General features: G+C 36.5%; 2 protein-coding genes across 4 annotated transcripts; one reads left to right on the top strand and one right to left on the bottom strand.

Annotated features, from left to right (window-relative positions):
• The first annotated feature begins 15,578 nt into the window (after positions 1-15,578).
• On the top strand, positions 15,579-35,833 carry LOC113290124 (187-kDa microtubule-associated protein AIR9-like). 3 transcript variants are annotated; one of them, XM_026539663.1, is made up of 39 exons: positions 15,579-15,826; positions 16,090-16,278; positions 16,351-16,940; positions 18,243-18,314; positions 19,592-19,657; positions 20,131-20,202; positions 20,311-20,376; positions 20,481-20,543; positions 20,624-20,689; positions 20,989-21,088; positions 21,474-21,575; positions 22,454-22,686; positions 22,790-22,904; positions 23,291-23,411; positions 23,511-23,686; positions 24,097-24,232; positions 24,697-24,797; positions 24,894-24,941; positions 25,454-25,638; positions 25,799-25,916; positions 26,999-27,126; positions 27,603-27,771; positions 28,497-28,615; positions 28,794-28,962; positions 29,142-29,226; positions 29,323-29,396; positions 29,489-29,611; positions 30,283-30,466; positions 30,566-30,687; positions 31,323-31,530; positions 31,822-31,895; positions 32,077-32,215; positions 32,516-32,697; positions 33,135-33,290; positions 33,428-33,559; positions 33,771-33,829; positions 34,832-34,864; positions 34,953-35,090; positions 35,325-35,833. In XM_026539663.1, exons 2-39 carry the CDS (start codon positions 16,092-16,094, stop codon positions 35,499-35,501), a joined length of 5,088 nt encoding a protein of 1,695 aa, XP_026395448.1. In that variant the 5' UTR covers positions 15,579-15,826; positions 16,090-16,091; the 3' UTR covers positions 35,502-35,833. The 3 variants fall into 3 exon arrangements, with proteins under 3 accessions (XP_026395448.1, XP_026395447.1, XP_026395446.1); XM_026539662.1 differs by having other exon boundaries at positions 16,090-16,940; positions 34,959-35,090; XM_026539661.1 differs by having other exon boundaries at positions 16,090-16,940.
• A 358-nt stretch (positions 35,834-36,191) lies between these two features.
• LOC113286426 (cationic amino acid transporter 1-like) lies at positions 36,192-38,693 on the bottom strand. Its single transcript, XM_026535051.1, has 4 exons — positions 38,643-38,693; positions 38,080-38,523; positions 37,530-37,763; positions 36,192-37,348 (listed from the first exon to the last, which is right to left on the bottom strand). The coding sequence occupies exons 2-4, from the start codon at positions 38,516-38,518 to the stop codon at positions 36,204-36,206; spliced, it is 1,818 nt and encodes a 605-aa protein (XP_026390836.1). The 5' UTR covers positions 38,519-38,523; positions 38,643-38,693; the 3' UTR covers positions 36,192-36,203.
• Positions 38,694-72,089: the final 33,396 nt, after the last annotated feature.

Genomic DNA, 72,089 nt, shown 5'->3' with positions numbered 1-72,089 from the left:
AAAGGAAATCGCCAGGCGTTATTGGGATTGTTATTCATTGCATATCTTGTGAACATCCAATATGTGTGATTTAGTATAACCGCTCATGACTTGTTTGTGTTCTTGGTAAAACTATTCACAAAGGCATGACTTATGTATTGGTATAACTTTTATTAGTGAAACCGATCTTAAGCAATCACCTGAGATGGTATAATCGAGTTTGTGTTTTGTTGAACCGAATCTGGGTAAAGGGGAACCGATCCTATGAAGAGGTGCAACACATCACAAAGGGGAATCGATCCTTGTATGAGGTGCAGCAAGTTTGTAACAGAAAGGGGAACCGATCCTATCGACATGTGCAACACGTTTTTAGGCAAAGGGAACCGATCCTATGGACATGTGCAACACATATGAGTTACATACCATATATATGTGGGGAACCGATCCTAGTACCTAGTCAACCGAATTTTGGAAAGCTAGTGTGACTATGCACAATACTCACATGGAGGTAGAACTGAAACTTGTTTTCGTAGAACCGTTAAACCCATGATTTGTGATTGAGTGTTTCTTTATCAACCACATAGTTCTTAAAAGTCAGATGAACCAATTCTAAACTTGTTTGTAAGTGTGTCAAAACAGTTTCAAGGTTGTAAGTATGAAAGAGGACTTACAAAGTAAGGATGTCGACATACTTTGAACACGTACAATAATGCTTATCTTTTATTGTTCAAAGTTATTCCTTAATAGCTACAGAAAGAAAATCCCAGGATCGAAATATAAATAAGTTAAGAATCTTTTAATTAAGGTTGTTAATTTTATTTTAGGAAAACGAGAATTAGTAATGTGCATTTACTAGTTGAGATTTTCCAAAGAGATTTTCGGTCATTATTTTGGACAGAGCATTTCCAGGAATTATGAAAATCGAATTTGGAATATATTGAATATCTTTGAGAATATTTTCGGTTTTGGAAATTCCTTGGTGTCCAAACTTCCTTGTATAAATACTTGAAGTTTGCATTTCTAGCAAACTAATCCTTCGTGACATCAAACTTCCTCAGTTGTGTTGTTACCGGTGAAGCCGCCTATTCGGAGAGGAGAGTAACCTAATTAGGCGAAATATCTTTTGGCCGCTCAGTTTAAAGTCTTCTTTGGGATTGAGAAGCTCTACGAGTACCGTTGGTGGGAAACTAGATAATTGCGGTTTATCTTGTGTTTTCGATTGATTTGATTGACTAACGGTGGTTGAACTTTGATTGCACCTAGTTTGTTTATGCCTGAGAATCTTCTCTTCTAATATAAGATTCACTCAAACTAGATCGAAGTTTCGACATGGATCTTTAGACTGTTGTTAGTGCTAAAGATGATCTTGTGATAATCCATTGTTAACAGACTCCGTTATGTGCGTGATTGATCACAAGAGATTCAATTTGTTGTGTGCATGTGTTTATTGAACATCTAAGAATATTTGAAGACAAAGAAGATATTGAAGATTTCTGATTTGGGGTTCATAATCTTTGGTGTGCACAATACTTGTTTCGGTATAAGAGGATCTAACTATAATCGGTTTATCCTTGTGGTAGATTGGATTAATTAGTTGTGTAGATCGGCATCAATACAATTCTTTGTGATTAAAAGTATTGATTGCAAAATCTTAACAATTACTTCGGTAGTTGAGAATAAGATAGATCTAAGAACCTGACGAAGGAGTTTATGTTAAGTTAAACAGAAGAACCTTTGTCCGACTCACATCACTTGGTTGAATAGAGTTGATAACAAACAGATTTGTTGTTCCTTTACTGTTTGGAATACGAACCAAAGGAATTGTTCCAAGTACGTGACTTATTCATAAGTTGGAGGCGTGGGAATACAGACGGAACTAGGTGAACTATAGGTTTAGTTACTTGGTTTCAACTATACGAAGTTAGGTCTAATTTTGTGTAGCGGCTTAATCCTGAGTGTATTCAATTCTGGACAAGGTCCCGGGTTTTTTTTCTGCATTTGTGGTTTCCTCGTTAACAAAATATTGCAGTGTAATTTACTTTATATTTCCGCATTATAATTGTTTTATTATAATTAAAGTAAATTACACAAATGTTAATTCCTATTTACTTGATCAACAATCGTATTATGTTTGGTTAAGTCCGAACCTTTTTCTCAAGTAAACATACTTCGTTGTTGTATTGTCCTCGTATCCATAGACGATCACACGAAGTGTGAAACGATTAGTTGCATTGTCTCGACTCAGTCCATAGACAATCACTTTCAGAGAAAGGACTTATAGGCAGGAAAGTTTTAGCTTGAGGTATATTTGGACCCTCGCCTTTTCAATTGGTATCAGAGCAGGCAAACACGAAAAGATATAACAATCTGTTTTTGATGCGATCCAACCTATAAGACATGAGTCAAAGTAAAGTTAAGCGAGAGAGAAAACTAAAGAAAGACTCAGTTAACGTATCGCAAGACGTTGAAAGTTTTGATTTTAAGAAATGCTTAAAAGGATCTTCTTCATCAAGTTCTACTTGCTCTTCTGAGAATAAGTCTGAATGTTCTCTAGAACAGACTAAGTTAATCCCTGTATTCGAAATCAATGATTAAGACTCTGAAAAATGTCTTTTTGATAACGAGAATTTTTTGAGTTCTATGCGTGAGATTTCTGATGAAAGATCAAGTGTAAAAACATCCGAACTAAAGGAATTGGGCAAACAATTTCTTATTTGTTCTCATGAACTTCTTTCAGCACTTGAAAGAGAACGAGATTTAACCTTAAAGTTTCAAAATCTCGATCAAGAGCATAACTTGCTGAAAGAAAAAAGCTCACAACAAATACAGAGTCTTGAAGAAAAATCCAGTGCTAGTCTCTCTCAAACAAAATTGTTAGAGAAAGAGTGTGATGTTGCTCTTAAATAAATTCATTTGTTGGAAGAGAAACTTGTTGAATCTGATGCAAGGATTAACTCTCAACAAAAGAGTTTTGAAGAGAAAGAAGGTGTATATCTCTCACGAGAAAAACACCTTGAGGATGATCTAGCTGGTGCTCTTGATAAAATCAAGACGTTGGAAGAAGAAAATTTGAACTTGAAAAAGTTCAATGATAGCACAAACAATTTAACCTCAATGTTAGAAGCAAGTAGAAATCATCGTGATACACGAGGATTGGGCTATAAGGGAATAAATGCTTCAAATATTAGCAAAGAGGTAAAAATTGTTAAAGCTACAAATTCTTCTAAACCAGAGGCTTCTACTGATGACAAAGATGCTCATATTTATTGTAAAGAAGAAAAGTCTGTCAAGCCTAAGAATAGTGTTCAACCAGCAGTAATCAAATAAGGAATTTCTGCTAATGTCAAGAAAGCAACAACGTTGAAGAAAGACAAGCAGAAGAAGAAGAAGAAAACTCGTCGAGCTCCAATGCAAGTGGATCCACAAAAAGGTAACATCAAAACTCATACTTCGTATATTTATACTAAGCATTGTCATTATTATAGTAATAAAGGACACTTGCAATGGGGATGCAAAGTTCGTAAGATGCAAGATGCAATTTATTTTGTATCAAACAAATTGGCTAAGTTTTCTCCTCATAAGAACTCAGATCGTTATTGTCCTAAATTTAGGCAAAAGAATTATAATAATGATAGTTCAAATTTTGCATATCGCTCGACCATGTCATCTCATAAAAGACCCGAATATAGAAAGAGAGATAACTTTGTAAATGCAAAGACAAGATTTGATGTTTCAAATTGGAGAAAGGGTGTTTCGCAAAATATTCAAAAGGACAATGATCCGAATGGTATGAAGGAGAAAGCTTCTCTTGCGAAAGCCAACTCTAAATGGGTCCCGAAGTCCTCCATAGCCAAGAAGGGACCAAAAGTTAGTCACAAGAATGACTCTCAGCTGTTAATTGTCGGTGACAATAATTACAAGAGTTTTCTTGAAAGACTAAAGAAAGACATCATGTCTGAATTCTCTTATAGTAGTGGACATTGTGATAATGACGCTCTTCATCACAAGTCAAAGAAGAAAAACAAGAGATGGAACAAGAGAAAACAAACCAAGCAAGAGGTCAAGAATGATGATTCGGTCTTAGTTACTCGTGATGAACAAGACAAGGTTCAACTCAACACAATCTAGAATGTGCATGCTCACCTTGGTGATCAATATTTTGAAAGGTGAGGAAGCACATGAAACTGAGCACATGATCTCTCGGTTATTATATGACTAATTAACATCTTTAGGAGATTTTTGTCCTTCTATACTCATAATTTCTCTATCTATATTTGAGGTTTCGATAGAAACGGTAATTGTGAGTTTATGATGTTGATATCAGCTGATCATATATATGTGTAGCTCTTGTTTTTACGGTTAAAATGAGCTAAAAATTACTGAATTCGGACATCGTATGTAAAAGTTATGTCAAAAACAGTTTAGTGTTGTGATCCGTCACAAGTAACACTAGGGTACCGATCCTAGTGATAGGTGCAATATGGGGAACCGATCCTAGTGAGAGGTTCCCATACGAAGAACTGTAAAACTGTTTTGCCCATAACTTCTTCGTCCGAACTCGGAATGACCTCATTCTTTTTGCGTTGTTTTCACAATTCAATTACCTACAAGATATAGGTAACTGCAATACTTGATTTTATGTTAAATATTTATGATGTATTGCAAATTGATTTATGAGATGTATGTTTCGGTTTTATTACCTTGATATTCGATCTCATAATGTTGTGAACCCTTATGGTTTGGGTGACTTTTTGATTTAGTAGGATTAAGTTCTAGCCCATGTTGGTAGGCTTTATCAAAGGATCATGAGGGGTTCTGTTAGAAACAATATGTGAAAAAGTCACAATATGTTGAATCGGTTTTGGTTTAACATAAAAGCATATTTATTTCGACGGTTTTCAACTTTTGCTTGCAATTGTTAAAACCGATTTTCAACCTTTCTCTGGTAAAGGTTGGTTGTTGTTATTCTTTTGTTTTGCATAAGGATGACAACATAATGATATTTCGATATCAATTCTCTCTGGAAGAAGATGCAGACATATTGGAGAAGTGGATGCGAAATTTGAGGTAACAATCTTGTTAGTTAATTGTTTTCCTGTTTAAGAAAAGCCTGATTTTATTTCATATATATTTTTCTTTTGCTTAACAAAATTTCGGTACAATTGATGTTTTATTCCATTATGTGTGTATGGATGTGTGTATGATTCAATTGATTCCTGTTAAGAAAAACTATTGTTATCTTTCTTTATTGTGTGGTATCAATTGTTTAGGCTTACAAATTTTCGGTGCAATTGCGGTGTTTTAATGCTTATGTTGATTCAATTGCTTCCGGTTGAGGTGAATAATTTTGCAAGTTGATTTATTTGGTCTGTATGAATTATTTATGGCTTAACGAAAGTAAAGGTTTATGGGATGGATTGTTTAGTCCAATTCGATTCCGGATAAGAGAAGCTAAGTTTATCTTAGTTAAACTTATCAAATTGGAGGTTTCGGTTATTCAAGTCTAATCGAATGCCTTAACAAGAAATGCTAGTTAACTAACCTAGTACTTGTCTTGTTTAAAATTGAAAGGTCTAAGTTATATGGATAATTAGAACCTGATGAGAAAAAAAGAGTTATCTTTATTTTGGTCTTATCGAATGAAGCGGTTGTATTTGTACAATCAGTTTAGCAAAGGGACTAAGTTGCTTAGTTGATTTTTGGTTTTCTAAACTAAATTGGGAAAATTGCTTCAGGCAATTGTTTCCTTGATAACATATCAAACAAATTACTTTGTAGTTTTGGTTTTGATATTGGTTATCAAAATTGGTGTGTGGAACCCTCGTGCTTAACTATATAGGTTTGCAAGTCTATTTTGAGATTTGTAAGATTCTTTTCATGTTGTCCTTTATTTTTTCGTTTCTTTGTCATTTTGTGACGAAAAGGGGGAGAAATATATGGAGTAAACAAGTGATACTGGTATTGATTTTATATTGATTGGTATCACTAAGGAAAAGAACATTTGTGCTTAAACGTTTATCTAACGAAAGAGTGAAAGCATAGACTAAGGGGGAGTAGCATATCATATTAATTGGTATAACAAAGACGTGCAGATTGATGTAATCTATAGATCTCGCCTTTAGGGGGAGTATTAGCTTTGTTATTATAATGTCAACAACGACATTTAAAGGATTGAATGAATGCAGGTTATTGTGCTATAGAATTCGGGAATCAAGCGTATGTGTAATGAATTCTTGTAATTTGTTTATCCATATGATTGTAAGATTTTTGTCACTAAAATTGACAAAGGGGGAGATTGTTAGAGCATAACTCAGTTGAACCCACCAAGCGTTGGTATGTCAAGTTTGGTTTTCATATTTTGGTGAATCAAAACTCATTTTAAGAGTCGCTTGATTATGTACTAGAGTCAACTTCGTATAGGTTAGCTTGAAAGTATTAGGATATGAGACATTACAAGTATTGTGAAGACTTGAAGAAGTGAAAAAGTAAGAAGCTACAACGACAACATCATCCTTCCACTTGAGGTTAGTGATATTTGACTTGAACTGTTTCATTCCCTAACGTATCTTTCAAGTCGTGCATATTGAAAACGAAACTGCGAAGCATGAACACTCTAGATAGACATAGTATTAAGGAATACAATATGAAGTTTATTGCTTAACCATTAAACTTTGTAGATAAGACATCGACATAATCGTTTAAATTCGAGGTGAGGATTTCATCCTAGGATACAATGTTTTACATGTGTTTTAAGGAAGTAAGTTCATAAACTTGTTCATGAATCGAAAAGGAAATCGCCAAGCGTTATTGGGATTGTTATTCATTGCGTATCTTGTGAACATCCAATATGTGTGATTTAGTATAACCGCTCACGACTTGTTTGTGTTCTTGGTAAAACTATTCACAAAGTCCTGGCTTATGTATTGGTATGACTTTTATTAGTGAAACCGATCTTAAGTAATCACCTGAGATGGTATGATCGAGTTTGTGTTTCGTTGAACCAAATCTGGGTAAAGGGGAACCGATCCTATGAAGAGGTGCAACACATCACAAAGGTAAATCGATCCTTGTATGAGGTGCAACAAGTTTGTAGTAGAAAGGGGAACCGATCCTATGGACATGTGCAACACGTTTTTAGGCAAAGGGGAACCAATCCTATGGATATGTGCAAGACATATGAGTTAGATACCATATATATGTCGGGAACCGATCCTAGTACCTAGTCAATCGAATTTTGAAAAGCTAGTATCACTATGCACAATACTCACATGGAGGTAGAACCGAAACTTGTTTTGGTATAACCATTAAACCCATGATTTGTGATTGAGTGTTTCTTAATCAATCATATAGTTCTTGAAAGTCAGATGAACCAATTTTAAACTTGTTTGGAAGTGTGGAAAAACGGTTTCAAGGTTGTAAGTATGAAAGAGGACTTAGAAAGTAAGGATGTCGACATACTTTGAACACGCACAATAATGTTTATCTTTTATTGTTCAAAGTTATTCTTTAATAGCTACAGAAAGAAAATCCCAGGATCGAAATATAAATAAGTTAAGAGTCTTTTAATTAAGGTTGTTAATTTTATTTTAGGAAAATGAGAATTAGTAATGTGCATTTACTAGTTGAGATTTTCCAAAGAGATTTTCGGTCATTATTTTGACAAAGTATTTCCAGGAATTGTGAAAACCGAATTTGGAATATATTGAATATCTTTGAGAATATTTTCGGTTTTGGAAATTCCTTGGTGTCAAAACTTCCTTGTCTATAAATACTCGAAGTTTGCATTTCTAGCAAACTAATTCTTCGTGACAGCAAACTTCCTCGGTTGTGTTGTTACTGGTGAAGCCGCCTATTCGGAGAGGAGAGTAACCTAATTAGGAGAAATCTCTTACGGCTGCTCAGTTTAAAGTCTTCTTTGGGATTGAGAATCTCTACGAGTACCGTTGGTGGGAAACTAGATAATTGCGGTTTATCTTGTGTTTTCGATTGATTTGATTGACTAACGGTGGTTGAACTTTGATTGCACCTAGTTTGTTTATGCTTGAGAATCTTCTCTTATGATATAAGATTCACTCAAACTAGATCGAAGTTTCGACAGGGATCTTTAGACTGTTGTTAGTGCTAAAAATGATCTTGTGGTAATCCACTGTTAACAGACTCCGTTCTGTTCGTGATTGATCACAAGAGATTCAAGTTGTTGTGTGCAGGTGTTTATTGAAGATCTAAGAAGATTTGAAGACAAAGAAGATATTGAAGATTTCTGATTTGGGGTTCATAATCTTTGGTGTGCACAATACTTGTTTCGGTATAAGAGGATCCAACTATAATCGGCTTATCCTTGTGGTAGATTGGATTGGTTAGTTGTGTAGATCAGCATCAACACAATTCTTTGTGATTAAAAGTATTGATTGCAAAATCTTAACAATTACTTCGGTAGTTGAGAATAAGATAGATCTAAGAACCTGACAAAGGAGTTTATGTTAAGATAAACAGAAGAGCCTTTGTCCGACTCACATCACTTGGCTGAATAGAATTGATACCAAACATATTTGTTGTTTCTTTACTTTTTGGAATACGAACCAAATGAATTGTTCCAAGTACGTGACTTATTCATAAGTTGGAGGCATGGGAATACAGACGGAGCTAGGTGAACTATAGGTTTAGTTACTTGGTCTCAACTATACGAAGTTAGGTCTAATTTTGTGTAGCGGCTTAATCCTGAGAGTATTCAATTCTGGACAAGGTACCGGGGTTTTTCTGTATTTGCGGTTTCTTCGTTAACAAAATCTTGCTGTGTCATTTACTTTATATTTCCGCATTATGATTGTTTTATTATAATTAAAGTAAATTACACAAACGCCAAATCCTATTTACTTGATAAGCAATCCTATTGTGTTTGGTTAAGTCCAAACCTTTTTATCAAGTAAACATACTTTGTTGTTGTATTGTCTCGATCTCGTATCCATAGACGATCACACGAAGTGTGAATCGATTAGTTGCATTGTCTCGACTCAGTCCATAGACAATCAGTTTCGGAGAAAGGACTTATAGGTAGGAAAAGTTTTAGCTTGAGGTATATTTGGGTACCCTCGCCTTTTCAAAATGTTTCTGATTTTGTTATTATTTGTGTTGGACGATGTTCATTGAATTTGTGCTCCGATAAGAAACTTCGATAGATGTTAGGACAAGGGTAGTGAATGGAGTTCAGGGCTAGGGAGGTTAAAGAAGGATGTAGAATTGGTTGGTGATGTTTTTTCTGGATGGGCGGGGGTATAGTCTTAGGGTAGTGAATCATAAGATTTGAATAGTCTGAGTGATTTTGGGTAAATATTGGGAGAGTATTTGAAACTTCATAAAAGATATTCCAGTTTATTTGCAGGGGATTTTGAGTATTGTAAATTGATTTGATAGACTTGATAGTCTTGGCACTAATTTTATCATTATTGTTGTTAGGAGATTTAGTTGAAACACCTTCTTTCTAAGAGATTCTGTTACCTTTCCGATAAGTGATTTAGTAATTTCAGACATGTGAGTAAGTTCTGTGAGTGATTGAAAGTATCCAGTGATTTGTGGTGAGTAATTTGTGATTCGGTTATTACTTGATTGCATTGTTGAGATTAATTCATGTGAGAATTCATGAGATTGAGCGAGTGCCCGCGAGAAACCCGGTGAAAAAGAACCATTAATAGCCGGAAAGGGCCGTAACAGTTAGAAAAAAAAAACCCGGACAAAGAAGAGATCAAGTAAGAAAGGAGAGATGGAGGAGTCATACAGAGGAGAGAGATGTAGTTTATTTTTTCAAGTGGCCTATACCTATACCTATTTTTTATTTTTTTTTTATAGATAAAGGCCTTCAAAAAGGCTAATGATCCCCATCAACAGTTGGCAATAACCAAACAGGAGGCACATGCCAGTACATAAAGACATTGTTTGTTTTTGCCCACTGAGCTAACTCATGAGCCATGGAATTACAAACACGCGGTTGGAAGTTAAAAATACAAGCCACTAAATTAGAAGAAAAAAACTGAATGTCTTTAAAAATAACATCCGTACGCGAGTCTCCATCAAACAGGCCAGCTGAAAATTGATCTATGAGAGTCTTCGCATCACTTTCGACAATGATATGAGTTAACTGCTGCTCCAAGGCTTTCTTCAGGACTGCCCAAATAGCTCTGAATTCAGCTTCTTCAACAGACTTTACTTCAAAAGCCAGGGATGCACAAAAAGAGGCTTTGTTTGAGAAATCCCTCATCACATAACCTGCACTAGGAGTGTAAATTGGGCCGGGCCGGGCAGCCCGACCTATTTATTAAATGGGACGGTATAGGGCGGGCCAGAACATTTCTTATCCATGAAATTAGAAGGGCCGGGCGGGCAGGGTTATTTATCTACAGTTAGTATCCATGGCCTACCCAAGCCTGTTTTATAATTTGGGCTCGGGCGGGTAGGGCCGGGAGGGCCTTGAATATTACAAACAAATATATATATTATACATATATATTGTTAAAAATAAAAATAAAGTAGTAATAATACACAAGTTTTACTTAAAATTAATAATCAAATACGAGAATTGAGATGGGAATAAGATAAACCAAACTTCCTATAATTTTTCCTGAATTGAATCATCAGAAAAGGAAACTTCCTTAGATTTTGCTCAATATTTTCTCTATATGATAAACAAAATTAGACTCCAATGGAATAAAAGTTAAGAAATACATATGAAAACTATGAGGGTTGACTGTATTAAGTATATGTACCAAGTATATTCTAGGATAAAACAAATGAGAACAGTCACTTAGGCTAGGTAAATGGATAACACTTGCGGGCTAACATGGCGGGTAGCATTGACGGGATAATAGGGAGGGTATTGGGCCGAGCAAGAAAATTTGAATTGTGGTCTGTGCCCGCCCTCTTATTTAAATGGGCTAGGTCGGGCCAACCCGTAAAGGGCCACGGTCACCCATGGGCTATCATGGGACATGGCGGACGGTACTGGGTCTCGGGCTGCCGGGCAAAATTTACACCCCTAACCTGCACCATTAGCTCCAGAAATATCATCATAGGCACCATCAATATTACACTTTATCCATTCAACATAGGGGGACATCCATTTATCACATAGGTTAACAAGAGTAGTAGGAGAAACAATAAGACAACTTTTCCTAGTTACAAGCATGGCTCTAGCTCTAGCTAAGACAACCATATGAGTTTCTTTCAGGTTTTGGAAGATGAAATTATTCCTACTAGTCCAGAGAGACTACAAGAAAATAACAAAGAGACACCGAGCTTCATCAGGGAGTCTAGACAAAGGGCCAGTTAACCAAAACAATAACCAGTCAATGAAAGACTTGTTTTGAAAGAATTGAGTATTGATGCAAAAATGAGAGTGAAACCAAACTCGGCTAGCAAAAGGACAGAAAACTAAAACATGTATTATGGATTCTTGAGGATCATTGCACTTAACACAATCAACATTATCCATAGACATTTTGGTATGCATGCATTACGGCCTATACTTATTTATCTTGGATGGACTAACTAGTATTTTTAGACGGACAACTGGACTAAACTATATTTCCCACTAAAATATGATTAGTGGCGTGTTATGGCCTGATTAGTCCTGATTAAGCTGGTTGGAATGCTATTATATATTCATTTGTCGTTTTATTGTTTTTAGATCATGGTTTGGACATTTGTGTTCAGCAAACATTGGATCTATACGATTCTATTCTTATTTATTGTATTCATGGCGTCACACAAACTCACGCCATAAATTCCAACACTGGATCTCTGTTTAGTAGACCCATTTTGTTGTCCATCATTTTTAACTTATCTCTAAAATTCCTATAACTTTTGGTCTTTGAAGATTAAATACACATATATGTTGGTGGTATGTTTTGTCCTTGCATTAGATTATACTAGTTTAAACTTCCTACTAAACTTTAAATTTTAAGACTTTTATACTCCTTCCATTTCTCATTTCTGGAACAATCCTATTAAAGGGGCGGCATGATCCATTAGAGTGGTAGCAACCTAATAAAACAAAAAGATCATTATATGGTAATTCATGCCACCCCTTATAAAAAAATGGAAATGACCAATTAAACCTTATTATTAATAATCAAGATTAGTGTTGATAATCAAGATTAGTGTTGATAATTAATTTTCACTTATAATAACTCTAAAATCAGATTTTTAGAGTTGAAAAAAAAAGTTGTGAGGAGAAGAAAAAAGACATTTTTGTGAAACCCTAGATTTTGTTTCACTCAACCAAAATGAGTGATTCCAGTGACAAATTTGAGATGGGTGAATCTCTAAATTAGTCCCCATTAGCTTTTTGTCGCTCAAAATTATCTAAAGTACGTAAAAAAATCGAAACTTTTAAAATTTCAGAAGAACTTACGGTTGGAATTTAGCTCGTTACCAACCGTAACTCTCAGTTACGGTTCCAAAAGTATCGAATACCAACCGTAACTGGTTCAATTTGGGGAAAACCCAATGGTAATACCAGTTACGGTTGGTAGAATGACAACATATAGCAACCGTAACAAATTACGGTTGGTAACTAATGAATCGAGATCAATCGCAATTAACCTACGGTTGGTAAGGTTATTTGAGTTACAAGTCCTAACTCAGATACGGTTGGTAACAGTGATGCAATTACAAACCGTACGTAAAAGGAAAATGAAACATCCAGGACAACTTACGGTTCGTAACTTAAGTAACGAGACCAACCGTAAGTAATTTATGGTTGAAATTTTTTTTCGTAACTGAATATTTTATCTCAAAATCAAGAACTTACGGTTGGTATTTGAGTTAAATGAACCGTAATATCAACCAAATCTATATTTACGGTTCCAATTGGAGTTATTACCAACCGTAACTCACATGCAACACAGAAATTTCAATTTCAATTTTGATCCAAAACCCTAATTTTTGATACAAAACTAACTTAAATCTAACACAATAAACAAAACCCTAACTGGGTCTTTTGGAAATATAGTTTTCAATCAACGATTATCAATTTTTCAAATCGCTGATTAATCGAGGACGATGAAAATTTCAATTTTAATGGAGGAGGAGAAGAGAAGAGAAGATGAAAAAAAAATCAAAAAAACTGTTTTGATTTTTCTGATTCCATTAGGTTAAAAATAGGAGTAGGGTAATCTGGTCAATTTACACCCCCTATAGGACATCCCTAACCAATAAGAGGGACATTGCTATCATCCTTGCCGCCCCTCCAATGGAACATGTCGCCCCTTTAACAGGATTGTTCTGGAATAACGTTACTTTCATTTTTTTATTTTAGCCAAAAAAGCCAAATTGAAAAAAATGAAAGCAATATTTTTCCATAAACATGGATAGTACTATGTTAGTTGTAATTTTCTTGATTCGGTGTGAAAATGTACATCATTGCAAGTTTGCTTTGGGAAACCTCTGTGTCGACTTTACGTTGCTTTGCGAGGAACGAATTCATGCTAAGAAAATATTTTCGGTAAAGAATCATTCCTCACTTAACTTTGGATTTCGCAGCCTCTTTTGCACTTCCGGAGAAGCAATAATTCCGCAAGACTTGATCTTAATAAGTTGATCTCGGCCAAGCTGGCACGTTAAAACTTGCAACACAAATCTGGTAGCTTCAACTGCTGCATCTTCCATAAGCTAATAATATTGTCAATTGCCATTATTTTTTTTATTAAGTCAGCTATCCCATTGTTGGTAGTTGTACCAATACCAATACATATCAGCGAATATATATTTTTTCATATTTTTTGTTGGAAATAATTGACAAATGAATTTAGTGTGCATGCTGTTCAGACATTATAATCGACTAATTTGTTTATTAGCAGAATCAGGTGGATGGCTAAATAATGATTTGTATTAATCTTTAGTCATTAAAATAACAAAAAATTTGATTTGGATAAATCTATACACATCATAATAATATTAATTATTTGTTTCCAATTTGAGTATTTGTTAAATACACCAATGAACCACCGGATTACATACATAGTAGAGCCATGTTGTCAATGATTAACGTGAAAAAAGGATATATGATTAACTTTGATTTGTTGGAGTTGCTTTTTCTCCTTTAGTTTTGTAGGTCCGTTAAAATATAAGTGATGTTTCCACCGAATCCTACATTGTCCCCATGAGAAGTGCCTATACAATGAACGCCGCAGGTTGAATGTTTTCTGACTGCATAGTGCATATACCTCTTTTGTACATCTTGAAAGCGAGGGGGAATGTAAAATTTTAGAAGGCATCGACAGATCGACTACTCTTAGCTAGCGCACTTCTCACTTTAGCAATCAAGTAAAAAACTTTTTGCTTGTGAGAATTCCTCTATTTGGATAAGTTCTTTAATCTTCATGGAAAGTACACTTGTGTCTTTGAAATTTGTGATCATACAAAACTCCCGGTTCAATTTGTTGGGGATTAAAAACAACCCGAGTATTCAACCCTCATCTTGTCTCTACTTTCTCGGCTCTAGACAGAGACATTTCCAGCGAGCTCTAAACTGCTCAGGTATACTCCTTTTGGAGTAGATCTGGGCAGTATAAGTGTTTTGATTTTATTGTTTGATGTTTTCTCTTATATTAGAAGTTAGGGTTTAAATTTGTGAAGGTTTTTGCCGATTCCCGGCGATGCTTTCTTCCTATCGTCCGGCAATTTGGATGCGTCTTTATGGCGTTTCTATTTACACTTTCAAATGTTTCTCCTCTAGTTTTATTAGCTATCTTTCTTTCAAATGAATCTGACTTAATATGTTTGTTTTTGACCTGACTCGAAAATAGGAGTCAGTGGTTTGTTCCCATGAGTCATTGACATTTTATTACCTGATTCAAATGAATCTAAGTCAGGATTAGGTCTGACTCAGATCAAGTTAAGATCTGACTCAGAAAAACAAACAACAACAAACGGTTTGAAATCTGACTCGAGATGTATCAAGGACCGAGTCAGATCCGAACCCCGAATCAGCAAAAAACAAACATGCTTAGTCAGGAACACTACACGACACTCACAACATGCTTCTTACTGTGCATCGCACATAAATTTTACACCTCTTGTATTGTAGTATCTAAAGTGTTCGCTACAACAATGAGCTTGAGTTTTCGTATTACTCAACTTCACCATGATATCCGTGAGTTCAATTTTTATCACCCTCGTAATTTTGTTGATACCAACCAGTCCTCCCGTTCCACGAAAAAACACTTTAATATCCATTTTGATGAATTCGTAGGTAAGAATGAAAAATAAATAAAAATATCACTTTTTCCGGGACGAAAATTGTATTATATACCCATAGCTGAAAGAGTTTAACGGCTATGGTTTGCCGACGATGCAGATAGATCAAACTTTGTAAAAAAATCAGAGGAAACAGACCAGTGGAAGACAGCTAATGTTTTTCAAGGACCTTACTTGAAAAGCATTTGTTTACAAAGGTCATAAATAAAAAATAGCCAAAGAATTCCGTCCTTGTTTTGAAATTATGAAAACAAAACAAAACAAAAGCAATTTGGGCGGGGGTAGTGGTATACTGTATTCTTGCTTTTTCATTAATACTACTATTTCGACTGGGTCATTGTCCTCTTTTTCTGACACAAAACAAACCTATCAACACACACAGGAGGGAGGAAGAGGAACTCAGTCTCCCGGAATCTTTCCCACTTTTTTGTATTCTTCTCCTTCTTCTTCACCAACTCTCTCTCTCTCCTCACTGCTCTGAGTACTCTCTTTCTACTGTAATTTTGCAATTTTGGAAATCTGTCTCACTAAAATGGTTCACTTCCATTGATATCATCTACACTCACCAAACACCATCTATTCACTTCATTAACTCAAGGTAACCCTAACACACACTCTCTTCAAATTTCTGTGCATTTCCCCCCTTTTGTTAGATTTTTTCAATTGATTCTTTGAGAAAACCTGCATTTTAGTTCAGAATATGAAGTTATAAATCGATCTATTAAGTTTATTAGCTCATATATCAAATTTTAGGGATTTTTACTCACTCTTTTCCGAATAACCAGTCATTTTTAGGGTTTTCTATTGTGAAATTTACTTGCATTACTTTTCATTATTAAGTTTGATTTGATTTTGAAGCAGAAATGGAGGTGGTGGAAGCGGTAAATGCAGATTCGGTTGAGGATCTAGTGAAGAAGCCTGAAGCAATGAAGAAATCTAGTGTTGGTACTACTTCATCAGCTGAAAGTGGTGTTAAGAGATCTATTAAAGCCGCTGGTGTTCCTTCTAGGGTTTTAGCATCAACAACAAGCAGCAGAAAGAAAATTGAAGGTACTAATTTGCCTGGTTCTACTACTAATTTGGTCAGAACAACTGTTACAAGATCTTATTTATCCCCAGCAGCACCACCAGTAAGAAGAAATAGTACCGGTGGATTAACAACTAAGCAGCCTGTTACTCCTCGGAAACCAGCCGATAGTGCTGCTGCTGCTACGCCGGTATTTGGAAGAAGAACTACTCCAGCTGTATCAGACCCGACGAAGAGTGCTTCATCAGAACCTAGAAGAGCTTCATTTCCATCAGTTTTGAATAAATCTGTAAACAAACCAAGTATTTCTGATGCAAAGAGAAGTTCTCCAGTATCAAGTGTTAGTAGTAGAGGTTTAAGGACATCGCCAGGATCCGATACAAGTAAACAAGATTCAGTTAGGAAGCCCTCTGTAAGGTCATCAACTTCGGCTGTCTCTTCCATCAAAAGAGGTCCTTCTTTGCCGCTGGATACTAGTGTTAATAGCAGCAGCAGTAGTACCCTTAGGAAGAGTGTTACTAAGCTCTCTTCTCCATCAAGTCGATCACCTTCAGTTAACAGTGGGAAGTCAGCGGCAGATAGGGGTTCTTCTTTGTCTGGTCGGAAAAAGGCATCAACTCCTGAAAGTCGAGATTCTCGTTTTATTGTGCTCCCGCAGGTGGAAATTAAAGCTGGGGATGATCTGGTATGTAACATGCAATCAATTGAGTAACTTCTCTTCATGTTATTATTACAAAACCATTAACACTATGTGTGCACATACTTTATAGGTGGATTCCATATTGAATTTGGGTTAGCAAAATTGTCAGTCTTTAGGTTAACTGAATTTTGGTATAGGAGGACGCCTTCGAGTTATAAGCTCTGTCTATTTCGTGTCTAAACTTATATTTAGTTGTTGATAATGTTGGACATGGCAAGAAGAAATAGTTTATTGAGATTTCTATGTCTAAACTTTTAACTTAGCTAGAAAGGTGAAGAATTGTAAGACAAGGATGTAGTTTAAGCGCAAGGCTTTGCTTTAGTACAAGAATATTCTTGGTGGTTTATGATTCTCTGAGCTGGATGGATAATTTTTGCCTGTTGATTGAGAATCTAGGATGATCTTTTGGCATCGTATATGATCATGCAAAGTAGAGCCATATACGTGTCAATGTTACACGTCTATCAGTTTATGTAATGGTTTTTCAAGATGTTCTGGTTGGTTGCATTAGACACATTGTTCATGATTATATGTATCTAGTTGTTGATCACCAAACAGTATTTCTATTACCCGCATCCGATATAAGTATTCCATCTCATTGGTGGTGAAAATGCATTCATCACACCTGGCCGAACTGAATCAGCTGGCTTAGCATTGCAAGTATTTTTCTTGTGTATATTTAGTTGTTGATCACCAAACAATTTTTTTTCCCCGCCACCTGCATCTAAGTATGCCTTCTTATTTGTGGTGTCTTTCCTTTGTTACACCATGCTGAACCCAATCAATTGACTTAGCTTTGTCATCCTGTATTGAAATTTGATCATTGAATATCTCAAATTTTCTTAAATCATTTCTCCCCCACACCCCACGATTGTATCAGCTTCTTGGGTTTTCTGATTGCCCATGTCACTGTATATTAATAACAGGATCAACCGGCCTCATTATCAAACAAACTAATCATTTTAAAGTGGGATCTAAACAATACAGACTATAGGCTGACTCTTGGTTCAACTTCGATGATGTCACAGAAAACTTCTAGTCTAACTTTTTGATGTTCTTACACTCGTTATGTCCTTATCCTTAATAACATTTGCGTTAGAACTCGTATATTTCCTCTGTTATACACCCATAGTGAAGCCATCGTTTACAAGTTTCATTATTGTGAAACTTGTAGTTACATAGGATGCATAGATTCTTATTAGAGATGTTATCCATGTAGGTACAACTTAACCATGTAATTTTATTAATAATTAACTACTTTTTCTGATTTTTTTGTTTTTGTTTTAGAGGCTGGATCTAAGGGGTCACAGAGTTCGAAGTCTCAATTCCAGTGGGTTAAATTTGTCATCTAATTTGGAGGTAAAATATCATGTTCTCCTAATTAAAATTCAAATGCTTCCGTGAAGTAGGCAGCAATTTATTTCATTTGCCTTTTGAGGTCTAGCTCTTTGGAGAATCAACAAATTTTCTTTTGAGTGTCTTACATTAGGTTGTTCGACAGCTTTCCACCTGTGAATGTGATACAAAATGTGATAATTCGTAATGCACGTTTCTTACCCTTGTATTTTGTGTAAGCTGTATTTAAGTATTTATGTTAGACATGGGGTTTTAGTAACTTGTATTACTTACAAGCTGAAAATTCAGACATGAGGTTTCAGCAATTAGCAAAGTTCTCTTTCTTAATTTCACTCTGATAACTGATCACCAGTTGTCCAGTTCTGAAGTTCACCTAAGTTAGCATTTAGCAAGGGTTTGATAAAGTACTACCTTCTCAGCATATCTTATGACTATCACACTGTCGTCTGTCATAATAAAGCTAAATAAACTGCACAAGAGAGAATTTACAGATACCTCTTCTTTTAAAATGGACAACTTTATGACTTGATCTACAGAAACGTAACTCAAACGGAACCAGGGATATAAGAGTTCAGGCTGATGTTTAATACTGTTGAAGAATTTGTTTACATAAGATTCCCCTCATGTTTGTTGTCTGATAAATGAACCAAGTCTATTTATCTCACACTCATCTGTTTTCTATGCCATTGTTCATGGGAAAGGTGATTCATCTTTTGTTCATTAGAGTATCAGACCATAAGTGCCACTGCAAAATACGAAGATAGGTTTATTGGTCAGAGATGACCATCTATATGATTGTAGAATTATAGCAAGAGCATAAATGGCAAACAAAATAAGGACATAGATGGTGTAAATTGCAAGATGTTTAAGGGCTAAACCTGCAGAGACACGTCTGTTGTCCCCAAAATGATGGGGCATCCATCATCCGAAGCAAATGCAACCTGCAGCAGGTTTTGTTGTTTGCCTTGGCTGAAATTTCAGAGGCTTACTTGCAAGGCCGATTCTTATGTAAGACGTTGGACTGGCTTTCATCTTATTATGTGCCATCATTTTATATAAATTCTTACTAGAGTGGTTCTAAACTTTTATATCTATTAAAACATTTGCTTGCATTTTTCGTTTAAATCTGGTGAAGTTCTTTAGAGTAGTATCAGCATCACTACAAGATTCATTTTTTCTTTATTCCCCCATGAAACGTTGTAAATTTGTAGACATGGTATTATTTTGTAACGTCAATTAATCTTTCCTTTATCTGATATAGTGCTAGTTTTCTCTTGCAGTTTGTTTATCTTAGGGATAATCTTTTATCCTCTTTGGAGGGAATTGAGATCTTGAAGCGGGTTAAGGTTTGTTAGTCTATCTTAAAAAACATCCTCATAATTTTAGCGAACTTCCTTCTTCCATGTATTTTGTAGGTTTAGTAATGCAAGTAGATAAATTAAGTTTCTTTAAGAGGATTCATCTTTAAGGCTGCGGGAGCAAAATCCTGAAGTGCACAGAAATTCTGTGAGCAACTAAATTTTGTAGGCTTTTCCTAAGATGGTGTTACTGATGTAGGAATTTGTATAAAGCTTACTGTTCTCTGTCTTGTAAAACTAGTCATTACTCTTGACGAACATCATCTCAAGGTTATTAGCATATGCCAGTGAACATACTTAACCTTCAAGGACATCATTTTTTTTTACCCCTAAATACTGCAGATTTTTGACTAAACCAGTAGATCTAAAATTAGTCTTTACTGAATCATTGCGCTAAAACTCTTTAACCTTGTTATTTGATGACGAGTCAAACATAACAGTTGACATGGTTTTCTTGTCAGGTTCTTGATTTAAGTTTTAACGAGTTTAAAGGACCTGGATTTGAGCCACTTGAAAATTGCAAAGCCCTGCAGGTTGAGTATCTTTCATTTTTTTCTTTTTTGAATCGGTAGATGTGTTTTTGTATCTTGTTTTAGGCCTTTTTGTGTAACAATGTACGTAATGTCGAATTGTCTGTTCAGCAACTTTATCTTGCGGGAAATCAAATCACATCACTTGTAAGCCTTCCCCAACTTCCAAACCTAGAGGTATACTTACAAGCACTAGTCTTGATCTTATTAGTATAGTTTTTCCCAGTATATGTTTCTTGTAACTCGTCAAGTGTATTTCTAAGTAACTTTTTCTTCTCCAGTTTCTCTCAGTTGCGCAAAATAGGTTGAAGTCGCTTTCTATGGCAAGTCAGCCTCGACTGCAGGTCAGCTAGTAATATATTCAATTTTTTTTAGGTGGTACTCTCGAGTTCTGTCTCATTCATTTCTTCCTGTTGTTGCCCAGGTATTAGCTGCTAGCAAGAACAAAATATCAACTCTAAAGGGTTTCCCACATTTACCAGTTCTCGAGGTTAGCTATTTGATTTGCTTCTTCGTTAAGGGGAGAGTGTCATCTGTTTGACTTAAGATGTGGAGATCTCTTATCCCATGACTAAACGACTAACAAAAAACTATTTGTTAAACATTCAGTTACATGAGGACTTCATGTATGTTAGCATGTCGCTATATGCGTGTACATGAGGAATGAAATTTTCTGAATTAGTAATTATAGTTGCATAGAAAATGACAACCTACTAGGTTCCGTTGCCCCATATCCATATATTCTCTATTTGGATATAATTCTCAGTTTTTTTTTTACATGTGATGCAGCATTTGCGAGTGGAAGAGAATCCTATCCTCGAGATGCCTCACTTGGAGGCAGCTTCCATACTGCTTGTTGGCCCTACATTGAAAAAGTTCAACGATAGAGGTATTTTGATTTTATCTTACTAGATTTGGCTAAGTTATCTCTCATCTGGCTGAACTGGTATATTTGTTAGCTTCTTAATTTCCCCGGTTGTTATTTTCGAAGCTGAACTTTTTTATTTGTTGCTATTATCTAGTATGCCAGTTTTTCCCAACTTCAATTATGGTTATTCTGTATATCATCTTATTGGATTTACTTCAATCATTGTGATTTATTCTCTTGTCTGGGTAGTCGGGTATTTCTGCTGGCTTCTTATTTTTGTTTTTCTTATTCCCTATGCTAAAGCTTTCTCTCAAATCCTGCCCTGCACCTTCCGCCCCAATTTGTTTTTGGTTAATCTGTGGTTCTCACAATGTATTTTGAACTTGCTATTGTGGAAAACTGTCAGATCTTTCTCGCGATGAGCTTGAAATTGCAAAGCGTTATCCTGCACATACAGCTTTATGCATTAGAGATGGTTGGGAGTTTTGCCGTCCTGATCTTGTTGTTGGTAAGCCTTATATGTTTTTTGTTTTCCATGATGAAGGGTTAGTCCCATTGTTTTGTTCTTCCATAGATATTTTGTTAAATAATATCCTTTCTTCCATTTTAAATTAGTTTTGCTTTTGGGAATTGCTTAACTCCTTCAGTGAAAACTTCATTCTATGTTCTCGCTGGTGAAGTGGAGTTCTTGGCTAGTTAATGGTACCATTACTTGAGCATATATGCAGAAAATCTGAAAATGTTGTTAGATGTCTGCCACATTATCTTATTAGAACCACAGAGCCTTGTTATTCGCCTTTCTATAATTTTCTCCAACAGTTTGACCTTTTAATGGCATTCTATTACATATATAAATCGCTGTATACAATAGTTTTTGTAGTGTCTGGCATAGAATTGAGGATTATTGTTAGTGAATAGTGACCGTGCACCCAACAACCGCTTGTTAGATCGACTCTTGTTATGTTATCTATTATCTGACTCTTCTCTTAGCAGTTTTAACTGTTTTCCAAATGATTAACACGACAAATTAAATTCCATGTGTTGTTTTGTGGGAGTTAATACAGACACTTCCTTAATGTTGAACTCAACTGCTTTTTAAATTAGATGGACAGAAAATTTTCTATTTGGATTTTGGTTCCAAACCTCCAATTCATAGATGTCTGAAGTTAAAACTTTTCTTTGCTGTCCCTTAACGTTCTGAATTGGTTAAAATTTTTAATTTGTGGAACATTTCTGATTTCAAAACTTTTAACAAGTGACTGTTGAGGACCATTAAAAATACCGTGATATTTGATAACATGCGGGTTGAGTGAAGTTATTTCAGTAGGTATATGTAGCATATCATCTTCAGAGGTTGTTATAATTGTTATATGTATCTCTGAACAGATTCGACCTTCCGGTTTCTTGTTGAGCAATGGAAGGATCAGATGCCTCCAGGCTACTTGCTTAAGCAAGCTTCTGTTGATCCACCATTTGAGGAAGATATTTGTCGCTGCCACTTTGTTTTTGCCAAAGATCGCTCTCTAACCAATGATTCAGAATTAACCTTGAAATACCAGTGGTTTATAGGAGAAAAAACCCCTACAAATTTTTTGCCAATTGCCAATGGAAATGGAGAGGTAGACAGTTCGCTTAATCAGTTTTTTTCTTCTCTCTAGTCATTTGGTAAATTCTAAATTGTTGCCCTGCTGTTTGATGGATTCGGTGTCCGGTGATTACCAGGTATACTGGCCAAAGCGCGAGGATATCGATAAGTTTCTCAAGGTTGAGTGTACTCCCACGTTGAATGATATTGAGTATCCTTCTATTTTTGCTATATCTTCGCCGGTTTCCTCGGGTAAGCTTCCTTTGCACTTGTGATTGTGTATAACTATCCTTTGGACCAGATTTTCCATAAATTATGTCTACTGAATGTGGACTGTGGATTGCACGATCTACCTCAATGTTATACCCTATCGCTGGTCTGTCTTTATGTAATGGATGGTTCTATGAGTGTAGATACCATGTGTGCCTTATTCCAGTAGTTTTGAGCCAGTTTGGCTGAGGTCCATATTTTCTGTCTTTTCTAGGCATCAAAGCTACACAAATTGTGACTTCTCCCCTAACAGTGGTGTTGTCAATATCTATCTGAATATACTGTAATGTAGATTATTTCTTTGCAAATGTTTCACAATCTGAAGCAGTGATATGATATCCTTTTAATAATTCTGCCATGACGCACAGGAACTGGGTACCCAAAAGTTTTGAACCTTAGTGTGCAAGGTGAACTTGTGGAGGGGAATGTGATCAAGGGTCATCCTGAGGTTGCATGGTGTGGTGGGACTCCAGGAAAAGGTGTTGCAAGGTAAATGATTATCATTAGGCTCTGACTGAAATGAGAAAAAAAAGGCAATATTTTTACTTAGCAACTAATTTGAAGTAATTCGTTTTTCCAATTTTCCAGCTGGCTTAGGCGAAGGTGGAATAGTAGTCCTGTAGTTATAGTCGGGGCTGAAGATGAAGAATATCGATTGACTACAGATGACATAGATTCAAGTTTGGTATTCATGTATACACCAGTAACGGAAGAAGGTGCTAAAGGAGAACCTCAGTATGCTATGACAGACTTCATAAAAGCAGGTGAGACATAACTTAAGTGATTTTTGTTGCACACTGTCCTGACTTACAGTGCAGTTCGCAACCTCTCCATTTTTGTTAAAGCTGTAAAACCTGGCTTTCCAGGATAAATTTTATGGCGATATTTTTTTTCTCTTGAAAAAGATTTTCTGTAACGAAGTATGCTTCGCTGGTTGTTGTCCACTATCTATTTTTACAGAAGCATTTTAGTTACGACTGTACCAGCACGCATAATACACTATCATGCGAATTTTTTAATATTTAGTGGACAATTATAAATGTTGCTCCGCTCTTCAACTATTGTTTACGGTTCAACCGTTAAAGTTTCTAGCTTTGGGGTAGAATTACGGTATTTATATCAGCATTTGTACTAATTACTGAGGTACCTCTTGTGTGCATATAATATTTGGCAGCGACTCCATCTGTCAGTAATGTTGAGATTCTTGGAGAATTCGTTGAAGGAAATACAATTAAAGGCGTCGGTGAATATTTTGGAGGTAGAGAAGGCCCTAGCAAGTTTGAGTGGTTACGTGAGAATAAGGAAACTGGGTATGTAATTCTTTCATCCCTTCATATCTCACTGTTATATAATGTATGCCTAAAATTCTTTCATGATTTTCTTAATTCTAAAGTTGACCGTATCTTTTTGATATATCAAAATATTCTGTACTTCTATTCTTTCTTCTTTAGTTCTTTAGTGTTGGTGAAGGTAGTTTCATCTTGAGTGTGACCACTCTACATGATATCTATCGCTAGATAATGAATGTAGTTTGTTTCACTTATCAAGTTCACATTCCATATGATGCAATTAATACCAAGTTACCAGAGTAGTTTTTGAAATTTCAAGCACAGGTTTTGTCATGTACATTTATAATGCAACACCTGCCTGCACGAATAGTTTTATCTTACTTTTGTTGTTCTTCAAGATACTCGTTGTCTGTCATCTCTGTTTATTATTGCTCTTAATTGATATCCATACCATAGGTCCATAACCTTTTCTGATCTTGCTACAGTGATTTTGTACTGGTTTCTACTGGTACCCCTGAGTACAATTTGACCAAGGATGATGTGGGTCGTCGCTTAAAGTTTGTGTATATTCCTACCAATTTTGAAGGTAATACCTGGATTTCTGCTTGCTTAGACCGATTCATATTGTTTCTTTGCATTAAAATTGTAAGTTAATCCATGTTTGCCATGGGTTGTTTTTCAGGGCAGGAAGGAGAATCTGCATCTTTCTCAACTCAGATTGTTAAGCAAGGTATACTTGTTACTTTGTTAAGTTGAGCAAGAAGCGTGCATATTATCTATAGCTCTTGCAGTCATGCCAGTGTGTTTAAATGTCAACTACCTGATGCCAAATGTGATTCACACATTCGTTGACACATTACTGTATTTTAAGATTATCTCATTGGTGTAGCTCGGTAGAAGGAAAGGGTCCATATAGGGTGTATATTTTGGATAAAAGAACTCGTTTCACTACATTTAGGGAAAGCGCTTCACTTATGTTAGGCTAGGTAAATGCACAAGATTCAGAGCACTCTTATATCTTCGGCCTCTTCTGGAATACTATTCCCGAATAAGAGACACAACCTTCTGTTGGTTCAGAACCTGAGTTTAGTTCTTTGGATCTTTGACTAGTCCAAAATGGCGCTTCAATTTGTTCTTTCGCGAAAGTCTTCCCTTTCTAGTGACGCTATTTTGAAACAATCAATGTTCTTTTCTAATTTGATATTTACTCTTTATTTTCCTTGTTTGTCTTGTGAATTTCAGCTCCGCCTCGAGTTACTAATTTGAAGATAGTTGGTGACCTTAGGGAGGGAAATAAGATTACTGTTACTGCTATTGTCACTGGAGGAACCGAAGGATCTAGTAGAGTTCAGTGGTTCAAAACAAGTTCCTCTAAATTGGAGGGTGAGGATGATCTAGAGATTCTAAGTGCATCAAAAATTGCAAAGGTAAGAAAAGCTTTAGTTACTGGCTTACTGCTGCTACAATTTGGAGAGACTTTCCTTTTTACGTAAAACCACAGTTTTTGTTCCGTGTATTTGTTTTGAACTCGAGATTCCAATTTACATTACAAATTATTATGCCGACTAACCGTCGTCCTTTTTACAGGCTTTCCGTATACCTCTAGGAGCTGTTGGTCATTACATAGTAGCAAAGTTTACACCTATGGCTCCAGATGGTGAATCTGGTCAGCCAGCATATCTCATATCTGAAAAAGCAGTTGAAAGTAAGTCTGCTGTTTATACAACAAGCTTCTTGTATGTTCATACTGTGAACTCCTTACGCAAAGCATGTTGTATGACTCAAGAAGCTTTAATTTCTGAGTAGTGACTGTTTATTATAGTTTGTGTCATAGCAACTAGCACCGAACCTTCTTCTGTCTGCCACTCTAAGTCACATTGATATACCTTGCCTAAATTGCGAAGGAGTGTCATTTAACAAGCATCAAAGAAAGTGTCGTGAACTCCTGCTATATCCTGCATTCATTTTGGTTTGTCCATCTTGTTCATAGGATGTTAATTTAGGTTTGAAGAACCATGCCTTCATAAGCTGTGTTACTGCGTTGATCAGGTACCTATGAGGTCCATTATGCTCCAAAGTGTGAAAATTTTCTCTCTTAAATGCTAAAAGTATGATCTCTAGTGGCCCTGAAGAAGGTAGTGTTTCCACGGGATAGCAGCTTGCCAGTTGTGTAAGTAGGTTGGTGAATGGCAGTGACTTGATGTCCTCTGGGTTATATATGTGGCATTGTGGTTCAGGTCTTGTGAAGTAGGATGCGCTCCATATAAAGGCGATAAAGACCACAACAATTAGTTCTCTTAGTTGTCGAGTATCATTAGTAATTAAAAGATCTTGGGTTTGTCAATTTTGTAGCAATGGTACAGATATATGTGGGGGCTACTGACATCAGTACTTATTGTGGGATAAGGCGGGCAACTTGGCCAAATCCAGCAGAAGCATGCTACTTTGCTGTATCTTCTTAAGACATTTAACTTTGATAACCAAACAGATTCACATGTTATTGAAAACTAAAATAGTAACTCAGTATTCTCTTATTTTCTAAACTTCACTTATGACCACTATAATGACTACCCTACAAAATGTAACTTCCAGATTATCTGACAATGTAAGTAACGAAGTTAGTTCATCGCTCATACTTACGTAGTTGCATATGCCCTCTCCACGGTTCTTCATGAAATCTAACGTCTGTATCCCTCTGAAGTGTAGCTAATGCAGGTGATTATGCGATTAGTATCATTGTCCTACTTGTTGTATTACTTATATACTTGGTAATTGTTATCATTGCAGCTCTTCCCCCTAGTCTAAATTTCCTTTCCGTCACGGGTGATTACGCTGAGGGTTCGATACTGACAGCATCGTATGGGTATATAGGAGGCCATGAAGGAAAAAGTGTCTATAATTGGTATCTCCACGAGGTAATAAGCTTTCACTAAGAATGTTCTAGTTTTCCCTAGGAACCTAATCATTTTATTACATTATCCAATATTGCCTAAGGGATGTATTAGATTTTTCTCCACAAGGTCCCCCCTGCATTCCATAGCTATCTATGAGAGTTGGACTTGGGTCTGGCTCTCATTAAGAGTTAGTATCTCGTACCTTGTGGACAAGGTGAGGACTAAATTGGAAATTGTGTACAAGGCTGCTGCTCCCTGCTATTGCTTTCAATCATGTATAGGAAGTAATCTATGTCATACCCGTGGTTAATCAGACGGTATCTGTAACAATCGGACAAGGCAGTAACAATTTATGTGCAAGTTTCTCATGTTCTAATACTTACTCTTAACCACTTACATCCCTAAAAGCAGCTAACGCCGGGGATATGCTCGGATAAATAAGAATGTATCTTAATGATGCCTTTCCATTATTCTTATAGATTCTTGCTGTTGTGCAGACTGAAAATGGAGCAGGTTCTTTAGTGCAAAATGCGTCGGGGCATCTTCAGTACCGAATTACCAAAGATGCCATTGGAAAGTTTGTTTCCTTTAAATGCTCTCCTGTCCGCGATGACGGTATTTTTGGTGAGCCAAGGACTACCATGGCACAGGAGCGGGTTCGTCCTGGTGATTACACTTACTCCATCCGCTTCTATTCATTTGGCCGTATATTATGCACAAATGTTCTTTTTTCTTTCTTTCTTTTGTTTGTGTGAGGCTAAATCCTTAGTTACACATTTGTTGTTTATAGCACATCAAAGACCTCCATGCAAGGGCTAAATACATACCATGAGCACATTGTTGTTGTCACTATTATCGTTCTTGCTCTGTTTTTACAATTTTGGGTACCTAAATTTTAGACAAACAAGAGCTCATGTGCTATAGAGACACAGAAAGCTATGATGAAAGACAATGTAGTGAACTACTCCAAAGCTTCAAGATGAAAACCAACTGTACAGAAATATTGGCTTAAGTATCTCTCTGGCTTAGGCATAGAATCTATATTGAATCACTGACCTCATGATTTTGATGATAATGCTCTGTGAAGCTAGTAAAGATAGCCGTTGAATACTTGAATGTGCTAAAGAGGAGAGAAGGCTAACACTTTCTGGAGGCACCTTGGTGTCATCTTTTTTTCCTTTTTTCTTTTCTTCCTTCTCTTTCTCTTTTCTTGGCGAAACCTGAAAGAACTGGGGGTTTATCAATAAGTTATTCTGGGGTTTGGTAGAAACTGCGCTCAAAAAGAGCAGAATGATTGGTGAAGTATAATTTAAGAGATTAAGCTTCCGTGTATAAAGATAACAACGATGATTCATTTTGATTCAGTTGAATTGTCTGTGTAATATATATAGGAAGTCCAAAGCTGCTTTCGTTGGAGATATTGGGGAAATCTATTGAGGGGACTACGCTGCAGGTTGAGAAGCAGTACTGGGGAGGGGAAGAGGGTGATTCAGTTTTCCGTTGGTTTTTGGTACATACATTAACTTCAACTACAACAGTATATTTCTCACGTATCCAACTTTGTGTTGTTATGTACCCACTTTCTCATCGTCTTTATCTGCAACTACCGTGTCTATGCTGTGTATCTCTTTTGTTTGCTATCCTCGACTGTTGCTAATTTCTTACGTGACTGTTATGCACAATTACAGACTGATTCTGATGGAACACAAAGCGAAATTAAAGGTGCCACTGGTGCATCATATTTCCTCACAAATGAAGATATTGGGTACCTTATTTCTGTTTCTTGCGAACCCATTAGAAGTGACTTGGCCCGTGGTGCTACCGTTCTATCTGAGCAAATTGGACCTGTTGTGCCTGGTAAGCTGTGAATTTATTTCCTTAGCTATCTGGTAGTAAAAAATAAGTGAGAACTGAGAACATCCCTGAATGAGGTCACTGGGGGACACTAGCTACTACTCATATCTTCTTGCAGAAGTCAATTAAAGAACACACTTTCACACTTATCTTTTCCTTAAAGATATGCATGAATTATGCAGGTCCCCCGACTTGCCAGTCTCTTGAATTTAGCGGACCGCTGATGGAAGGAAAACGTCTAGGCTATATCGCGACATACACTGGGGGGTGAGATTATCTTTCCATTTACTGCATTCAAAGTTGGTTTGACCATTATAAAAATTGTTGCTTCTTGAATCCAACTCATATTTTATCATCTGTCAGCGAACAAGGAAGTTGCTCACATGAATGGTTTAGGATTTCAAGTGATGGTACGAGAGACAAACTAAGTAATGATGGTAAGTTTCCAAGATGCCACTGAACTAGTATTTCGCCAAAACAAAAAGAGCATTTCATATACGCTGAAGTGTATATTTAAATTTTCCCTTAGCGGAGTATCTCGATTTGACTGCTGAGGATGTGGGTAGATGCATAGAGCTCATTTACACACCAGTCCGGAAAGATGGAATTAAAGGGACTCCCAAGCTTGTAAAGTCAGATGAGATTGCTCCTGGTATCTTTTTTCTTTCTCTCTTTTTCGATTCTTTTTTGTTTACTGTAATATCCTATTTATTCGCATATATGTCTTATATGTCTTCAAGTTGAAAAGAGATAGTAGTCTCAGCTTATATACTCATCGCTGTCCGTTTCTACTGTGCTGGCGTCTCTCATGGATTCGACCAATCCATACGCCTGCATCAATATCACTAGTTTCCCCGAATGCCAAGGAGCTTGCATCCTGTGTTTTTGGTGAGATAGTTAGGGAAAATGATAAACATCAATGGAAAAGCAAGCAAGATTGATACATAGGCCTTCCCTCAAGAAAACAGAAAGAAAAAGAAATTAATTCTGGAAGCACCCAATTACATTCTGGGCAGTTATGCATTCCGAAAAATAGAAACCTAGTTTCAGAAGATAGGCCCAGAAAGGGAAAACCCATTTCCTGAATGGATCTTGTATATACTACTGATTAGGACCCTCTCAAAAAGTAACTATAGAGCAAAGGCGGTAGCTGTTGTGATTTTCCTCCTATTCAAAGTTATTTCAAATTATTCGAGTTTGTGTTTGAAGTTTGTTCCGTCGTGTCTCCGTATATTTTGTAGTTGTTCTTATTTCTGTATTTATTCTATCTTGTGGTTCCACTCTGATAAATCATACATCTCTTTATGGTGTTCTTTGGGACAGCGGATCCAATGGGCGTGGAGCTTGTCATTCCAGTCTGCTGCCAGGACACCTTAGTTGTTCCTCAGAAATCTTACTATGGTGGAAAGGAAGGCAGCAGCGATTATACTTGGTACAGAACATATAAGAAGCTGCAGAAATCTGATGGCATTGATTCTGAAGATGTTTTTATATGCGGAAAATCATTGTGAGTATGGTTGTTTATAAAAATTGCTTTTGTCTTAAGATATTATAACTATTTGTTGCCTGACAAATACATTTGCTAATTTGCTGAACACTATGATAGAACATATACTCCAGTGCTGGAAGATGTGGGAGCTTATTTGGCCTTAAATTGGGTGCCCACACGTATGGATGGAAAAACAGGGGAACCACTGGTTGCAGTTAGCAGTAATCCTGTAGCCCCAGGTATTATTATATACCAAATGAGCATTATTTTGAAGTTGCTTTGTCTATTCAGCGCTAATGCTAGATGTACACAGTAAATATCTTCGAGACTACGCTGCTTCAACTATTCTCAAACATTGATTAGTATCCATCATTGTGGATTAGGAAAAATACATATATTATTCATACCCTCGTTTGATTAAAGACTGCAATGAGGTGATTGGAAATTCCCATTTTTCTGCTTGAAACTCCCTTTGTACTGTTATATCGTTATGTACATGCACAGATGTACTGCATGGTTTCTCTTTTATTGTGCATGGCCAGCGTAATAACATCTGTGCAAACCTATTTAATATTTGGCATTAATATACCATTCTTGGAACTATGCTTTGATCTCGGATACATGTCCATACCCGCAACTTAGAATTTGAAATAGACTGAAATGTAAAGTGAGTTTTCTTTGTATTCAAGATCTTACATGATCTAGTAACTGAGACCACTCATATGATGTGCTATTACTGTCAGGTGCACAGCTGTAATTACTGCATTTAGATTTGATCAGTTATCATTCTGTTCCAGCAAGGAGACATTTTTATTCATCCATTATTCATGTACCTCATTCGTGGAACTCATCAAAATGGGCATTAATTGTGCAGCTTCACCAGTAGTTTCTAATGTCCGGGTCAAGGAGTTATCCTATGGGTTATATTCTGGAGAAGGGGAATATTATGGTGGATATGAAGGATCAAGCGTCTTCAACTGGTACAGGGAGACTGATGATGGCACTATTGTTCTTATTAATGGAGCTGACTCGACCACTTATGAAGTGACTGATTCGGACTATAGTTGCCGCTTGTTATTTGGGTAACTATCTTATCCCTCTCTTCTTTATACGAAGATTACCCTGGAAATATAAGCTATGTGGTTCCAACTAGCGGGCTTTGCTTTTTTAAGCATCAGTGTATATTTGATTTAGTTGGCACAAGCTAAGGACCGTTCTATTATTGTTAACTTATGTTTGCCTTTCATATTTCTGTCGGTGTTCAAGATTTGGTTATGTGGTTAGCCTTTAATTAGTTGTGAACCACAATGAGTTACTGTTTGGATGTACAACCTTACTTATGTCTAAAAATCTTGTTGAATTTGAACTCCCAGCTATACACCAGTTCGTTCTGATTCAGTTGCTGGGGAGCTTAAATTGTCTGAGCCCACTGACATTATTCTTCCAGGTAATTCTCTTAGATAATAGATAGGCAGGTGTCTCAAAATTATTTTTTTGCTCAATTTTAGCTACTTGCTGAATGTGAAAAATGTGAGTTCTTTTGAACATACATATGAAAACCAACTAACCACCTTTTGGTATATTTTACTTCATTTATGGAAATAAAGAAACGTTTTTTTTCCTCTTAGAGCTGCCGAGGATTCAAATGCTTACTCTCACTGGAAAGGCTGTAGAAGGAGAAAAACTCACTGCTGTTGAAATAATTCCGGAGACTGACATCCAAAAACATGTTTGGGACAAATACAAGAAGGCCATCACATATGAATGGTATATGCTACATTCGGTCTACTTACTGTCAGACTTCAAGTCCCAAAACATTTCAGCTTGGAAACAACACCTATGTAGATAAAATATATAAACCCGAACATTTATCATAAAATTACTTGAAATTTTGGAGTCCGACTTAGGTTCACCAATTGGTCTTGGAACAGTCTATTCCAAAAATTGTCCAGTTTACTTTACCCAACTAGTTTGGATATGTTGTCTAGTAATACTAAATCTTGTGACAACTGTGACAAGCATTAATTAAGTTGTCTCATCTCCTACAACTATCCACTTTTGCTGCAGGTTCTTTTCAACTGAAGATGGTGATAATAAGTCTTTTCTGCCATTAGCTTCACATCGTTCAAGCTCTTTTAAATTGCGGTTTGAGGATATAGGTCGATCCCTGAGATGTGTTTGTGTTGTAACTGATATGTTTGGAAGGTCCAGTGAGTCTGCAGCAGCAGAAACTACACCCGTCTTGCCAGGTATTCAACTCGTTTGCTAGTAATATTTATTTGAAGTGTATCTTTATGTTTGTCATTTCTTTGTTAAGAAGAAAAAATGGTGGGTGGGGGTTCCAAAAACAGTTAGAACTCCAGTGAGTGGGTTTTTAGTTTTAATGAGTTATGGTTCTTTGCAATATGCCTACTGTTCAGCACAGAATGGGTACCTGTACCTCTGAGGTACACAAAGGAGGTACTTCATAAATTCAATAGAATAGGATAAGCTATTACCATCTGTTAGAATTCTGTTTGAAACAAATAATTTTTCCAAGTTGTTCTGCTTTTTAAGTTATGTATTATTCTTTATCTTTCATCTTGAAATAAAAAGGAATAAAATGGCGATAGCTTGCTAATCACCCACCCTCATCACGGTATGCCTAATTTAGACTGTTACTGTATAAATTGGTTTCGATTTTTAGGGATCCCAAAAATGGATAAGCTGGAGATAGAGGGGAGGGGTTTTCACACCAATTTATATGCTGTACGTGGCATCTATCATGGAGGTAGGGAAGGCAAAAGCAGAATTCAGTGGCTCCGTTCTATGGTTGGAAGTCCTGATCTCATCTCTATTCCTGGTATGCTATATCATATATGGATAAATTTCTTTAGTTATTCAAGGATCAAATTTACTGTTGAGATTATGATTTAAAGTGACAGTTAAATGAGGTGTTATTCAACGAAGTAAATATCTCATCATAGGGCATATTTGCAGGTGAAGTAGAGAGGATGTATGAAGCTAATGTTGATGATGTGGGGTATAGGCTTGTGGCAATATACACTCCTATCAGAGAAGATGGAGTTGAAGGACAACCTGTTTCTGCATCAACAGATCCTATTCTTGTTGGTATGTAGCAAATCGTTTTCTTAGATACCATTAGTAGTTTTGGAGCTCTCCTGATCTGATGAATATGGACCTCCTGACTTATATGATATTTTTTTGGTATCTCGTTCACTTATCGCGTTTTATGTTAATGGATCTGTTGATATATTAATAGCTGTTTTGACATCCCAGTCCCTCATCTAGGTCTATTAAGTCTAATTTTGTCCATTTACAGAGCCTGATGTACTTAAAGAAGTGAAGCAGAAGCTGGAACTTGGAACTGTGAAGTTTGAGGTAAGGGTTCTGTTTGTCAGCTTTGATTTCCTATCTTTATTCCTCTGTGGAAATGGAGGTGGACTATATGCAGCGTAGAAGTCATTTTTGCCCTGTTGTTTGTAGAGTTAATGAAATCTACTTGTAGATGAAAATGAAAAGCATTTTAAAGAGCGAGGAGCATAACATAAAGATGTAGGAAGCCTAAACCTTAATAAATCAGGAAACCACAATAAACATTAATTACTATGTGGGATGATCCAAGACAGCTGATTTCACTCATTAAGGCTTGTTGATAGTCTTCGAAAATGCTATATGGACCGTTGGACACCAAGACCTTGGCCCCCAATTAGACACCATCGATGTTGCACTCAGATGTCAGGGAAAGATGGCTTGTATTTTGGTAAACGAATTTTGATGGGACAAATCTGACATACGCACAACATAGATTCCATTTTACCAAATGGTATTTAAACTTCCAATCGAATTTTGGGAGAATAAATAGCAAAAGAATATTATGGGAAGAAAAGTAATGTTTTACGAAAGAAAAAGATAATTTTATTTTCCTTCTGTATGGTTTTCTATTTTTTTCTTGGGTCCCTCCAATTTATCAACTCTTTTACCCAAAAAGCACGTTACGCATCGGGCTCACATGAGTTGGGTGGGTGGGGTGGTGGTGGTGGTGGTGGTGGTGTGGCTTATAACATTTGCCAATAATGTCTGGTCTGAGTTTCCGTATGGTTTTCAACTCTCAGCCTACTTTTAGTACGAGTTCTACCTTTTCAGAAGGGATTGATAATTTGGTAGGGACGATCTGCTTTCTTTGAGCTGTTACTTTTTTTAATAGTGATAAGCGTGGATTCCCTTCTCAAATCATTTTGCATCATTGGTAGGCTGTGTAACTTCGTAGACCACAAGTTGTTATAGTGTAGATTTCATGTTATTTGCCATACATAGTTACGATGGGGATGACCTTACATTTGCTTTGTGATTTTAACCTTATTTTGCTTCGATTGGAATTAGGTACTATGTGATAAGGACCGGACTCCAAGGAAGGTACTTACCATTAGTTTTCCTATTATTATTATTATTATCCTACATAACATGCAAATCTAGTTCTAAACCAGCTCTCTCTTTATTATAGCCACAGGTTCCTGGACAAGGAAGTCTTGAAAGAAGAAATCTTGAAGTTAATCGTAAGAGAGTTAAAGTAGTTAAACCTAGTACAAAGACATCGTTCGCGACTACTGAAATTCGAGGAACTTATACTCCCCCCTTTCACGTAAGTTTCTCTCCTCAAGGCAATTCGTCGGTCTTTTAAGAAAGTCTTTAACTCTTGAGGATCAATGAAACAGATAAAATATTTAAGTTTTATCATATCATTCTCCGAATGGCCACTACAATTTCCTGTGTACCATATACAAGTTTTGAAGATGACTTCATGGAGAGAATCTTCCTTATCAGTCAGAAATAGGCACATGCTCTGTTTAATCTAGCTGATGTGGACACCTTGTAGGTGGAGCTTTTCCGAAATGACCAACATCGGATGAGAATTGTGGTGGATAGTGAGAATGAAGTGGATTTGATGGTACAGTCTCGGCACATAAGGGATGTCATTGTCCTTGTGATTCGAGGCCTAGCTCAGAGATTCAATAGCACTTCCCTCAATTCCTTGCTGAAGATAGAGACATGAACTAAGTGATGGACCAATTGCGGAAAGAGCAAGAAAATGAGTCTGATGAACATAGTATGCTTGGTTGTAGAGTTTGAGATGTGAATGTGTTTGCCTTAGTTATCCCCTTTTTTGTTAGGTTATTGCAATTATTTTCATTGTGGGTTTCTTGTATAAAATTTACTTGGGGGGTTTTCTTGTCAATTTTCTTGTAAATTTTTGTGTATCTCGTTATAGTTTTGCTCATCTTTTCATACTAGCCGATAGAGCTTGCATCGTGTGCTTGCATTTTATATATCAGTTACTCGTCCGAGCTGCTCTTTCATATTTTAGCAGAAATGTTCAGTTCTCAATTGTTTTCGTGGTGCAATATTTTTCTCAGCCCCTTTTCAATCAATTAAGATAAAGGAAGCTAATACAGTAAGAAATTCTATGATTGAAGAATGTTTGAACTGAAACTGAACATTCAAGATTTGAATCAATCAGTTAACATGCGCACACAAGAATATAAACCAAATTCTTATTATAGTGAATCAAAGTTAAACAAGATAAACAAATTTAAGAATGTAACCAAATTCTTATCACAGGGAATCAAAATTAAGAATCAAAGTTAAACAAGAGAAACAAATTTTCAAGGGGAGACAATTAAGTTTAGATCTCTCCCTCCCTCCCTCACATCTCTCTCACACAAGTACTCATTCATTGCTGTGAGTTCAGGTTGGATCAAGCTGGAATCACTGCAGTAACAGATTGACCAGCTTCTAAATTCTCCAACTTCGCATCTTCTTCCTTCCCTCGACTTACTTCTTTTGCCGAGTCATACGATGCATGGAGCCCAACCAAAAAGTAGTAGACAAGCAAAATTGCTGTCCAAATTCCAAATCTAATAAAAGAAGCTGCATCTAATGAACCCAGCAAGAACATATTCATGGCAATTGTAGCTGATGGTAACCAAGGCACCAATGGAACTCCCCACAACTTCGGCTGTCTAGCTTGCTTGACCATCAATTTCAAACCGAGTGTGGATAAAAACCATATCGAAACCGTTGGTATGTAACCGACCCAACCATTACTGACTGCCCAGTAAATGGATGTAGCAATGGAAGATAATACAATCATTACTAGGAACCCAATGAACTTATTTCTGTCAGCATTTGAAGTCTCTCCTGCGAGATAATACCTTCGAATGAGGAGTGACACTGCAACTAAGGTGAATATGAACAACGTAGCAATTGAGAGAAGGTTGGACAGAATACTGAGATCAGTGAACAACCCTACAATGCAATTTGCAAGGGTCATTACTATTGTAGCATTCACCGGTGTTCCCGTCTTCTCATTAATCGCTGCAAGCCACGGTGGGGCCATGTGAGTCCTGCCGATATGTGTGAAATATCGCGCTTGACCGATGATATTAGCAAGTAAATTTGTAGACATACCAATTACAGCTCCTATAGCTACTAAGTACTTGGCCCAATTCATTCCAACAGCTTGAAATGCCAAGGAAAATGGTGCACTAATGTCTATCACAGTATAAGACTGCATTAAGCATAAGGTGACAGATAGTGCACAATAAACACATATGATGAAACTCATGGAACCCAAAAGTCCAATCGGGATATCCTTTCCTGGGTTTTTCGTTTCTTCAGCCATCGTTGCTACCGCATCAAATCCAATATAAGAAAAGAAGAGAACTGCTGAAGCTGTAAATACTCCTCTTGGACCATAAGGTGCAAAGTTGGTGGTAAAATTGTCAGTATTTGCATGCCTGAGACCAGCTGCTATAATGAGTACAATAACTCCAACATTTACTATGGCTGCTACGGAATTGAAACGAGATGATCCTTTTGTACTACGAGCAGCAAAAATACCTGTACATGAAACATACAACAAATTAGATACCAGAGCTTGCCCGCTAACAACAATTACTCTCTTTCCCCACTTTGCAGGGCCACATGAAGAACATCCCACGGCTAATCTAAGTACACATTATCTATAACATGACATATCCAGCTAAGCATATTTGAAATTTATGAAGAATCAAGATTATACCTATCAGAATTGGGATGGCGACAGCCAGCGGGTCAAGACGGTTGAAGTTTTCAGCAAGAGCTGGAACATGTATACGAAAATCGTCTGGATGATAGTTGAGAAAGGTTGCAAAATAAGATGTCCAAGTGCGCGCAACACTTGCTCCTCCAACAATATACTCAAAGAGTATGTTACCAGCCGCAATGAAAGCCAAGAAGTCACCCAGCTCCACTCTTATATAAGCAAATGATCCTCCTGTAAACATAAGCATACAATTATTACATCTTTTCCCACAAAGAAAATATGGGTAAAATTATTAAGAAACAACATAATAACTCTTGTAAGAAGGCGAGAAAGACGACAGTATTCGTGTGCCCCCTTCTAGGCACTGTTACAACTAACCATGGACATTCAACTCAAAATCAATTGGCAACAGTCATGAAGTGGCACAACATATACCCCTCAAGACAGGGTTCACTAGCTAGGTTTTGTACAATGACCTTGTGAGACTATTTATACAAAAGCATTGAAAAAAGAAAAGGAGAGTGTTTAAGATTAAACAAAAGCATACCTGCAACAGGAATCTCACAAGCAAACTCAGTGTAGCAGAAGACACAGAGCATAGCAGAAACACCAGAAACCAAGAAAGATATAATAATAGCAGGTCCAGCATCTCTATTCGCTTCTAAACCAGTTAAAACAAAGATACCAGCACCAAAAACAGCACCAAACCCAAACCATATCAAATCCCACCAGTTCAAAGTCTTTTTCATCTGATGCTGACTTATATCGGTCATCTCATTTACTTCTTGTTCAGCATTCGATCTTGTTGTGAACCGATCTATAAATCTCATCTTTGTTTCTCCTAATGCTTTTCTATAATTGTTCAAGCTCTGGAATGATTCTTCTGGAAAGAAATCCTCTTTTCTACAGAAACATCCAGACCTTCCTCTCTTCACAACTGTCGTTGTTGTTAATGATCTTTGATTATCATTGCCACTTTCCATCATTGTTACTGCAGATTTTAGTACACAAAAGTGTAAGCAAGATGATATATTGAATATTGAGCAATTGTGTGCACCCTAAGAACAATAAAAGTATGCGGAAATTAAACAAGAAAACACAAAGAATTACCTTCGTTCGGCGATGTGCAGTAGGCACCGCAGCACACCTCTCAGAATTCACAGGATATGAAAATCAAAGGGTTACGGCTCCTATTTATATAGGTTCAGATATAAAGAGAAAACTCTTGATAGAAAACTAATTCGTGACACAACTAGAAATAAAAGTCTTGATACAACTAGAAATAAGAATCTTGAACAACTTGGGACATCACCAGTTTGGTGTTGGAGGTCCGTGGGAGGTAGGCGAGAATGTACTCACACTTCGCTAGGGCTGCCAACGGTACCCAATTGTCCGCAACCGGACCGGACCCGGACGAATCAGTTCCGGTTCCGGGTCTAAAGTCGGAATGGTTAGTGTTACGATACTGCAAGTGACGCACAATGATTATGCGTTACAGAATTGCAGGCCAAGTCAGTACTCCGCCGTAATGGTGCAATGCGAAGCCATTATAGCGCAACGTAAGCTATAATAGCGCAACGCAAGCCATAATAGCGGTATTACTGTATAAACTGTCAAGTGTCGAGAATGGCATAAACCCACAGGGCCAATGTAGTGCAAGTGCAGCATTACATTGTAAATACATTTGGCTAAGTGATGAAGCTTATTGGCCGACACAATGAAGCTTCATTGAAGGATTGGCAAGACATGGCCAAAGTTGACAGATGCAACATGCGATGTTGGCATCAATGCATATCCATGGAATTGAGTTGGCCCGAGCTCAAGGAGGATGCAAGAGTGAAGTATAGATCAAGAGTTGGTCTATGACATTAGTTCAAGGCTGGCCAAAGCTTGAACAATGCAAACAAGTTGGTAATGCAAGAGTTGCATTGCTGTTGTCAAGATAATTGGCGAAGTGAAGCATATATGACGCATGAGTAACTAGAGTGAGATTAACGAGTTGGCCTCGATGTTTGAATCATAAGGATTGTCCGTGCATTAGCTTAAAGTGATAAGCATGCAGGGCCAAGATGGCTGGGCGTTGGAGCGAGGCAGAATTCAGTAAAGCACAACAATTGTGCAATACGACTCAAGTGACGGTTACAAGTTGGTTACGGGCTTTGCAAGCATGCCAATGAAGTGAGACAAGATAGAACGGTTATAAAGTGAGTTTATAACCATGTGGAGTATTCATAACCACCAAGAACAGATATGGCATCTGTTGGCTTGACAACACAAAAGGTGGCAGTTGGAAAAGCAAGCTGGCGGTTAAGGAAACTACCTGATGGGACACATGGCTGTTCCATGCGTGTGCAAGTGTTGTGCACGGTTTTGGCTAGTGAGTTTGCTGTATAAATAGTCCTAAGGAGTGGGAAAAATCAGTAGGCTTACATAGGAGAGTTAGTCTCATGTTTGAGAGAGTTAGGCATTCACCAAGAGGGAGAATGTCCTGTTTTTGGTCCATGTGATGGACGAGTTTTGTAATCTTCCTTTAATGCAATAAAATGGTTTTGTTGCAGTATATCTTTGTGTTCATTATATTGCTGGTTTGTGTGAGAATTGGTTAAGTACATGGCAGAACCTCTTATGCTTATGGGGGCATGAAGAGTTAGAGAGAAAGAAGAAAAGACTTCCGTTGTGCAATGCCTTATGAGTGAAGGCAGATGCGTACTTTGATGCAAGTATGTAAGGCTGAGTGATTGTGGGTGAATATGATTCACTGAACCACAATCATTGCCGGTCATGTCCCATGAAAATTTTAGGCGATTAAATGGGCATGTGACAGCCGGTATCAGAGTTGTGTTAGGGGACACAGTTTGCTGATTTTTCTCTCTTTTACTCAAGTTAATGTCATTTGTTTGTCAAATTCAATGAAGAATTGTTTGGGTTTCACTAGTATGGAAGCTAGAAGAAGTTGGTCTTGTGTGGAAAGATCAATTGGAAGGAACTTTGAAGCTTGTAGTAGCAGCAGGCAATGAAAGTTTATGACAAAGGTGTCAAAAATTCCATCCCAAAGTGTTAGACGAACGTGCAAGAGCCATTAAAAACTGGGTTTTCAAGTGATGGCATGGCAAAACTAAGGAGTATGGTGACTTCTATGGTGCAAGTCAGGTGTTAAAGTCCATGTTTCTCACAAGTATACGAAGATGATGCATTAGGAATGCATATCTTTGTGATGTTATCAGTAGAAAGTACGTTACAAGTTGTAATGGGAATTTTGCGAAAATTCCTGAATTCAAAGAAGTTGATGGCCTTTGCAGTGGCAAAGTAGATGAAGAACATGTCTATGTGATAGATTGAAGGTGTTTTCATTGTAGCCAGTTGATGGAAGATTATAGTTATCTCTCTTGAATGCATGTACCTTGGTGGTAATGCAAAGTCTGGTTGCGAACCAGCAATGTTTGTGGCAGTGTGATGCCATAAAAGGAGAATTGGAAGGACAATTCTTATCTAGCATAAAGCTTAGTGAAAGGCTGAAGAAATAAGTGCAAGTTAGAGGAAAATCGATACACCACGGTCTTGTGTTTGTAAAGAGTTCTTCGTTGATGCTAGATGAGCACAAGGAGTGTGCTTGCACTTGGTTTATGAGTGAGATCAATATGATTGGACAAGGGTATCCAAAGACTTGCAATTGATCATAACCACAAGCGGATGTTCTTGTCAACTGCAAATCAACAATTGGTGCTACTGAAGTTGATTTTAGAGAACGGGAAAGACAAGAGTAACCAGATGTGCATGGGAAGTAAAAATGAGTTCCAAGTTTGAAGAAGAACGTGGCATTCTTGGTTCATGGAACGTAGGCAGTGGCGCCTCATTTGCAAGGATTGTGCCTTGTTAATATTGTCCAAGGGATTTTTCCGCGGAAGTTATTGAGGGATATGACTTTGCTGAGCTCTATGGTAATGATCAGGATCACCAAGTTAAGTCCGTTCGAGTTGTGCAAAGGTGCACAAGTTTGTGTCAAGATTTGAGTGCTAATTGGCATAGCATGTATGCAACAATAGCATGCGCCAAAATGCGATTTGGACATGGCCAGAATGCATAATGCGTGAAGAAATGCAAGTTAGGAAAATTGTGTATGCGGAAAAGAAGGACCAAGTAGTGGTGATGCATAAAGATGGCATGTGGCCATTGTTGAAGAAATCTTCATGAAAGCTAAAGCAACATGATAACATCAGTTGGAAGAGTGCATGTGGCAAAGTGAATTGCTACATTGGGGACAGTAGGTGCTGTCTCACTTCCTTTGTTGTTTAGAAGCGAAGATGAAGTCAGTATTGCAAGGCTTGTTAGGTCTTACAAGTTGCAATCAGTTGGCGCGAGTATTTGCTCAAGTTTGAGTATACTTTTAGTTTGGGTCGATTGGACCTTGGTGTTGGAAATGAAGTCTCTCTATGTAAGGTAGTAGTGAATGAGGGTATTTGAAGTGAAAGATCTTTCCACTTTTGTTCAAAGTAAAGCTAGTTCGCGTGGAAGATGCTACATAGCATATTAAGCCAAAATATGCAATAGAAGACGCTGAAAGTGAAAGAAGCAAATAGAATAATTGGTGGCATAGTCGAGTTTGCTGTTGAGAGTTATGTGGAAGTGCGAAGGCATTTGGCAGCGAAGGCATGGAGTAACGCAGCAAAAATGAAGATATAAGTCCATCAAGTAAATGAGTTAAGATTGACTCATAGTTAGAATGAACATGATGTTGTTTTTCCGCCACATTAAAGTGTAGCAGTTTGAAAGAGCAAGTGATGCTTAAATTGCTGGTTTCAAAGGCGCGTGAAGAGGATGCCTGGTCTAAAAAGACGGTCTGATGTCAGGGGTATCTTAAGTCATGACTATACCAGAGTCATGCATTTCAATCATGATGTTGCGACAATGCAAGCAAAGAACAACAAGGTGCAGGTTCTTTGGCATACAAATGATGCAAGTCCAAGAAGGTGAAGATTGCAACATGATTTGGAGGCCAAATCTAGTGAAAGTCCTGAAGTTTGCAAAGTGCAACAAAGGTTATAGATTGTGGCGTGTATCAAGAGTGGTATGAAATCATAGAATGCATACCTTAAGGCATATCATAATTTACGTAGGCGCATATGATTGAAGAATTGAAGCCAAGTCTTGTATAAGTCCTGTTATGTTGTGTGGTGCAACTAAAGTCGGAAATGAAGGCATAAGATAATGACAATGATCAGTGTGATCAGTTGGGAAGAATCATTGCTTGCGTACACTTAGGCGCAAATGATTCAAATGAAATTCAAGTCTAATTCAGGGAGTTGGCAAGAGGAATTTCCAAGTTGCATTTGGGTGTTTATATGCGATTGTAGAGGGAGTTAGAACGTCTGATCAACGTGACAACAACAATACAAGTCAATAGGATCAATGGCAAGGCAGTAAGCTAAGTGATGGCATTTGGTACTAGGCATAAAAGTTTTGGCGAGAATGAAGGCCAAACAAAGTTTACTGATTTCTGAGAAGAGCTCAGAAGCGTACAAGGACAGAGAACAAGTATAAAGAGTATACTTGGTTGCGTTCAACGAGGGCGTTGAACATATTAGGTGGGGGAGGTCTGTTACGGTACTGCAAGTGACGCACAATGATTACGCGTTACAGAGTTGCAGGCCAAGTCAGTACTCCGCCGTAATGGTGCAATGCGAAGCCATAATAGCGCAACGTAAGCTATAATAGCGCAATGCAAGCCATAATAGCGGTATTACTGTATAGACTGTCAAGTGTCGAGAATGTCATAAACCCACATGGCCAATGTAGTGCAAGTGCAGCATTACATTGTAAATACATTTGGATAAGTGATGAAGCTTATTGGCCGACACAATGAAGCTTCATTAAAGGATTGGCAAGACATGGACAAAATTGACAGATGCAACATGCGATGTTGGCATCAATGCATATCCATGGAATTGAGTTGGTCCGAGCTCAAGGAGGATGCAAGAGTGAAGTATAGATCAAGAGTTTGTCTATGACATTAGTTCAAAGCTAACCAAATCTTGAACAATGCAAACAAGTTGGTAATGCAAGAGTTGCATTGCTGTTGTCAAGATAATTGGCGAAGTGAAGCATATATGACGCATGAGTAACTAGAGTGATCTTAACGAGTTGGCCTCGATGTTTGAAGCATAAGGATTGTCCGTGCATTAGCTTAAAGTGATAAACATGCAGGGACAAGATGGCTGGGCGTTGGAGCGAGGAAGAATTCAATAAAGCACAACAGTTGTGCAATACGGCTCAAGTGACGGTTACAAGTTGGTTACGGGCTTTGCAAGCATTCCAATGAAGTGAGACAAGATAGAACGGTTATAAAGTGAGTTTATAACCATGTGGAGTGTCATAACCACCAAGAACAGATGTGGCATCTGTTGGCTTGACAACACAAAAGGTGGCAGTTGGAAAAGCAAGCTGGCGGTTAAGGAAATTACCTGATGGGACACATGGATGTTCCATGCGTGTGCAAGTGTTATGCACGATTTTGGCTAGTGAGTTTGCTGTATAAATAGTCCTAAGGAGTGGGAAAAATCAGTAGGCTTACATAGGAGATTTAGTATCATGTTTGAGAGAGTTAGGCATTCACCAAGAGGGAGAATGACCTTTTTTTGGTCCATGTGATGGACGAGTTTTGCAATCTTCCTTTAGTGCAATAAAATGGTTTTGTTGCAGTATATATTTGTGTTCATTATGTTTCTGGGTTGTGTGAGAATTGGTTAAGTAAATGACAGAACCTCTTATGCTTATGGGGGCATGAAGAGTTAGGGAGAAAGAAGAAAAGACTTCCGTTGTGCAATGCCTTATGAGTGAAGGCATATGCGTACTTTGATGCAAGTATGCAAAGCTGAGTGATTGTGGGTGAAGATGATTCACTGAACCACAATCATTGCCGGTCATGTCCCATGAAAATTTTAGGCGATTAAATGGGCATGTGACAGTTAGCAACATAATTACCCGACGCGCCGTTAGGAATGGAACTGCTAAGCATTCGGGTCGTCGTAACGGTTACCAACCGTTGGGTATCAGAAACCCTGTTATGTGTCTTTTTGTTTGTTAATTTACCTAACATGCAACAATTTTGTCTAGTTTTGCTTGAATTTTTTGGGGTTTCTTACAAAAATAAGCCTGCTTTTCTTATGGTTACAAACCTGGCATTTTTAGGGGAGACCCAAAAGGAATTAGGGGCGACACTAAAAGACAAAAAAGGTCACCCAAACGTAATTCTAAGCTACCCCTTATCTCTGATTTTTCGAAATGACCGATATGCCCTTATATAATCGGGAGCCTACACCTTAATCGGTAGGTTAGAGGTGAACCGGTAGGTTAAATTGAAACTGTACCTACCGATTATAGTGTAGATACTTCGGCTAATAATCCCTTTTATAATCGAGAGGTTATCCAACATATATGACTACCGATTATAAGTTGTCCCAAAATGAATTTTTTTCTAAAATCCTTCATGTATTGAATTTTGAAACCTAGTATAATCGGAAGGGAATATAACTTAACAACCTACCGATTATAAGGAGTCTCAGATCGAAACCTTGCCATATTCCATAGGTTTTGAGTGTACACAACCATCCATAACCACTTGGTTCGTGTTTTGGATGCAGCGTTAATCGAGAGTTAAATATATTACAAAAACTACCGATTATAAGTTGCCCTAAAATGAGTTTTTTCTAAAATCCTTCATGTATTGAATTTTGAAACCTGCTATAATCGGAAGGGAATACAACTTATTAACCTACCGATTATAAGGAGCCACAGATCGAACCCTTGCCATATTCCAGAGGTTTTGAGTGTACACAGCCAACCATAACCACTTGGTTCGTGTTTTGGATGCAGCGTTAATCGGGAGTTAAATATATTACAAAACCTACCGATTATAAGTTGCCCCAAAATGAGTTTTTTCTAAAATCCTTCATGTATTGAATTTTGAAACCTGCTATAATCGGAAGGGAATACAACTTAACAACCTACCGATTATAAGGAGCCACAAATCGAACCCTTGCCATATTCCATAGGTTTTGAGTGTACACAGCCAGCCATAACCACTTGGTTCGTGTTTTGGATGCAGCGTTAATCGGGAGTTAAATATATTACAAAACCTACCGATTATAAGTTGCCCCAAAATGAGTTTTTTCTAAAATCCTTCATGTATTGAATTTTGAAACCTGCTATAATCGGAAGGGAATACAACTTAACAACTTACCGATTATAATGAGCCACAGATCGAACCCTTGCCATATTCCATAGATTTTGAGTGTACACAGCCAGCCATAACCACTTGGTTCGTGTTTTGGATGCAGCGTTAATCGGGAGTTAAATATATTACAAAACCTACCGATTATAAGTTGCCCCAAAATGAGTTTTTCTAAAATCCTTCATGTATTGAATTTTGAAACCTGCTATAATCGGAAGGGAATAAAACTTAACAACCTACCGATTATAAGGAGCCACAGATCGAACCCTTGCCATATTCCATAGGTTTTGAGTGTACACAGCCATCCATAACCACTTGGTTCGTGTTTTGGATGCAGCGTTAACCGAGAGTTAAATATATTACAAAACCTACCGATTATAAAGCAATATAAAGCAAATTAATGGTAGAATCTTACCTAATAGGTGCCATTTCAAGTTGCTGGAGAGTTTGGCTTTGAGTATCGCCTACATCAGGGGCCGCATCTTCTTCGCGTTCTTCGGGTTCGTGAGTTAAAACCTCGTTATTACGGGCATGCAATCCAATGTTTGGATCCTTACCGCGACAAACGTTTTTGGTTTTAGCTTTCTTGGGTTCCTTTTCTTTCATCTTTATAGAGAATAGTCGACGATGATTCGATTCGACGATTAACGATGTATAGCGAGGAGAGGGGGAGAGTTTTCCTCTCTGCAATCGGAAGGAAAGAGGATAAGAGGAGTTGAAGTTGAAGTTGAAAAGAAATGAAATGAAATGAATTCTGGTTGACTTTGGTTTTATCTGTCAAACGGTCAATAATCGGTAGGCATTACCACATCATAAGCTACCGATTGTTGAGTAGCCCAAAATCGTTAGGGTTTGTTACTTATATGCCTACCGATTATTGGAAGCCTCAAATCGAACCACTGCCAAATTCCATAGGTTTCGAGGGTACATAACCGACCATAACCATTTGGTTCGTGTTTTGGATGTAGTCATAATCGGAAGGTATATGGATTACATAAACTTCCGATTATAGGTTGCCCCAAAATAAGTTTTCTTCTAAAATACTTCATTTAATGAATTTGAAATCTACCATAATCGGGAGGTATTGTTACTCGTAGCTTTCCGATTATGGGAATCCCCAAATCGTTAGCTTAGACAGGTTTTAATTCGTCCAATTATATAAGAGCCCCAAATTTCACCATTGCAAAAATCTAAAGATTTCTAATTTCTATACTTTACCAATCAGTAGTCTTTTGAGGATCTTGTTACTCCCGATTGTTATAGAAGCCAGATACGAGTTTGGCACATAAACGAACTTAATCGGTAGTGTAATCTAGTTAATAACCTTCTGATTAGGTATTTACAATCGGGTACAATATAGCTTCCGATTATGTAAGGGCATTAACGTATTCTACGCGTTTTTGGACATCCCTTAACGTAGTGTATAGGTTGGGAATAAAAAAATCGCCCCTAATTCCTTTTGGGTTGCCCCTAAAAATGTCAGGTTTACAAAATCAGGCCAGTTTTTTATTTCTTATAAAACTAGGCTAGTTTTGGAAACCTATTTTGAGGCAGACCAAAATGTTTTGAGGCATACTCAAGGTTCGGCTGACAATCTGCGTTTTTGCCTAGATTCGGCTAACAACTCAAGGTTCGGCTGAAAAGTTTTCAGCCGAACTTACACAAATGTATGCCTCAAAACAGGTTACGGTGGATGGAAACTTAGCGCTGGACCTAAGAAGACCTAATTATCCTGGGAATCAGTCATTGTATTAGATTTTGTAGCCATGGATCCAGTGTTTAGTTTTTACCCAGATAGAGAAAATCAAATATACGGATCATTCTTGTTCACCGGCTTAAACAACCTGCTTCCATTCATTAAAGTTGTTGGTATACGTGTTTCGTTATAACGTCAGAGAAGGTCTGTCATTAACTTTGAACAGCTAGGTATAAACTTAAAACAAATGCGGAAGTTACATTTTAACATTATCTCACGCCTTAAATCAAACCCACGATTTCCCGAGAGTCCACTCATTTTTCTCAATTAGTCGGACAATCACACCCAATCATTAATGGCTTTATTCGCACTGTCTATATTCCCAACCCTCAAACACCACTTGCCCATAGGTTTCCTCTCTTTTATCTCTTGCATATTTCCAGTCTAACCCATCTTACTTCAGGTAAAAATATGGCTCTCACCAAAAGCAAGTTGGTTCCTTTGTTAGTAATCTCAACTCTTCTGTTGAATACAACAGTTGTAGCTTCCAGGGACTTGGCGACAACAATTGATTACTTAAACATAGCAAACCTGCAACATAGCCAGTATAAATCATCACCACCTCAATTGAGTCTTTGCATCTCTTGCATTACTATTTCCAGCATCACTACCTGTAATTATTCACAACCATCTACATAATCTCTTCAATCATGCCTTAACTGAACCTTGCATCTTCAACTCCAGATGCTTCCAGTTCTATCTCCATTTCTTGTCTTGAAATTAACCCAAAACTCAATTCAACCTCAGCACTCAGTAGACCCACACAACAGCACCATCATCTCAGCTTCATCTGAATCATCAAGAACATCTCCATTCTCTTCTTATTTGTTTCACAGCATCACAGCATCAGAAACTTTATAGACATAATTCAACTCTATCTGCATCTTCACCAAAGACCCATCTTCTCCATTCTCTTCTTATTTGTGAACCATACGAGCCATAGCTAGCTGCCCAGTAGTTCAGTTTCTTCATGTTTGGCAGCCACAGAATCCTGTCCAAGACTCACTCACTCACCACTGCCAGTCTGCCAGCCATGACAAGACTACCATTCAGGCATTTGAACAAACACCATGTGCATTTTTGTGTTCACACAGATAACGTAGTTGTTGTTGCTCTCAAAACCCATTAATCTCCTTCCCTGCAATTGCAATCAATCATGCTTAAACATTTTTGAAACAACTCAGCATCAGCATCTTTTCCAATGAGTCACCATTTTCAACGGCAACCACTCCTGTCTTCCCTGTTTGATCACCACAAAATCACTAGCCAACATCTATCTGTTCTTGTTTCCAACCCAACTTCAATCCACCAGCAAAACCCTTTATTCTAATTTTACTAATCAATTTCACTAGCAGAACAGATCCGAATTCATCCCCAGTTCTATTTGTTACTGCTCAATCTCTACCCTCCATTTTTCTCTAGTCTTCAAATTTCGGTCAAAAACTCCATGGACTCAAACTCTCACCCAAAAACCCATACTTTATTAATAGGGTATTTTCGTAATATCAGCATTTCCACGAGATATCGACTGAGACAACGGATTCGGATGGAATCCTTTTGATTGGTCTAGTTGACCCCGAAAAATTTAGGCGCAGGCCCAAAAAAAGTAATATCTTCGTTATTAGGCCCACAATTAATTTTAGGTAGGGTGATACCCAAAATAATCAAAAATTACTCAGAATCAATACATAACCTAGCTTAATTGGGGGCCATCGGAATTAATTGGGGGCCATGCACTAGAGGACAAAAAGGTCATCAGAACCTAATTTGGGTCACCCTTATTTTTATATTTTTTAAATGGCTAAAATGCCCCTAAATGATTAGTGTTAAAATTTAATTAATTAGTGATAATCTTAGTTAATTAGTGATAATCTTACTTAATTATAAATTTTCTTTTTCCAGATTTTTTGTCTGCAATTTTTAGTCTAACTATTTTTTTTGCTCAGATAGTATGAAAAATCGTCAAGGTATTAAAAATTTTCATTGACGACCCTCAACAGTCGTTAATGTTTAGACTGTTTAAGTGACGACTCTAAACTGTCGAAGATTCATTAATGGCGGAAATGTACGATAGTTTTTGGTCGTCATAAAAATGATCAATTCCCTGACGACCCTTTGGAAGGGTCATTACTGTTTTGGTTACGCATTTGACGACTTAAACAGTCGTTAATGTTTCAGAAATGTCGTTATAGACTGTCGTTAATCTCTAAAAAGAGTCGTTAGTGTATGACAGTTTAGAATCGTTATTGTTTTGATCATGATGTATATGACGACCCTAAACTGTCGTTAATGTCGGTGAAGGGTCGTTAATGAGGGTCGTTACTTGAAAAAAAATTATTAATCAAAGGTAAAATAGTATATTCATCTTCCGATTTTTACACCCCTGAAATATTTGGGGGCAAACAAAATTCCATGACCCCCAATTAGAACCCATGGCCCCCAATTAAGCTAGAATACATAACTCGTTATGCATACTATTTTTTCAGGGATATCTCTTTATGCATATTATTTTTTCAGGGGTATAATTGACAACGCAATTTGGACATAACATATCTAAAAAACCGCGCCTTGAAGTTTTACAAATTTTATATCGTTGGAAATATTTTAAAGAGAGCTACGCAACGAGTACAAACAACAATATCAATTTTTGTTTTTCACGAAAAAATCGGAGGTGATCATCATTTTAGGCAAATTTTTCGAAAATTTGATACATAACCATTATGCAGCTACCAAAAAAGATGCATAACACATTCTGCAGACGCATAACGAATTATGCAACCATTTTTTTGACTGCATAATAAATTATGCATCTGCATAACAAAGTTATGCATCTATAACAAGTTATGTAGCCATTGTTTTGGTTGATTTTAGTGCGTAAATAAAAAATTGATGCATAAATGCATTATGCATCCATATTTACGGTTGCATATCAGGTTATGCATATGTTTTCTCGATGCATAAAAGATTGTGCAACAATTTTCTCGATGCAGAATGCATTATGCAGCCATATTTTCAGATGCATAACAGGTTATGCATTCAATTTCACGACTGCATAACATGTTATGTAGACATTATCGTAGATGCGTGACAAGTTATGCAACCTTATTTTTTGTTGGTTTCAATACTAAGAAAAAAATAGCTGCATAACATGTTATGTAACCGTTTTCTGGACTGCATAACAAGCAATTCAACAAATTTTGTAGATGCATAATAAGTTATGCCTCCATTTTCACAACTGCATAACATGTTATGCAGTCATTTTCTCGACTGCATGACTGGTTACGCAACATAAAATTGTTCTTGGCCAAAGGTTAATAGACAAGGTCAATATGATTTACATTATCTTTATATGAAACAAATTCAAATATGGACTGCCACATGAATTCTAAGATTCATAATGTTTAATACACTTCCTCCCAATGGATGACCGTATTGCAGCTTATAAGCCTACTGTCAGTGTGTGTCCATTCCAGATCCAAGATAGAGATGTTTTCAACCAATCTCGACCAGCAACCAATCTCAAAGCCTAAAACCAATTCGATTCACGCAAATTTGAAACCCCGTCATCCAAGAAGAGCAAACTCCTCTTAAAAACGGAAATGAACACCATGACGCAATTTATTCACCATGAAGTAACCACAACACGAAGCTCATCGTGAGACAAAACCAGTCATTGACGCAAGCATGGCCCAATAGCAGATGAACCCATCACCACAATAATGAAGATGTATCTTGGAGTCCAGATGGAGAGCTCATAACAACCACACACTTGGTTGTAGTACTTATTCTCAAAGCATAAATTAATAGAACAAAAATTGAAGCCTGGACCAGAGGCGAGCAAAAGTTGAACATAACATGCACGTCGCACAACTATTAGACAAGTATCTTCGGACCAGTCTCAATGACGGAGACGCCTAACCAATTCATCGCATTAATAACTACTCACCTCGGAGTAAGCATGATAACCATCGGCGTATGGACGGAGGGACTAGAAGTTATAATAAGTAGTTGGCTTAACCAATATTACAGTTGTAAAGGCGTAAAGCTCAGTTAAACAAGTGAAGACAGGTCCGCATCAATCTGGGAATGAACTGAAATGTGTTCATTGACCACAAAAAACAAAAGCTGCTATGAATCTTAAAATTATTGGTGCACATATTGATAAATGAAATAAATTGAAAGAAGAAGTAGCAACAAAGTTTAGCATGTCTATAGACACTAAAACACTGGCAAGGAAGATTAAGGTTTTCTATCATTTTACTAAACCATGTCTGTTTAGAAAGGAGCTCATAGACCATATCCTCTTTTACAGAAGCAGCTTATTAGAAATGATGCAAAAAATGAAGCAAGCAATTTCACTCGCAGTTTAAGTAAAGAACGTTCAAGACTGATCACCAATGCAATTCTTCACTTGGTGTAGTTTAATTTGACCCGAGGTTATATCAAGCAACCAAGATATGTATATATTGTTAAATTGTATAATCATTAACAACATTTATAAATGGAAGTAATCTGAAATGAAAATTTAGAATAGTAAACAATGTTCAGAAAGAAGTTTGTCTACCAACTGAAATGCATATGCTTCGAAGTGATCTTATTATATTCAGATTAGCATAAACTACTCCGAATCAAAGATATGAATAATCCATGAAATATGTTTCAAACTAAAATTACATGAAATCCCCATATCTAGTATCCAATTTCCGTTACAAGATCCTCTTTTCTCTTTGGAGATTCAACACGTTCCGATCTCTGTATTACGAAATTACACTCCAACTCCATTAACCTAGAATAACCCTGAAAACCCTACCTTCAAAATTCCTTGAAATTCTTCAAGTTCTCTCTTCCTCTGGGAATTGACGATCCAGAAAAATCAATCGAAAACGAGTTGGGAGATATTCTAATTGAACGAATTGAGAGAAATTTTAGTGAAACGATGAAACAAGAAAAAGAAAATGATGAAAGATCCCGATCTCTCTATTGCAGAGAGAAAATTTAATTGAACAATCACTTTCTAAATATCTCATCTCTCTCTCTCTCTAAGGACTGCGTATCTCCGACATCAAAAAGAAAAGAAAATCCAGACAAAACTTAATTTCTAAAAAATAGGTCTCCTGATAATTTTTCACGTAGGAATGGGTGCGAGAATGAAGTTTTTTGTCGGTGGGTTTGACAGTGTAAAAAAACTGAGAAATGGGTGTGGTAGTAGTTCTCGCCCCCAGATATTCACAGGGCCACGTATGTTATCTGCACGACCGACTTTTTGACACAGGGCCAAAATAAAGCGAAAATGATTAACCTACCTCCCAATAATCCCGCAAGAAAATCCCGCTTCTAATAAAACACCGGTCCCACTTTTACCTATTGACCATCCCGATGCACAGAACACATCCATAGCTGTCCGATTTCCCTGCGGGATAATTTGCGGGGGGGAAAATGCGGTATGTGTAGCACTTCTGAAAATAAAGGGTTTGGTTTGAAATTGATATACACAGGCCTGTGCCACGTCAAAATCATAAGGGACGAAAAATGCAAAAAGCAACCGTCGGCCACCACCTCTGTCTGCTTTCCTCCTCCTTTTCACAGGGATTTTTTTCGCACAGGCAAATGAAGATGAGATTTCCGATTCATTGAAATCTTTAAGACCCTTACTTCCTGATCAAAACTAAAAATTATTGCCACCCATTCTTTCTTTGTACAGAAAAATACATTATCTTTTTTAGTGATGGCATGCTATGATGATAAAATCATCTGTGGTAATGATCTTTGGAATGAACTTTGGAAGCTCTTTCTCAACTGATTTTTTGACAATGGGGTTTCATATCTATCTGTTAATATTAATCATTCTCTATTCAATTTTCATTTGAAACAGTACTGTTGTTAATTACGAAAACTTTTCATGAGTACACGGATGTACTGACATTACGTTCTTCTTATTTCTTCTTGTTAAGGATACAACAACTAAAACCTATATCAGTGGCTTGATTAGCGCTGATCCTTTATCATGCCAGCTACCATAGAATCATTCCTCAATCACAATTGTACGGCCTGTATCAAAGGCATGATTTGTACAATATTTCTGTTATTCTCATTCATGTAATATCTGCTCTATTTAGAGTAATGTATCTCATATAAATAAGATAATTCTCCACCAAGATAAGTGTGGAAGATTTCACCAGATATTTCTTCTCAACTTGGTATCTCGCCAGCGATCCTATAAACCACGCTTAAAACCAGAAATAGTTCATCTTCATCATCATGTCAGCACCAGAAACTACAACACTCCAACAGATCATGTCAATCACCTTATCAGTGTCAAGCTCAATGACACAAACTATTTGCTATGGAAAACTCAGTTTAACCCACTTCTGAAAGGTTATCGATTGATGGGTTATATTGATGGAACCTATCCAAAACCAGCAAGAACCCTGCCAAATACTGAAACTGTTAATGCTGCTTACACCAAATATGAAGAGCAAGATCAAATCCTGCTTGGTTGGTTGTTACCATCTCTCACAGAAGGAGTTCTTGGTCGTGTTTCAGGACTCGGATCTGCAAAAGAAGTCTGGGATGCACTTGAAAAGCGTTATGCACCCAAGACTCGAGCTCATCATATGAATCTCAGAAGACAGCTTCATATTCTTCAAAAAGGTAACAACTCTATGCAAGAGTATTTTTCAAAATCTAAACAACTATTTGATGCTCTTACATCATCAAACAATGCTCTATCAGAGGAGGATATGCAACAGGCCATTTTGAGCGGCTTGGGTCAAGCATATGATTCCATTGTTACATCTCTAAGCACAATGGAAAAGGTTGATGTGGATGCGTGCTATGCACATCTTCTTACTTATGATATGCGATTGGAGCAGCATATGTCTTCGCTTCAACATCCAGTATCCCATGTAGCTGCATCCTCAAATGCTAGACCTTTTCAGAGGTCGGATCAGAGAAGAAACCAGCCACCTAATCGACCACCAAATCGACCAGAACAAAGAAGGAACCAACCTCAAACTAATCAGAGTGAAGGACCATGTCAGATATGTGGCCGTAAGAAGCATGATGCTCTACATTGCTGGTTTCGCTTCAAACATGATTTTGTTCCTAGAAAGCCTAGACAAGCTGCTTATCTTGCATTACCAGGAGAAGGTGTTGACAATCAGTGGATAACTGATACTGGTGCTACTCACCATCTCACTGCAAATATCAACAATCTAAATGTTCGTCATGAATATGATGGCACTGAACGTGTCCATGTTGGTAATGGTAATGCACTGCCAATCGAGAATATTAGTAAAGCTTCTTTCAAAATCAATAACCGCTCTTTCAATCTAAATAACATACTTCATGTTCCTCAAATAAAAGTCAATTTGTTATCAGTTTCACAGTTTTGCAAAGACAATTCTGTATGCTTTGAGTTTCACTCTAATTTCTTTGTTGTAAAGGATATCCACACGAGGACAATATTGCTGCGAGGCAGGAGTAAGAATGGACTCTACATCTTTGATGGAGTGCGAGAGATACAACAATCCAATCCATCTACCTATGTTGCAAAAACTATCCCTATTTGGCATCAGCGTCTAGGACATCCGATGCTCAAAACAGTTCTTAAAGTTGTTAAGCAGTCTTCCCTTCCAGTTTGCAATAAAGAGTTTCAATTCTGTCATTCTTGTCATGTTAGCAAGAGTCGTAAACTCCCCTTTTCTAGAAGTACTACTGTTATTGACAAGCCATTGAGCTTGATTGTTTCTGATTTATGGGTTTCCCCAAACTTATCTAAACATGGTTTTCGTTATTACATTCTTTTCCTTGATGTCTTTTCTCATTACACCTGGATATATCCACTTCATCGTAAATCTGATGCTTTTCCTATCTTTGTTCAGTTCAAAAGAATGATAGAAAACCAAACCGAGCATAAAATGAAGATTTTTCAATCAGACAATGGGGGAGAGTATAAAAAATTCACATCTTTTCTCAATGAGTCAGGGGTAATACATAGGTTTACTTGTCCTCACACTTCAGCACAGAATGGCATAGCCGAACGTCGCATTAGACATATCACAGAGTCTGGTTTAGCCATATTGTTTCAAGCCTCAATGCCAACTTCCTACTGGTCAGAAGCTTTCTCTACTGCATGCTATCTAATTAATAGACTCCCAGCTTATCAAACTGAAACCAAAACTCCTCTGGAAATACTTTTCCATAAGCTACCAGATTACAGTATGTTAAAAGTCTTCGGATGTCCGTGCTATCCTTGTTTACGACCATATATCTCTAACAAGTTAGAACCAAGGTCAAAAGATTGTGTGTTTTTAGGCTATAATAGTGCTCACAAAGGTTATATGTTCTTACACCTTCCATCCAGTTGTCTATATATCTCTCGCCACGTCAAATTTGAAGAGCACGTCTTCCCATTCTCTGCCAAGCAGCAGGTAACTTCAGACGATACACTACAGAGTCAGTTATGTACTAGAATATTATCTTCTTATCCTATATATTTATTACCAATGTCTCCTATGCAGACCATGCCACTAGCTGAGCAAACGGTGGCTCCTGAAACAACAACATCATCACCGTCTACGCAATCCTCAGTTCAACCATCTGTTGACACTGCACAGCGCAACACAAATACTGGTACAACTTCTACAACAATTTTGGGTTCAACAACACAGAAACATCAACAACATTCTATGGTGACTAGAGCCAAAGATGGCATCAGAAAGCCTGTCAATAGATTGTGTTTAGCAGCCACCAAACATCCTTTACAAACTGATAAGTTTTTCGAGCCAAAGTCATATACAGAAGCATCCAAGGATCCGAAATGGAGACCACCCATGGATGAAGAAATCAATGCTCATATACGTAATGGTACATGGACCAAAGTACCATATGTTGATGGAATGAATGTCATCGGTTCCAAGTGGGTGTTTCGAGTTAAGCAGAAACCGAATGGAGATATGGACAGAAGAAAAGCACGGCTAGTTGCAAATGGTTTTCATCAAAAAGCAGGTGATGACTATGGTGAAACTTTCAGCCCCGTGATCAAGCCTTGCACTATAAGATTAGTTATATCTATAGCAGAAACACATAATTGGGATATGAAACAACCTGATGTTCAAAATGCGTTTCTTCATGGTGTGCTTGAAGAAGAAGTTTACATGAAACAACCTCCGGGGTATGTTGATCCTGAGAACCCAACATATGTGTGTAAACTTAATAAGTCAATATACGACTTAAAACAAGCTCCACGTACGTGGTACTCCAAACTCAGCTCTTATCTGATTGATTTGGGGTTCAAGGGCTCGATTGCTGATTCCTCCTTATTTGTGCAACAATCAAAACAAGGTATTACCTATGTACTTGTTTATGTCGATGACATCATAGTCACAGGCTCTAGTTCACTACTTATCAATACACTCATAAATGATCTGAGGACAGAGTTTGCAGTTCGTGATTTGGGTAATCTTAATTATTTTTTGGGTATTGAGGTAATTCAACAAGGTGGTGCAATCATACTCAGTCAGCCAAGTATATTGCTGATTTTCTTAAACGTACAACAATGGATGGTGCAAAGCCTGTTTGTACTCCTCTTGCAGCCAATACAAAGATACTACGAGTCGGCAACAACAAGTTTGATAATCCAACCATGTACAAAAGTGTTGTAGGAGATCTTCATTACCTTCATCTTACTCGACCAGATATTGCTGTTGCAGTTGCAAAAGTTTGCCAATATATGCATGATCCGTATGAGGAACATTGGGAATTAGTGAAGCGAATATATCTGAAACACACAGTTGAATATGGTCTGGAAATACGAAAATCAACTGATTTATCACTACATGCTTATTCTGATAGCGACTAGGCAGGAAATTTAGATGACAGAAAGTCAACAAGTGGATATTGTATCTACTTTGGTGGCAATTTGATATCATGGAGTGCAAGGAAACAAAGCACTGTGTCTAAATAAAACACTGAAGCTGAGTATCGAGGCATTGCAATAGCTACATCAGAACTGGTATGGATTCAGTCATTGCTCAAAGAACTAGGAATTACTATGTCTACTCCTTCTTTATGGTGTGACAACCTTGGAGCAACATATCTTACAGTCAATCCGGTGTTTCATGCACGTACTAAACACATAGAAATTGACTACCATTTTGTCAGAGAAAGGGTGGCTAGCAAACAATTAGAAGTCAAGTTTATTTCTTCTAAAGATCAAATTGCAAACATCTTTACTAAGGGCCTAGCTTCACCAAGGTTTCAATATCTCAGAGACAAGTTGAACATTGGAAAACTCATGCTCAACTTGAGGGGGATGTTAAGGATACAACAACTAAAGCCTATATCAGTGGCTTGATTAGCGCCGATCCTTTATCATGCCAGCTACCAGAGAATCATTCCTCAATCACAGTTGTACAGCCTGTATCAAAGGCATGATTTGTGCAATATTTCTGTTATTCTCATTCATGTGATATCTGCTCTATTTAGAGTAATGTATCTCATATAAATAAGATAATTCTCCACCAAGATAAGTGTGGAAGATTTCACCAAATATTTCTTCTCAACTCTTCTCTTGTTAATTCACAAAGATCAACACCTTACCGGTCAATTAATAATTTATCAAAATTTGACTGATTTTCTGTTTAATTACGTTCATAACTATGAACTTGTTTATATGATTTAATATTTAAGTTTTTTTCCTATATATTGTTTTCATTTTTGCAAAACTACCAGGGTTGGAATGTCCATATCAGTTGAGACTTCAACCCACAAACAAAAAAAAATATTTTGCCGTTCCCCACCACCTCCTCAATAATCAGCAGGTCCATCACCAGATATTCCTTCATCTCCAACTCTTCATGAAAGAAAAAAAGCCTTTTATCCTCCTCCACCAACTCTTGGACCTTTGACTTCTCAACCACCATCCTTCGACAATCCCCATCCTAGAAACACCACCGATAACATTACAGGATTCCGGTGGTGGCTCCATGAAGAACGGTGGGATGGATCGGCTCTGTATATCTAAACGAGAAAAAAAGAAACCTAGCTTAATTGGGGGCCATGGTTTCTAATTGGGGGCCATGGAATTTTGTTTGTCCCCCAAATTTTTTAGGAGTGTAAAAATCGAAAGATGAATATACTATTTTATCCTTGATTAATATTTTTTTTTCAAGTAACGACCCTCATTAACGACCCTTCACCGACATTAACGACGGTTTAGGGTCGTCATATACATCATGATCAAAACAATAACGACTCTAAACTGTCATACACTGATGACTCTTTTTAGAGATTAACGACAATCTATAACGACATTTCTAAAACATTAACGACTGTTTAAGTCGTCAAATGCATAACCAAAACAGTAACGACCCTTCCAAAGGGTCGTCAGGGAATTGATAATTTTTATGACGACCCAAAATTGTCGTACATTTCTGCCATTAATGAATCTTCGACAGTTAAGAGTCGTCACTTAAACAGTCTAAACATTAACGACTGTTGAGGGTCGTCAATGAATTTTTTTAATACCTTGACGATTTTTCATACTATCTGGGCAAAAAAAAAAGTCAGACTAAAAATTGCAGACAAAAAATCTGGAATAAAATAATTAAACTCTAATTAAGTAAGATTATCACTAATTAATTAAATTTTAACTCTAATCATTTAGGGGCATTTTAGCCATTTAAAAAATATTTTTATAAGGGGTGACCCAAATTAGGTTATGGTGACCTTTTTTTGTCCTCTAGTGCATGGCAATGTCGGACGGAAAAGTTGCTTTTTCTTAGAGACTCACTTTTTGGTATATTTCCACAGACTTTAGTCAATGAAAAGGTTGGCCCTGTATATAGTCTTTTCCGGCCCTGTGAACAGGAGCGGTCCTTGTAAGAAACGAAAAAGGTGGCTTAGATTTAAAGAGCAGGTCCCGAACAGATCTGGATTTATATATGAACCAGTTTTTTTTACGAAAAATGGTCATTTGTCCAAATATTTTTAAAATCTGGTTCAAATGGACGAATAACAATTAGTATGGGTGAAATGGACAAAAAAAAATAGCAAGGATGAAATTGGATTCATCCTGACTTAAACTTAAAAAATAGCTAAGATGAAACTGGATGCATCCTGATGTAAATTAAAAAAAGAAAAAGTATTTGAAAGTGGGTAGGATGAAACTGTTTACATCCTACCTATTTTTGTACTTTTGTCCATTTAAACAGTATCAAAATCTAGATGTCTGTTTCACCTAGGATTTGTTGATTTTGGTCTTTTTAACCAATTTCGTATTTTTTTTATGATTTTTCATTTGTTTTCGATTTAATCTACCTTAGAATATTTAAATAGATTTTACATTAATTTTATATAAACCAAGTATTGGTTTCAAGCTAACACGATGAATGTGCATTTTTTACAAAAACTAAGTTGATTTTTAGAGGACCCGATTATTTAGTATCTTTTGGCGGGTCCAATTCAGGGTCCATCATCTTAGGAACCGGACTCAAAAACATTAGGATCTAGGATCCCGAACCAAATAAAATAACCAACTACGGGTTATATAATACTCGGACCCGATAGGACCTTTTGGCGCCCCTACTCACACTTTTGCTGTGTTATTTCGTACAAATAGACTCAACGTCTATTATGTATGTAAGGTGTATCATTTTTATCTAATGTCACTATGGTATCATCTACTGGTTCGATCTCCAATTCTATTTTCTTTCTTTCAAGGCAAATGATTTTTATCTAACGTCCCTGTCCCTACGATATCATCGACTGGTTCTATCTCTAGGTCATTTTTGTTTCTTTTACATTGATCATAGTGATTGTTACCGCTTAATCACTCGTTTAATTTCATATTTATGTGATTTTTCGATCTTTTTTGAATTCAATTTTTACTACCCTGATTTTTCAATTTCATTCGAATTTCTTTCGATCCTTACTGTTTTTCATTCGATTTGTTATTTCATCTTTATCCAATTAAATTTTTCGAGGCTCCCGTTGAACTCAATCCTCGACATTATTTACCTAATGGGATGACAACTTCCATAACAAGAAAAGTACAATTCTTTCCCTCTTTATGAAATTTCAATTAACCAAATATCTTGATGATTTGTTTCCTTGTCATGAGAAATATACCATTCTCCTCGATGCTACTCGTGATTTGACCAATCCATATTTCACCACATGGTATTTTGAAGATTCCACTTTTGTGCTCGAAATTAGTCAACTATTTTTGATTTACTGATTTGTTATGTTGCCCCTGCTATTACTTTAGCTGGTTTATAGAAAAGCACCAATGGCGGATTCTCAAACGTCTCAGCAAATCATGCAATTCAAATGAACACAAAACTTCATACTCTCCGTCAAGGTATTACTGAAAATGCAGTGAATATCAAATACATTCAACTTTTTCGTTCGGCTACCAGTATAAATCTATAATACAAAACAGAATGAGTTTTTAAGCTTGGACGGTCGGATACCATTTTGAGAGACAAACGTTGCATCCGACCGTCCCAGTCTCATCCAAGCGAAAGACATCCGACGGTCGTCGTTTCTGTAACCCCTCTCATTATGAATCAAAAATTATTAATCTTTAGTTGTTGTATAAACTCTTAACTCAAGATATTCAAAGAAACATCAAATGAAATCATAATATATCATACATGCATTAATTGGATTTAGTGGTGGCATGATCAATCTAATGGGAAATGAGATTTATTTGTTTAGATAATGTATATGAATAATTTTACAATGTATTTATAGACATTATTTTCACTTAAAACAAAATAGAAAACTATCTTTCAAAGGAACACGATTTAAAGTCCGGAAAAAAAAAGAAAAGTTACACCAGTCAGATATCATATTAAAGCACTGTCGTTACGGCACGAGCCATCTCTAGATATTTATTAGAACTCTCTGTTAACCTCATGTCGTGTCGTTACGACACGAGTTATTTCTAGTAAAACTTAATACATTAGCAAGTAAACCAACTGCATGATCCTTGACAATATGTATATAAACCTGATTAGCAAGTAAACTTAATACTCAATCAGTATGTGTATAGACATGGATCCGTAAACCTGATTTTTAAGAAAGTACTTGAAAAGACGAGGCTACCCAAATATACCACAATCTAAAACTTTTCCACCTATAATACCTCTTACCGAAAGTGATTGTCTATGGACTGAGTCGAGACAATAGAACGAATCGGTATTCACACTTTGTGTGGTCGTTTATGGATACGAGATCAAGACAATACAACAATCAAAGTGTGACACTTGATAATAGGTTCCGACTTAACCAAACTCTATAGGATCACTATCAAGTATATTCAAAATTAACGTTTTTGTAATTTACTTTAAATTATAATAACAATAATTATACTTGCGGAAAGTAAATGACACATCAAGATTTTGTTAATGAGGAAACCGCAAATGTAGAAAACCCTGGGACCTAGTCCAGAATTGAATAGTCTCAGAATTAAGCTGCTATACAAAATCTAAACCAACTTCGTATATTTGAGACCAGGCAACTAAACCTATAGTTCACTTAGTTTCTTCAGTATCCCTGCGCTTCTGACATTCGATAAGTGCACGCACTGGAACAATTCCTTTGGTTCGTATTCCAAACAGTAAATGAACGACAAATCTGTTCGGTAACAACTCTATTCAATCACAATGATATGAGTTTGACAAAGGCTCTTCCGTTTAACCAATAAACTCCTTTGTCGGGTTATAGATCTATCTAATAATCAACTACCAAAGTAGTTGGGTTTAGACTTTGCTATCAAATATAAATCTACCAAGATACTATATACCGATGTCGATCCACACAACTAATCATTCAAGTCTATCAAAATATACCGATTATAGTTGAATCCCAGTCGATCAAGTTTTGTGCACACCAAAGATTATGAAACCAATAAGAAATCTTCTTTGTTTTCAAATCTTCTTCGATCTTCAATAAACACCTGCACACCACAACTTGAATCTCTTGTGATTAATCACGCACAGAATGGAGTCTGTCAAAAATGGATTATCACAAGATGTCTTTAGATCTAAAAAAAAGTTCTAAAGATCCCGTTGACACTTCGATCTAGTTTGAGTGAATCTTATATCAGAAGATAAGATTCTCAAGCTTAAACAAACTAGGTGCAATCAAAGTTCAAGAACCATTAGTCAATCAAATCAAATTGAAAACTAATAATACTGCAATCATCTAGTTTCCCACCAACGGTACTCGTAAAGATTCTCGATCCCAAAGAAGTCTTTAAAACGAGCAGTCGTAAGAGATTTCGCCTAATTAGGGTACTTTCCTCTCTGAATAGACGACTCCACTAGTAACATCACGACTAGGTAGTTTTGCTGGTTCTTAGGATTGATTTGCTCGAACTTCAAATTTAAATATTTATAGACCAAGGAAGTTTGGACACCAAGGAATCTCCAAAACCGAATATTCTCAAGATATGCAATAAATTCCCAAATCGGGTTTCATAATTCATGGAAATTATTTGTCCAAATATCTACCGAAATCTCACTAGAAAATCTCCAATTAGTAAATGCACATTACTAATTTTTATTTTCCAGAGGTATGCATTTAATTGCTGGTAATTAAAAGCATATAATACTAATAACCTTAATTAAAAGATTGTTAATTTATTTCGGTACGAGATCTCCTTTAATTATTAAGGAATATCTTTGAACAACAATAGATAAGAATTACTGCACGTGTTTGAAGTATGTGGACATATTTATCTTTGTAAATCCTTTTTCATATTATTTACAATCTTGGAACCGATTTACTACACTTCCAAACGAGTTTAGAATTGGTTCATCTGATTTCCAAGAACTATATGTGATTGATCAAATATCAACTCACTAATCATGGGTTTAGGGTTCTACCAAACACAAGGATCGGTTATACCTCCATATGGTTACTGGGACCGGTTACATCAGTTACCAGGATCGATTACATCAATTACCAGGATCGGTTACCATATACTCATGGTGTTACTTGTGATCGGTCACACTAGTTACTAGGATCGGTTACACTAATTACTAGGACCGGTTACACCAATTACAAGGATCGATTACATACTATTTTTTGATCGGTCACACCAATTACTAGGATCGGTTACACCAATTACTAGGATCGTTCACACCAATTACAAATATAGATCATACCATCTTAGGTGATTACTTAGGATCGGTTACACAAATAAAAGTCATACCAATACATAAGTCAGGCACTGGCGATTATTTTCACCAAGATACATAAGAGATTATGATCGGTTGTACTAACTTACATATATTGGGAATCCAAATATATCTGATGAATAACAATACCAATAAGCCTAGCGGTTTCCCTTTCGATTCACAAAACAAGTTTATGAATGTACTTCCAATAAACAAATGTAAACATTGTTTTCTAGGACGAAATCTTCACGTTTACCCATACACATAATCAATAGCATTCATGCGATTATGTCGATGTCTTACATACGAAGTTGAAAAGATAAGCATTATATTTCGTATTATAATTCCTTAATACTATGTCTAACTAGAGTATAATCATTCACAGCTTTGCAGTTATGTTTTCAATATAACACGACTTGAAAGATATGTTAGGAATGAAACAGTTCAAGTCAAAATATTACTAACATCAATAGGAAGGATGATGTCGTCGATGTAGCTCTTTACTTCTTCACATTCTTAAGTCTTCGAGTAATACTTGTATGTCTCATATCCTAGTCTTTTTAGTTTAACCTATATGAAGTTGACTCTAGTACATAATCAAACGACTCTTTAAATGATTTTTGATTCACTAAAATATGACAACCAAACTTGACATACCAACGCTTGGTGGGTTCAACCGAGCTATGCTCTAACAATCTCCCCCTTTGTCAATTTTAGTGACAAAACTCTTACAACATATAGATAAACAAATTACAAGAATTCATTATACATACATTTGACATTTGATTCCAAGTTTCCACAACACAATAACCTGGATAAATTCAATCCTTAAATGCCGATGTTGACATTATAATAATAAAGCTAATACTCCCCATAAAGGTGAGATTGATAGATTTTCAATCCACACATATTTGTTATTTTCCTTTTGTAGTTCAAATAACTACAATCATTATATGATATGTTTTCCCCCTTAGTCAATGCTTTACTCTTTCGTTAGATATAACGTTTTAAACACAATTGTCCTTTCCTTACAGAATACTCATCACTTGTTTACTCCATATATTTCTCCCCCTTTTTGTCACAAAATGACAAAGGTCTGAGCAAATAAAGGACAAACCGAAAGGATCTTACAAATCTAAAAGACTTGCACAACCTATAAGAGTTAAGCACGAAGGTTTCACATACCATTTAAGATAACCCGTATCAAAACCGAAACTACAAGTAATATGGTTTTAATTTGTTATCAAGGAAACAATTTCCCGAAGTAATTTTCCCTAATAGTTTAACAAATTGACTAATCGCCTTAATTATTTTTGCTAAACCGTTTGCATTATTTCGATAAGACCAAAATAAAAATCAGAATTAACTTTAATTTTCTCATCAGCCTCTAATTATTCAAAGAATAACTTAGACCTTTCACTTTAAACAAGACAAGTACTAGGTTAGTTAACTAGTATTTCTTGTTAAGGCATCCGATTAGACTTGAATAAATGAATCCTTTACTTTGATAAGTCTAACTAAGATCAGAATTAACTTAATTTCTCTTATCCGGAATCGAATTGGACCAAACAAATGATCCCGAATTTTTTGTTAAGCCATAAACAATTCGTACAAACCAAATAAATCAACTTGCACAATTATTTATCTTAACCAGAAGCAATTGAAACAAACATAGACATTATAGCACCACAATTGCACCGAAATTTCGTTAAGTCTAAAACAATTGATACGAAACAAAAAGAAAGATAACAATAGTTTTTCTTAACCAGAAACAATTTAATAACATACACACATCTGTACACACATAATGGAATAAACATCAATTTTACCGAAATTTTTTTAAGCAAAAAAAATATATATGCAATAAAATTAGGCTTTGCTTAAACAGGAAAACGATTAACTAACAAATTCGTTACCTCAGATTCCATATCCTCTTCTCCCCATAAAGATATATCATTAAGCACAAGTTCAAGTTAGAACTCTCCCCCTTTGTGTTATCATCCTCTCGCAAGAATAAAAGAACAACAAAAAAGAGTAACCTTCACCTGAGAAAGGTTGAATCGGTTTTAACTAATGTGTGCCAATAGCAAAAGTTGAAAACCCGAAACACATATGCTTTTATGCTAAACACAACTTATGTAAACGCAAATCGATTCAAGATATTATGACTTTTTCACATATGAGTTTCAATCGGAACACCTTATGATCCTTTGATAAATCATACCAACATGGGATAGAACTCAATCCCTCTAAATAAAAATTCCACACAAACCATGAGGGTTCACACCAATGAGATCGAATATTAAGGTTATAAAAACCTAAATCTAACATCCCATAAACTCAGAGGCAATACACCATAAATATTCAATATATAATCAAGTATTTCAATTTCCTCAATCTTGTAGGGAATTAAATTACGAAACCAACACAAAAAGAATGAGGTCATTCTGAGTTCGGACGAAGAAGTTATGGGCAAAACAGTTTTACACTCCTTCATATGAACCGATCACACAAATCACATGGATTACCAATCACAGGGATCGGTCACACCAATCACAGGGATCGGTTACAGCAATCACATGGACCTATTACAGCAATCGTTGGGACCGATCACACCAATCACATAGATCACATATGAAACTGTTTTAGTTATAACTTTTGCATACAATGTCCGAATTCAGTTATTTTTGGCTCGTTTTAACCGTGAAAACAAGATCTACGCATATATGATCAGTAGATATCAATATAATAAACTCCAAATTACCGCTTCTATCAAAATTTTAAAATATAGATAGAGAAGGTATGAGTATAGAAGAAAAGAAATCTCCCTAAAGATGTTAATTAGTCATATAATAACTGAGAGATCATGTGCTCAGTTTTCATGTGCTTCCTCACCTTTCAAAAGATTGAGCACCAAGGTGAGGATGCACATTCTAACACAACTAGGTTTTGTTTATTTGAGCCTTGTCTTCTTTTTCACTCTTGACCTCTAGATTGATTTGCTTTCTCTTGTTCAATCTCTTGTTTTTCTTCTTTGACTTGTGATGAAGTGTGTCATTATCACAACAATACTAGTACAAGAGATTTCATACATGATGTCTTTCTTTAGTCTTTCAAGAAAACTCATGTAATTATTGTCACCAACAATTAACAGCTGAGAGTCATTCTTGTGACTAACTTTTGGCCCCTTCCTTGCTATGGAGGACTGCGGGACCCATTTAAAGTTCGGTTTCACAGGAGGAACTTTATCCTTCATACCATTAGAACGATTGTACTTTTGAATTGTGAAACAACTTTTCTCCAATTTGGAGCATCAGATATTGTCTTAGCATTTTCAAAGTCATCTCTCCTTTCATAATTGGGTCTTCTATGAGATGACCTTGCCGAGCTATATGTAAAATTTGAACTATCATTATAATATTTTTTTTTGCATAAACTTAGGACAATAACAATCTGAGTTCTTTCGGGAAGCAAGATTAGCTAATTCGTTTGATACAAAAGAAAGTGCATCTTGCATCTTACGAACTTTGCATCCACATTGCAAGTTTCCTTTATTACCACAATAGTTTAGTAACATACGAAGTCTGAGTTTAAATGTTACCTTTTTGTGGATCCGCTTGCGTTGGAGATTGATCAGCTTTCTTATTCTTATCTTTGTTCCACATTGTTGGTTTCTTGACATTAGCAGAAGTGCTCTCTTTGATTACTGCTGGTTGAACACAATCCTTATGCTTAGCAGGCTTTACTTCTTTACAAGAAATAACATCATTTTTGACGTCAATGGAAACCTCTTGTTGAGAAGAATTTGTAGCTTTAACAAATTTTTTCTCATTGTTATCGTTGGAAGCACTTAATTCCTTATATCATAATCCTCTTGTATCACCATGATATCTTCCTGCTTTTAACAATGAAGATAAATTATTTGTGCTATCATTTGACTTTTTCAAGTACAAATTTTGTTCTTCCAACGTCTTGATTTCATCAAGAGCACTATCTAGATAAGCCTCAAGGCATTTTTCTCGTGAGAAATAATCACCTTTTTTTTCTCTTCAAAACTTTTTTGTTGAGAATTAAACGTTTCTTCAAATTCAACAAGTTTCTTTTCCGGCAAAAAGAAATCTCTTCGAAGATTTTCACATTCTAATTTCTTAAAATTTAGCTCTTCTGTACGATATTTAAGAAGAGAGTCACTGAGGCGATAGCCAATATAATATTCTTAGAAAACCTTCTTCAGTTTCTTATTCTCACGACAAAGAGGAGTCATAAAACCAAGAAAATCCGAAGTTCTCAGTTTTTTATTTTTCAAAGGATACAGTAGTTTAGATTATTCCGAGACATCCTCTTCTACATCACGTTCAAAATCTAAGTCATCATCATCAGAAATTTCGTCCAACCTTTCTTGTACACAAAATTTCCAGCGTCATCAGTTTCCACATCATTAACAAGATGAACTTGTCTAGTAGATTCTCTACAGATGGTTTATTTAGATATTGAATCGTAGATCCCATCATCAAGTGTTAATTCAAAACTCTTGATATATTGCATTACGTTAACTGAATCGCCCATTAGATTTAATTCTTATAGGTTGGATCACGCCAAAAACAGATTCTTAGATTTTTTGTGTTTGCCTGCTCTGATACCAATTGAAAAGACGAGGGTACCCAAATATACCTCAATATGAAACTTTTCCACCTATAAGTCCTCTTACCGAAGTGATTGTCTATGGACTGAGTCGAGACAATACAATGAATCCGTATTCATACTTTGTGCGATCGTCTATGGATACGAGATCGATACAATACAACAATCAAAGTGTGATACTTGATTATAGATTCAGACTTAACCAAACTCTATAGGATCACTGTAAAGTATATTCGGAATTAACGTTTGTGAAATTTATTTAAATTATAATAACAACAATTATAATTGCGGAAAACAAAAGTAAATGACACAACAAGATTTCGTTAACGAGGAAACCACAAATGCAGAAAAACCCCGGGACCTAGTCCAGAATTGAAAACTATCATAATTAAGCCGCTATACAAATTCTAAACCAATTTCGTATAGTTTAGACCAACTAAACCTATGGTTCACCTGGTTTCTTCAGTATCCCTGTGCTTCCGACATTCGATAAGTGCACGCGCCGGAACAATTCATTTGGTTCATATTCCAAACAGTAAAGAAACAACAAATTTGTACGGTAAAAACACTATTCAATATCAGTGATATGAGTTTGACAAAGGCTCTTCCGTTTAACCAACAAAGTCCTTTGTCGGGTTGTGGATCTATCTACGAATCAACTACCAGAGTATTTGGGTTTAGAATTTGCTATAACATATATAATCTACCAAGATACTATTTATTGATGACGCTCTACACAACTAATAAATCAAGTCTATCAAGATAAACCGATTATATTTGAATCTCAGTCGATCAAGTTTTGTGCACACCAAAGATTATGAAACCAATAAGAGATCTTCTTTGTCTTCAAATCTTCTTAGATCTTCAATAAACACCTGCACACCACAACTTGAATCTCTTGTGATCAATTACGCACAAAATGGAGTCTGTTAACAATGGATTATTATAAGACGTTTTTATATCTATAAAGAGTTCTAAATATCCCGCCGACACTTCGATCTAGTTTGAGTAAATTTAAAATCAGAAGAGAAGATTATCAAGCATAAACAAACTAGGTGCAATCAAGGTTCAACAACCGTTAGTCAATCAAATCAAATTGAAAACTAATAATACTGTAATCATCTAGTTTCCCACCAACGGTACTCGTAGAGCTTCTCGATCCCAAAGAAGTCTTTAAAACGAGCGGTCGTATCATATTTTCCTAATTAAGGTACTTTCCTTTCCGAATAGACGGTTCCACCGGTAACAACACAACTAGGTAATTGTGCTGGTTCGTAGGATTGGTTTGCTCGAAATGCAAACTTAGGTATTTATAGACCAAGGAAGTTTGGAAACCAAGGAATGTCCAAAACCGAATATTCTCAAGATATGCAATAAATGCCCAAATTGGTTTTCACAATTCCTGAAAATGCTTTGTCCAAATATCTACCGAAATCTCACTATAAAATCTCCAATTAGTAAATGCACATTACCAATTTTTATTTTCCAGAGATATGCATTCAATTGCTGGTAATTAAAAGAATATCAAACTAACAACCGTAATTAAGCAATTAATGTGGATTTACTAGCAATTAATGCATAACTCTATTGAATAAAACTTAGTAATGTGGATTTACTAATTGGAGATTTTCTATAAGAGAATTCAGACATATTGTACTACATTCATTGGAATTAGGAAAACCGAATCCAGGCATTCATTGTGTTAGAGCATAGATCGGTTGAACTCACCAAGCATTGGTATGTCAAGTTTGGTTGTCATATTTAAGTGTGTTAAGACTCATCTAAAGTCGCTTGAATTATATACTAGAGTCAACTTCGTTTAGGTTAGACTAGAAAAGTCTAAGAATGTTGAGACATACAAGTATTACTCGGAATACCTGAAGAAAGTGAAGAAGTAGCGAACTACAATGACGACATCATCCTTCCTCTTGAGGTTAGTAATACTGACTTGAACTGTTTCATTCCTAACGTATATTTCAAGTCGTGCTATATTGAAAACATAACTGCGAAGATGTATATATTGTACATATTGTATAATACTCTAGTGATGTGACATGGTCATAATTATTTGATCGTAGTATTATGGAATTCGACTACGAAGTATAACGCTCATCTTTTGAATTTCCTAGATATTACATCGACATAATCTTGTATATATTGTTATGATTATGTGAATGGGTTATGGTGAAGATTTCATCCTAGGAAACAGTGTTTTACATTCGTTTAAGGATGTATATTCTTTTAGAGCATTGCTCGGTCGAACTCGCATGCGTTGCTACCTCAAGCATGTTTGTCAATGTTAGTGATCAAAACTATAAGTCTTGATTTTTATCTTATTTATAGATGTCTCGGACTAGGACATAGATAGTGTAGTTGAGATTAGATCTCTCGGCGTTCATCATTTGAAGACGAAGAACTACTAAGGGGAGCTTGTGAAACTTCATCAACAAAAGGTATGTGGAGACTTAAACTCATCTATCACTAGGAAAGTCTATTTCTATTCTATCTCCTATATTGAGACACAAGTCGTATTTACGATATATTTTTCAACTATACACATTTGAGATTTCGGGCTGAGTATATCTCGCTTACATATTTCTCGAAATATGTGTTGGAAAGCTTTCGCTTTATCCATGTTCATCTTTACTCGTGAAGAAAGTCGTGTTGACATTCCAATATATTGAAAATTGCTTTGATGCTAATAATATGTGAGAACGACTATTGTCATCCTCTAAGAATGTTTCAATGATTGAAATGTACAGTTGATAATGTAACCATCTTTGGATATAAGCATATATAGTGTGTTCGCACATTAGTGTATAAATCTATAAACTCCTAAAGTAGAAGATTTCTACTTAACAAACTCAAAATCTGGTTGCTTAGGTACACATACCCGTACGCATACTTAAGCTGGTTATTTTATGAAATATGTTTGTTCATGAACTTAAATATTTAAATCATAAGGAATGCAATCTTTGCACACCGACTTTGTTTCGATTGTGTCTTCTATGCAATTGAATAACTCATTAACTAATTTCATTTGAAGTCATTTGAACTAGTTCTGGTTAAAATGAATAAGGTTAATATGAGAGTAATCATATGGCTAACCTCAGTTAACTATTTGTGAACCAACATGGTATACACGTTTAGGTACGGTTACACAAACCTGAATGAGGGTACATATCATTTGTGTATAACAAGCTAAGTTCGATCTAATGGTTGAAAGATATTAGCTTGGTTGAATCAGATTTTTCAACTAAATATTGAATACTTTGTTACCAAGGTAACTTAGATTGCAAACCTTGATTTTAAAACTATATAAAGGAGAACTCTAAAAACTGCGAAACCTAATCCCCACACCTCCTGTGTGATACTAGTTGTATTGCTAGATTCGATTCTACTTTAACCTTAGGTTTCTTCTCGAGACCCTGTAGGTTAACGACTTAAAGACTTCATTAGGATTGTGAAGCCAGACCCAACTACTTCTATTGTAGTTAAGTGATATGATCTTGTTGTATCTATCGTACGAGTACAATTATATAATTGTCTTGAGATTTATGACTCCGATAGGCAAGATAAAAAGTAGTCACAAACATCTTCGTTTCATCGTTTGTGATTCCACAATATCTTGTCTCGCTATTCGATTAAGATTATTGTGAGGTGATTGATAATACTAGGCTGTTTTTCGGGATTATAAGACCGGTTTATCAATTGGTTCTTGTTCACCTTGATTTATCAAAAAA

Source organism: Papaver somniferum, chromosome 6 (assembly GCF_003573695.1).
Source record: "Papaver somniferum cultivar HN1 chromosome 6, ASM357369v1, whole genome shotgun sequence".
NCBI lineage: Eukaryota > Viridiplantae > Streptophyta > Magnoliopsida > Ranunculales > Papaveraceae > Papaver > Papaver somniferum.
Note: the sequence above shows the minus strand (reverse complement) of the source record. Positions and strands in the feature narration are given on the sequence as shown.

Coding starts and splice junctions, on each gene's coding strand:
- LOC113290124 (XM_026539661.1), top strand. CDS start 16,092: ATGGAGGTGGTGGAAGCGGTAAATGCAGATTCGGTTGAGGATCTAGTG. Junction 22,905..23,290: donor ATCTTCGCCGGTTTCCTCGG/GTAAGCTTCCTT, acceptor CATGACGCACAG/GAACTGGGTACCCAAAAGTT. Junction 33,291..33,427: donor TGATCTCATCTCTATTCCTG/GTATGCTATATC, acceptor GCATATTTGCAG/GTGAAGTAGAGAGGATGTAT.
- LOC113286426 (XM_026535051.1), bottom strand. CDS start 38,518: ATGATGGAAAGTGGCAATGATAATCAAAGATCATTAACAACAACGACA. Junction 37,764..38,079: donor TTGTGAGATTCCTGTTGCAG/GTATGCTTTTGT, acceptor TTATGTTTACAG/GAGGATCATTTGCTTATATA. Junction 37,349..37,529: donor CGCCATCCCAATTCTGATAG/GTATAATCTTGA, acceptor TTTCATGTACAG/GTATTTTTGCTGCTCGTAGT.